Genomic DNA, 57947 nt, shown 5'->3' on the forward strand with positions numbered 1-57947 from the left:
TGATGGATTCTAATTTTGTTGCATCAGAAATTGTGGGAAGATTGCGAAAAAAGCACACTGCTACTGTTGATGAGCTTTGGGAGATCATCCGTACTAAGTATGATCATGAGCTTTCTTACTATAAAGTATGGGACGCAAAACAAAAGGCAATTGCTAAGATTTTTGGGGATTGGGAGGAGTCTTACCAAAGGTTGCGAAAGTTGTTGGCATACTTGGATCAGGATTCGGGTACCCAGTATAGCTATCACACCATACCTAAGCCATTAGAAGGTACTACGTTACTGCGCTATGTATATTGGGCATTCGCTCCATGCATTGCTGCATTCCAGTATTGCAGGCCAGTGATCAGTATTGATGGAACTCATTTATATGGTAAATACAAAGGGGTATTTATGATTGCAATGGCAACCGATGCTAATCAAAAGGTTTTGCCTATCGCCTTTGCTGTTGTGGACAAGGAGTCAGGGGCTAGTTGGGGGTGGTTTTTAGAGTGTCTCAGGACTTCGATAGAGCGTGTTATTGAAAACAAGGATATTTGCATTATTTCTGACCGACATAAAGGTATCAAATGTGCCATTCGAGAGTGGCCTAGAGGGCAAGGCGGAAGAGAACGGGTATATCATCGATATTGCCTTCGACATGTTGCTAGCAACTTCAACACACATTTTAATAACCCGACTCTAAAGGCATTGGCCTTGAAAGCTGGATATGCGACTTGTGATGCTAAATTTGTGTCTATAATGCAAACCATTAAGGAGGCCAAGATTAATTTACTGAGGGGTGTAGACCCTACTGATCGCCGGATTATACGTTATATGCCATACACATATCTAATGAGTGAGGATGTAGACAAATGGACCCAGTCACATGATGGTGGAAGACGTTACGGGGCAATGACAACCAATATCTCTGAGTGCTTTAATGGGGTTCTTAAAGGTGCCCGCGGTTTGCCCATTGCTGCAATGGTTGAGTTCACTTATTTTAAACTTGTTGCATATTTCCACAATCGACATAAACAAATTACTTCTGATCTCTCTCGAGGTAAGGTGTGGAGTGATTATGCAATGGAGATCTATAACAAAAATGAGCAGAAAATTGCAGGACACACTCTGAGGAATTATAATCATGCAGAGGGTATATATCAAGTGGTTACCCCGTATAACGACCATAGAGCTGGAGGGGGAAATCACAGTCATGATGTGCGCATATTTGATAGAACCTGTGGTTGTGGAAAGTGGCAAAACTTGAAGATCCCTTGTTCACATGCAATTAAAGTTCTTAAAAGTCTGCATCTCGATGCGCCCAGCTATATTGACCCATGTTACAGTCTGAACAATGCCATTCTCACATATTCACATAATTTTGTGGTGCCAAAGTCAGAGTCATTATGGACAGACGTTCGCGGACCACGGTGGGTGCCTGACCCACGATTGTTGCGGGCCAAAGGTCGTCCTACGATGTCAAGAATAAGGAATGAAATGGATGGGGTACGGCGAGAACGGGGAAGCCGGAGGGAAGATCCGGAGTTGAGGGAGATTCAACCGAGGCAACGATGTAGAGTGTGTCATCAAGAGGGGCATAACCGTAGATGCTGTCCCAATTCCCATGGGGCTTCGACAAGTGGTAGTGCTATGAACTAGGCAAGTGCCGTCACTGTTTTTATATAATATACTCAGAATGTCATTTGGTTTTTGTTCTTTGCATTTGGAAACTAATAACCGTATTTCATGTTTGTCAGGCAAGCGGAGACTTGATTTTCGTAAGTGACATTGTACGTGGGACTTGTCGTTATCTTCTGTATGGACAAGCTAGGTGATTATGTAGAGTATGTTGTATCAGTATGGACAAGTGTTAGGTGACTATGTATAATATGTTATATCCGCTAGGTGTCCATCTGGAGACTATGTTGTATTAACTTAGTTGTTATTTTGTTTATTGTTGTAAATTACGAATAATTGAACTCTTTGCTATCCATTTTACTCGTTACATTAGTTGCGTGATGCAGCTTTTTCCTATAATACGAACAATGATATTACTTTGCCAAGTTCAACCACAAGGCCCTTCTAGTATTGAACTGCCATTGTGTGCTAACTTTTGTCCAACAATAATTTTATTGAATAGTTACTGTTTTAATTTGGTTGTAGAACTTTAATGTATGCTCCCTTCGCCTATTATATGCTGGTATGTAGTTGTTTGATGTGTTCTGGACCCTGGAAAATTTGCTGCAGGGGAGAAAACTAATTCTGGTCCATGCACTTGCGGCAAAAAAAAAAAAAAAAATCCATCCAAAAGAACTCAAGTATCTAAGACTCGATTTCTATTTATGGAAACCGAGTATAAAATACTCGAGTTCTATTGGGATTTTTTTTTCCTTTTTTTTTTTTACCCCAATTTGAGAACTAAAAAACGTAAGAAGTGTGGTAAATAATTCTGGTCACCTGCGGCCAAAAAAGAAAAAAAAAAAATTCCCAGTGGAACTCGAGTATGTTATACTCGGTTTCCATAAATGGAAATCGAGTCTCTAAGACTCGATTTCCATTTATGGAAACCGCCTATAAAATACTCGAGTTCTACTGGGATTTTTTTTCCTTTTTTTTTTTTTACCCCAATTTGAGAACTAAAAAACGTAATTAATGTGATAAATAATTCTAGTGACCTGCGGCCAAAAAAGGGGAAAAAAAAAATTCCCAGTAAAACTCGAGTATCTTATACTCGGTTTCCACAAATGGAAATCGAGTCTTAAAGACTCGATTTCTATTTATGGAAATCAGCCTCTAAGACTCGATTTCCATTTATGGTAACCCATCAAACTAGAGTTCTACTAGGATTTTTTTTTCAATTTTTTTTTATTACCATTGAGAACTATTTTCAGGTAATTTTTTACTAAACCACCAACATCGAAGAGTAAATACCTTGTAAATCCAAAAATATAACTGAAATGAACAAAATAAAATTATACAATCTGGTTTTTTAGTTTTCAATTGCCAACATATAAGTAACCCAACCCTGTAAATCCAAAAAAAAAGAAAAAAAAGAAAACGAAAAGAAAATCAACATCTTGTTATGGAATTAACAAGACTATACTTATCATTCTATCCAAATCCATCCAAAAGAGTTGACATTGTTTAAATTCAATAAAATACTGGCAATATTTACAAGAATGAAGCTTATTTTTGACATGCTTGCCAAATACTTACAATAAGGTCCAAAATCTGGTTGAGAAGCTCCAGCATAGTCCGCTGCACTTCACTGATACCATTGCCACTACCAGTTTAAATGCAGAAAGTAAAAGGGTACACGAGGCAAACCTCCTTTATCTCTTTAATTTGCTGGTCAAGACCGCCAATCATGTCATATGTGGAATCTGGAACCTTTTCAACTTTCATGAGGTTGACCAATGGATCAACTTTGCTTTGCAAGATTAAATGAAGCACATAACTGTCATTACGGAGAGCAACTCTTGTTGATGGAGTTATGTTGGTGATATCGATATTTTTATCAATGTCAACAACATATTTCCGTTCAAGATGAACCTGGGAAACAAGATGAGATTGTTTAGATAAACATGTATTCAAACTGTTTTCAAATCATCTCTTATTAACAAAAAGGCACTCCTAAGGCACTCCTTGTGCATGTAATAGTCTATTCTCTTGCTAAAATATCATTACGTTTCAAAAAAATAAATAATTAAGGCACAGCTGCAAATTTACAATAATTAAACACATATTACATAAAAATGTATCACAAAAGAATATTTAACAAAATAAACAGAGATGCCAGTGGTATTTAAAAAACTTCAACAAAGTGTAGGCACCCCCATGTGCTTCATAATCCATACAAAGAACAGAGCTGTTGGCTGTGTGTGAAGAACAAAGCCACAGATCAATTATATTCAGGGTGGTGGAGTGAAACAAAACATTAACATGGACACACACTACTTCCATAGCTTCCGCAATGACATGTTTTTCTCAGTCTCCTTCTTCATTACCTTTGCCACTACCATCTCAAAATCTTCTTGTGTTACATCAACCCTCCTCTCCCACAGAGCAAACATCCCAGATTCTGTGCACACAGGCTGCAACCAGTTTAAAACGAAAAAAATCTGTGACAATATGATTATGCACAGAGAAAACACACAATCTTTCACTTCTGAAGACTTTAATACAATGTGCAATAGGTCGTTATGGAATTAACAAGACTATACTTATCATTCTATCCAAATCCATCCAAAAGAGTTGAGATTGTTTAAATTCAATAAAATACTGGCAATCTTTACAAGAATGAAGCTTATTTTTGACATGCTTGCCAAATACTTACAATAAGGTCCAAAATCTGGTTGAGAAGCTCCAGCATAGTCCGCTGCACTTCACTGTCACCATTGCCACTACCAGTTTAAATGCAGAAAGTAAAAGGGTACACGAGGCAAACCTCCTTTATCTCTTTAATTTGCTGGTCAAGACCGCCAATCATGTCATATGTGGAATCTGGATCCTTTTCAACTTTCATGACGTTGACCAATGGATCAACTTTCCTTTGCAAGATTAAATGAAGCACATAACTGTCATTACGGAGAGCAACTCTTGTTGATGGAGTTATCTTGGTGATATCGATATTTTTATCAATGTCAACAACATATTTCCGTTCAAGATGAACCTGGGAAACAAGATGAGATTGTTTAGATAAAAATGTATTCAAACTGTTTTCAAACCATCTCTTATTAACAAAAAGGCACTCCTAAGGCACTCCTTGTGCATGTAATAGTCTATTCCCTTGCTAAAATATCATTACGTTTCAAAAAAATAAATAATTACCATCCTCAGCTGCAAATTTACAATTGAGTGCATTCATATAGGAATATTACTTACCTTACCTAAAACGTTATTCTTCCCCATTACTTTGACAAATACTGTGTACATATATAACTTTAAAATGGCGTCAATGTTAATATAAATGTGCTAATTTCGACTTTCAACATTTAAATGAAGTTAATTTTATTCTTAGAAATTGGTTTTAAAAGTGTATGAACAAAATTGATACAACTAATAGTTGGGGAAATTGATTTGAAAGTCGAGGGACAAAATTGATACTATTAAATGTGTGTGTGTAGATAACGATGCTCTAAATAGCTAAGGTTTAGGAACTATTTTTAAAAGCATTTGATAAAAAAAATGGGAGATACTTTTGAGGCATTCAAAATGATTTGGTAACAAATAATCTAAGGGCATCTGTTAACAAGACCTAACTAAAAGTAAAACTGCGACAAATTTATAAAAACCAAAAAATTGTAGTTTGGCCATTTTAGTATTATTAATTTTTTTTTTTTTTTTTGTGGAGGGTCGCCATTTTATTAAATTTACTAAAAAAATTCACACCTAATGATGACATTGGCTAGATTTTGAAAGTTAAGTGATTAAATTGATAGAAATAGATGATTTTAAGGTTGCAAATGCTAAATTTCCTTTAGATATGACATTAGCAATTTTCAATGCTAATGCTCTTAAGCAATTTGAAATTCACTCTCGGGTGACTTTCAATGTTTTTGTTACTTAGATATCAATGCAACTAATGGTATTCTTTGTTATGGTAGTACAAAACTTTGAATTTTTTTGCGTTTTGAAGCATGTTATTTTTTACTTTAATTTCTTGATCTATTCCTATTTTATGACAAAAAGAAATCAATTTATATTTTGATTTTTGCTACTTTGTTGAGCCTCAACTTCTGTCAAACCCCCAAAAAAAAAAAAAAAAAAGTGAGGGTAGACACGAAGGACAATGTAAGAGCTTTAGCTGCTAGATTACAAATTTTGTAATGAACTAAATAACTTGTTCATCTATTTTTATACCTTTTTCTTTTATCTAGTTATTTGGATGGTTACAAAATTTGTAATATGTTCTAACAAATTCAATCATGCATTCTACCAAAAAGAAAAATGTTATTAATCGAGAACAAGTTCAACATGTTCAACATGTTATCCAGTAAAGGAAAATCAGCGGCTGCTACAAACTTCAAAAAATCTTGAAGCTTGGATCCTGAGACTAGCCGCTTAGCTTCAAGGGTTATCTGTACGCCCTCATGAATAAAGTCTGCAGTTGGTACAAATTCTTTCTCTGTGAATCCTCTAGTTGTCATAGCAGGTGATCCAATGCGGATACCTGCAGGCACTAAGGCACTCTTGTCACCTTTACAAGGGAATATTATTGTGTGTAAGTTTTGAGAAGAAAGGGAGAAACAAACAAAAAAACAGATGAAATCAATTAAAATGGGATAAACCTGCCAAAGAAAGGACTCACCCGGAACTGACTTTTTGTTGAGGGTAATAGAGGCGAAGTCAAGAATTTTCTCCACCCGAGCTCCATCAATACCCTGTTAAGGGAAGCAATGTTAACTGCTGTTAGTAAAGGCAAATGGTAGGCAAAACACCCCCATCCCAAATAATCATCACAACAATCGTTGTAGTACTAGCAAATTCAACAGGTTGTCTTTCGATTCAATGCCTAGCAATGCAGAACAAATTTTCACATATAATAATATTGACATGTCGATACCTTTCTCCCTTTCAAAGATAACACACACACCAAAAAAGAAAAAACCACACCACCCTGATAGGCAAAATACCCCCATCCCAAATAATCATCACAGCAATCATTGCAGTACTAGCAAATCAGCATAGCACCCACTTCAGTCAGATTTCCATGATTAGTTAACAACTACTTTGCGTCAATACTTCTAAATGTTTCTTACCGGGCAATGATATGGAATTTCTTTAGATACTTCCATCACATCAGATGCTTCATAAATAATCATGAACTTTGAAAATACTTTAAGGAAAGTAATGGGATAAGCATCAGGTACACCATGATTGGTAGGATCCAAGGAAACTGATGAAAAGGCTGATGAGGTTCAAAAGTGAGATATTCTGGATTGTTGGACTCCAGAAAATCATTACCGATGGTCTAAACCCAACATGTTTAACACTCAGATTCAGTCCATCCGTAGTGATTTTCTGGCGTCCAACAATCCAAAATATCCCACTTTAGGACCTCATCAGCCTTTTCATCAAGCAGCGTAGTGACTCAAGCAGCGTATGACGCTTCATGACAACTGTAATACAATGAATAAAGTCAAAAATCATACAAAGTGAAACCCAATATAACTAACTACAAACAAATGGTAGAAACCTAGTAAAAAATTAGTTCATACCCATTCAAATAAATAATGCAAAGCATTTACGTAGACAAAAAGGCTCATATTATCATTTGTTATCATAATAACACCACTAGTATTTGGTTTTCTATCTACAGAAGGGGGATTTGAAATTACATGAATTTGGTTTAGCATTTACAGCAGAAGCAACTGGTTTTCCAGGTCTATCTTCCAGTCCAATAGTTTTTAGACGTTTAGCAGTAGAACCAAAACATGTATTTTTTGTCAGCGGATGACACTTAGAAGTGACATTCTGAGCTACAGCAATAGTCCTGCCTTGTTTTGGTGCCAGGTATGAAATTGATGGCTTCCTCAGCTGGAAGAAACTTTACGTTTGCCTTTTCAATGGCTTTTTGCACTTCAGGATGAACTTGCATGCCTTTGTCTCTGTTCAATATGCTAGGTCCTGAAGAACATAGAGCATTAGATTGGACATTTCCTTGATTGACCATGGTACAGGAGTTTAACATTGGATTCTTAAGCATCTAATTTGGATGGGCTTCTTTTCATCTTGAAACTTAGTCATCAAATTTTCAAGTTACAGCTGTACTTTAACACAATAAACAAAATAGCTCATCCAAACACAAACATATTATTCTTTGAACCAGATCAGGTGAAACCATGCTACTAATTGATTAGCATTCTTCAAAAACCACAGGCTTCGAACTTTCTTGGGAAGAGTTTTCATGGAATATTCTAAAGGCAAACGAAAAATTTTGAATATTGTTTTTTCAATAACAGAAGACTCCAAACATGAATGAATTATATATACAGATGGCAAGAAGAAGGAAAAATTGCATTATAACAACCATCTAGTGGCATTCTTAATTGAAGTACACCAAGCAGTCTACTCTCCCCTGTGCTGAGACTAATCATATATACTGATTGCAGGGAAAAAAAAGAATTCTACTTAAGAAACCTTGTTCTTAATAAAGTCATATAAACAATCAACTATGTTCTCAAGACAAAACACTAGTGTTTGCAGCCATTATTCTTACATAAGTGTTTTTTTTTTTCCTTATTCGTTTTTAAATACGCCATAACCATATATTTATGTATTTGAGTTAGATTTGGATTTGGCTACAGTAATTGGATTTAAGTGAAATCATCTTTGAAATGTAAGTGAGAGGGAGTGTATATGGTACTTTGCTGTAACTTTATTCAGCGTTATTTACTAATGCTGAGGTTATTAAGATCTTTTTTTTGATAAGTAAATTAATGTATAAAATATAAAAATCCGTTCAAATTGAGGGGATTAAGATCTTACATCCACATCACACCCTTTCTCCCGTCTATTCCTAAATTTGCAACCCTTCTGTTCCTTACATTCCTTATGATTCTTGAAGATTACAAACGTCTCCAATACTATAACTATTTAGGCAAAAGCCTCTCTAATCTATGACTCAAACAGAACCAATTTTAATTTTAACATCCTCACACACACACACACACTGACACACAGCTCTTTACTTCAAAAGACAGTTGCAAGAATCATTAAAAGAAGTAGCTAGAAGAATATGAACCAGAGATATAACCACTATGTTCTCTTCCTGAAATATACCGAAACATAAAAAATTACATGGAAAAAACACTCATCCAAGTAATTCCCAGGAAAATAAGAGATGCAAATGACAACCTACCTCCTTAAAAGAGTGAACTTCACTTCCCCAAAGCCAAGCATCACAGCCTGCATCTGTAGCACCCCATATATCATTCCTACGGTGATCCCCTACATGTACAGCATCCTCGGGCTTTACTCCCAATAAATCACAAGCTTTTAGAAATATTGTTGGATTTGGCTTCTCTGCTTCAACCTGTTTAAGGGAGAGAGAATCATAGTCAAGACCATAGATAGTAGAGGAAAACAAATTGTTCATAAGAAAAGTTCACCATTAGATTGCTAATACAATTATGATATATGTATGACATTATTTCTTGAAGTTTAAATGACTTCATTGAATGTAATATGGATCAGTGTACATATGCATGTGTATACATATCAGAAAGATAAACCTCATACACATGCCGCTAGCCATCCCATTGTGTGTATGAAAGGGGGTAATAAAAAAAAAAAAAAAACTATATATAATGAAGAAATCAATGGACATACTTCAGCTGAAACTGCCACAGCATCAAACCAATGGTCACAGTTTAGAGATCGCATTAAAGGTCTTAACCGAGTGTCAAAATTTGACACAACACCCAACTTCACGCCTGCTTTCCTAAGAGCTTTAAATACATTCTCAGCATCAGGATCACAGAGGTGCCAAGCCTATGGAAAGAAAAATTGGAGAAAGAATTATAACTACATAAGTTTAAAACTCAAAGCATGCAATTTATAAAAGCTAATTTAGAAATGACCCAACCTTGTTAGTGCTATAGTAGTTGTAAAGTTCTTCAAAGTACTGGGAATCTGAACAGCCAGTGGAGTAACTGACTATATATTGCCAGAAAGGCCTTGCATCATTGACATATCTGCAATTGAAGAAAAACAAAAACATTATTGATTAAGATAAGAGATCCTCAACAAACATGACAGAAAAATTGCTACCTTTTGCAGTTCTGGTAATGGGAATGTGAAGAATATCATTCTTAATAATGTTCAATTTTAATTATTTACAAGCTAAGGGCTTAAGAAATGAAAACAGGTAGAAGTGTGTCCATTGCCACTGTTTAAGAACCTGAAAACATGGCACGTAGGAAACAGACTTTACATTGGACCCTTTAAAGATAATAAGCAAGAAAATAGGGTGACCTTAACAAGGTCACAAAATCTAGATACAGTCATGGACAAATTCTCTGGTGATATTTTAGAGGTGATATTTTGAAGTGTTCATACACATAAGTGAATTACCAAGATGATAAAATTTTGTAAACAAAACCATATGAAAATTAGGCTGACCTACTAAATTACTGCATTTAAAAAGAGTCTATAATATTTATGAGATTATAATATATATGAGATTATAATATTTAAAAAGGGTCCTAATCAATTTGTTTTGCTAATCTATGAGATTATAATATAATATTTAATTTTGACCAAAACTTTGAACCAAACAGAATTTGTACTGCTTTATTTAGTCTGAGAAAATAGTGTTATAACTTATAATTTAATATATTGAAAACAAAATTTAGAGTTATGTGTGTTTTATGAGGAAAAATGCTATATTGTAGAAGACTTAAATTTATAGCTCTCTTTTTCCCTCCCTCTTGCTTATTACCCATATCAAGTCAATGAAGCACTTTGCATAGACTGTTATGTTGTAGGTGTTCACTACTCTTATATTAGAAGTTTTAATGCTGCCTATATTGATTCTCAGGATAAAACTTCAAATGGAAGTTTAAGAGCTAGGGTAAAAGTGTTTGTGAACATGTGCAGAAACAATAAAATATCAAGCAAGATTAGTTTCATAATATCACCAGTTTCTCCTAGATGACAAAACTTTACACTTTTTGGTTGGCATGCTTTACTGATAGTGGTGGATTTTTTCATTCAGTATTGAAATAGAATCTGTTTCAAAAAAAAATTAAAGGAGCAGAATTTTCTAGGTAAGAAATTGAATTATTATTAAAAAATGAAGTTAAACTATGCGTATTCTAAAAGTTCAAGCTATTATAAAATGAAGAAGTTGATCATATAATTATTATTTTAACACTTTTCCTTAATAAGCATTAATTTTGAAATGATGCATTTCTTTTCAGCGTATACGTAACATATTGGTTCATTCACTATGGTACAGTTAAGTTTTTTGATATAAGTTTTGATGATTACTCTCCGGAGGAGGATCAAGGCCTAGACTACAAAACTGTATGGTCTAAACAGTGCTGAAATTTTTAGTAGACACAATTTGCTGGTTTAAGAGAGTTCGGTTAGAGCTGTAAGATAAGGCATCAATTGAATTATGTGTGACAATAACCCTGCAACCTGTTAGTCATTTCAATATGACTTCAGAGACTAATATGTTACTATCACAATTTGCTGATTTAAGAGGGTTTGGTAGGACCTGTTGGTCATATCCAATATGACCACACTGTCTAATATTTACTTTTTTTGGTGGCTTTTGGGGATCATTATAATTTTTCTGAAAAATCCAGCATGAAACCCTGTAGCTCTATGGTTTGGCCATAGGAAAGTAATGATAACTTTGTAGAATACATAGTAGAGCATGTTAACTTTGTGGCATGTGTATATAGAGTTTAGAGCATCTCTTTTGTCAAATTTATTACAATACAGTGATGCAGTGGGGTTGGTGGTGAATATTGATCATGCAAATATAGATATTAGCTTACTGGCAGAAATGCATGCATCTTAACATTCACTTGATTAGGACCCGCTAGAAATTAGTATTGTTCTTTAATTTCTTCTCTATAGCATGCAGTTAATTCCTTTATTTCTAGATTCCTTCACGTCATACTTTCTAGAATTAGCTAATGACATTTGATCCAGTACAAAATAAATGTTAAATTGTATGAATAACCACAGTAAGAAAGTCTATATTGCATGAGGTTAATGTTCTTTCCGATGACTACCTTATTAGCTGCAAATTACTACAGCTATTACATTGTTAAGTTGAACCAAATTTTCTTAGGCTGAAATTGTTAAATTACCTAAAGATTATGTTATATGCCAGTTATAAATGGCCATTATAGTTTGTTGCTGCATTCATTAATTTTGTTAATACTTAGAAAATTTGTAGACATTTGCTTAGAAGTTGTGCAAACACGATTTTTTTGCAAAACTATAATATGGAACTAAATAATTTGGTTTCTATTTAGAGGCTATGCAGATTTATTTAATATTTTTTAGTACTAGGTTGTTGCCTGCTATAATAATTTGATGTTAAGCAAGACTTTGTTGATGGTGGTTATGTAAGAAGGATTTGGTTCTAGGAAGACTGAAGCCAAAAATATGTAAAAGTATGGTAGGGGTGACATCTTATAGTATAATCAATGGTGTGGATTGTGGAGTCATTGCAAATTTATTTGGTGTACTGTTAAGTTACTGTGACTGCCATTTATATTTGCTGCTTTGCCTCATCTCTTCTCTGCAACATTATTAATTAAAGATCAGCATACTCTTTTTTTACTTCAAATAGTTTTTTCCTCTGAAACTTCTCACCACTACATTTCCTTTACGAATTATCATATTAAATCTCCAATATACATATGCTTTTGTTTTAAACTGTTTAAAATCTGAAAGTTTGGTAATTTTAACAAACCTTCTTATCCTGTCATTTTGTTAAAAATCAGATTTGCTACAGTTTTCTGTCAAGATTCTATCCATTATGTATTTGTTGTTTGAATTACCTCTGTTTAGACAGATTGATAACATTCACCAGGTGTTCTCAAGAAACATTGCTGGATAAAGCTGACAGGTTAGGACAGCCTAACTATCAATTCCATATTAATCTGATAAGATTTTTTAATGTCACAAATCATAAACTCAGATTGAATGTAGGTCTGCCAATAATGTAGTTATGTTTCCCAATTCGCCTTAGACTAATGTAAATGACTCTGCTGTTTTTGTTATTTTTGTTGCCGGAAGATTAGGCTTTGCAAAATCTGGAGCTAGGAGTTTAGCCTTTGTAGATGATAACAGTTTTGAGTATGATGATATTATTTTATATAAGGGCCAATTCTACAAAAAGACAATCAAATCAAAAAGACAATCAAATGATACCCTTTGGCAGAACTACATGGTCCAAATAAAAGTAGCAATGAACAGGGAAACAAGGCAAGTTACGAACACGTCTATCAATAAATATTGTAAACATGACAATTACATTGACATGCAGTTAAGTATTTTAACTATATCAAAACCTTTGCAATCAAAGAGAAACATACATAGGTGTAGAGGTCAAAGGAAGCAGCCACCGCCGTGGATCCGTGCACCACAGCATGCTCTCCGGCCAGTATGACTAATACCTTACATATTGTATCAAAACCAACATTGGTCTCCACGAACTGGTTCTTCAGATCTCCATTCAGTGTAACAGGTACACCAATCACCTGTCAAATTAATAGAAGTTCTATTAATAGACTGTGGTATCATAAAAATATATCTAGATTAAAATAACAAATGATGCAAGGAATAAAATTGCAACAAATATCCTTATTTGAGGCATTCACCTAGTTCCAATAATGTAGGTTCAAACCATATTGAAAACAAAAATAATCTTATGGAAATGTGAAAAGAGAATTAATAATGGAATACAGTGTGTTGTTTCACATTAAGCTTTCAGATACCTTTTTTGAATCTTACGCTGTCTCGTATAATGCGGAGGAGGTCTTGCATGTCCTTCGTCAGATGCCTCGGGCCCAACATTGTGTCCATGTTTGTGCCCCCCTGTCCCACACGGTGGTGCCTTTGATATGCGTTTAGGCCGACCTTCAGCCGCTGTAGGTAACCCAACTGGCTGCTCAGCCTGAACATGGGGTGGGTCAATGGCTGAAGAAGGGGTACTAAACGAACTATGGGAGGGTGGCTCCTGCTGCATGTCAGGTGGGGTACCCAGGTCAAAGGATGGAATCGGTGACAGCTGAAGAAATGACTGTGGGGTGGGTGGACGGACGTCAGACCCAAAACAAGGAAGTGGGGTGGGTGGAGGGATGGTGGGGCAAGGAGACGGATGGTGGGCGGATGAAGGGATGGTGGGCGTAGGTGCTGGATGTGGGTTAGGTGAAGGGATGGTGGGCGTAGGGGCTGGATGTGGGCTAGGTGAAGGGATGGTGGCAGTAGGAGCTGAATGTGGGTTGGGTGAAGGGATGGTGACGGTAGGGGATGGATGTGGGATGGATGAAGGGATGGTGGGGCTGGCGGATGCATGTGGGGTGGATGCACAGGGATCGGGGGTAGGGAGAAGCTGAGGGGTAGCAACAGGCGGACGGGATTGACATCCGGCCGGAGCTGTGCTCGTGCTTGGGCCGGTAGGCATAGCTGCCTCCTCAATCGGGGCCTCAGGGATAGGAGGTTGGACACGTGTCATCGCCTGTACTGCCGTCAACACCTCAATAATGTCGTTGTGGTCCTCCGTGCCCACTGGATGACGCCTCAATAAACGGACGTATCCTTCAATCTGCATATGGAAAAACCACACATATTAGACCTGCAATACGAAATCAACAATGCCAATTGATAAGAAAATAAGTGTTGGTTCTGCTACTAATAATTGCAAATTAAAGGGAGATGAAGTGGTAAGCAAAAAATGTAGTAACAAACATCATGCTCTCTAAACAGTGGTTTCATGGTAAGAAACACGGTAACATGTAGAAGAGATTGAGAAGTTACCAGCAGAGTCACTACAGCACCAGGCCTATCGATGAACCTCCGAGTCACCCTTTTGAACCAGTCATGGTACTCGTGCTCTGGAGGCATATCACCAAGCACAGCTTCACAACGCCGATCAAAGCGATAACCCCACTCAAGGATATGCGCAGCATGCTTCTGCATCCAATTAACACCGATCTTCCCCCTCAAATCAATGCCATGAAGCACTCTATCAGTGTTAACAGCGCGGGGAATTTCTTGGATCATCCCGAATTGACGAACAACACGATCCGGTGTATGTTTCTCTACTAGGTGGAAACATACAAGCGGCACCGTTGCCGTCCATATGGCCCTCCCTGCAACACACCAGGGCGGGAGGTCGTCAAAATGAGCTTCATATGGCTGCCATACCACCTAAAATAGCCAAAAAAGAAGTACACAACACATTAGGGAACAATGTTTATATTTCAAAGTTCACGAAACCTATATGGACGTTCGTAAAAGCGTAAAATAAGGCATTTTCGTACCTGGTCTGGCAACATGGAAGCTAGTTGCTCGCGATACCTGTCCCTGAAGATGTGGGCGGGCCTATTTTTCTTGTTTGGGACCCACAACCACCTACAATCAAGAAGAATGGATCAATAAGTACTGAGATAATGTTAAAACTATAATGTAATCACATATATGAAATAAAAGGAAATAAAAGGAAATTGAAATTTGAAGAAATAATGTAATCACTTAAGATGAAGAAATGAAGAAATAAAAGGAAATTGAAAGTAAGGTGGAGGGTGAGGTCATGTGAATTGCAATAGTAATTAATTCAAAGTTAGCTTTTTTATACTTTTTATTTATTAAAAATTTTATATGCTTATATTTCTTTATATATTATGAGTCAACATCCATATAATTTATTGAGTCTTAAAACTATAAGTCCATATTTCAACTAATATATCAATTTCAAGTCTAAAACTCTACCCAATAATTATAATAATACTATTGATTCTCAAAAAAAAAAAAAAAAAACTATTAAAACAATTTTTCTATTAAAATATTCTAAAAAAATTACTATTAAAAAACAGAAATATAAAAGCTCAAGTTAAATATTGCAGTACTAGTTTTATTACTTATATATTACGTGTGGACCCACATAAACAAAGCCTAAAACTTTTTTTTTCAAGTCTCTTTGTCATTTCCAACAACTAGTCACATGCTAGGTTCACAAAACAAGAAAGAAAACACAAAACAAGGCAATGAAAATTCAAAATAGAATTGAAGAAGGACTAGCGAACGAAGAGAAAGAAGAAGAAGAAGAAAAAGAAGAAAGAAGAAAAAGAAGATGAAGTAGCAATAGCAACTGCCTCGCCTCAGCCTCTCTATCTCTCTGTGACTTTGTCTCGCCTCTCCTAAATTTCCTTACTTTTTTCTTTTTTTCTTTTTTCCTTCATCTTTCAGACTTTCACTTTCTCTGTTAGGTTTTTCTGAGTTTTCTTCTTCTTCTTCTTGATTTACATGGGTCATGGGCTTAATTTTTCAACATATGTGTAAATATATGGGCTGTAAATGTACTTCATAAGGGGGGCTGGCTGGGCTAGGAATTCACGAGGGGGGCCTAAGCTAAAAACTAAGGTGGGGCAAGCTTTTTTTTTTTTTTTAAAAAAAAAAATTTAAGCTACTAATTAATTTTTTTTTTGTTTTTGTTTTTTGGGGCCCAAGGGGGCCCAGGCTCCCTTAGGCCCTCACTTGGGTCCGTCCCTAATTTAGAGGCAACAAATTATGAACCAACTTACCAAACCCATAAGCATGTGTTGTAAAAGCCATAAATTCTGGTTGGTTCGCTATCCAGTAATAGTGTCTTCTTCCTTGTGAGGCACGCAAACAAAAATGATATCTATGTCAATGTGTGTGCTTCGTAGTTTTCTTTTTTTTCTTTTTTTCCTAGTCAGAGTAACCATTTTAAGAGAACCTAACAATTGCAGTTAATTTCCAAGGTACGTCATCACGTTGGTTTGAAACCCAAACCATCTTCTAGTTTAATTGGCAGCTGTGAACATTTATAAATGTTTACTGTATACTCCAAAGCCCGAATAGCATGGTGTGAGCTGGAATACATAGCTGTTTAAATTTGCTTCTTACTTCAATATAATTCACTTTGAAACTTTAACAAAGAGATAAGGTTTGGTGCTGAACGTGAAGGACATTGAATGTTTTACATTCCCATCCATTAAATTGTTCCACACAACTTGACTGAAAAGCTCATATTGCTAATAGCTTTCACACTAGTGTTTTATTTTGATCTTTCTTAAATACAGTCCTAATGAATCAGGATGGGCCACATATATTCTCAATTATATATTTCTTTGTTCTAGGGGTTTCTGTTGAACTTTATATTCTGAGTCATAATGCTAACTCTCTTTACATGAAAACATCCAACTATATAAGTAACATATTATATTCCTTTTTGATTGGCCTTCCAACTGAGTTTTCTCTACTTCTTTTAATCATTACTCGAGTTCGATATCTTCTCTTGCTTCTTATAGGCACAATCCCCAAGTTCCAAACTGAAAAGGAATATTTAGATTTATATTGTTTGAAATGGCTTTCATCTTGAATAGACAAATCATTGGTGGGATTGTGGCTGCATTGTTGACAGGCTCAATCCTAGTGGAAATATGCAAATAAAGATGGTAAAACAAATTTCCACATATAGATGCATTTGTGTGTGTGTGTGTGTAATGCATTCTAGTTGTCAAATATAGAATCATATTGGGAATCAATTATTATTATTATATTCTTTTTTTGGTATTGTGCATCATAATGTGCAGACATTTTGAAAATTTATATAATACTATAATTCATATAATAATTATACATATATAATAAAATTAAAGCATTTATGCTGATTCACCTCTTACTCATTATATGTAGTGTCTTTTACATTCTTTATAAATAACCTAAAGACTCTCTCTATGAGTGTTACTGATTACAATAAAGCCTTTATAAAAAACCTAAAGAGACTACGACTTCAAATAGCAAATAAAATTCCTCAAGAAGAAGTTAGAACCAAATAGAAAAAGAACTCAAAACATAATATAAGACTCGTGCTTTGGTGAAGACAGTATGTTATAGCAGTATGAGGCAGAGACTTACTTCAGGGATAGTGGACCACGTACTGGAGGACCGTAAGCACCCACTGGCGGGCCTCGCTCAACTGTCGGGCACAAATAGGGGAACCTGGCCCATGCCCAGTACTGGAGCAACAGCAAGCACCCACCAATCTGACTGGTGTCCTCGCTTGCCTTGCATAGCTCTCGATACAACCATGCAAGGCAAGCACTTCCCCAACTGTACCTCCGTGGATTGTGAAGGTCTTCCAACTGCTGCACCCACATTAGATGCACCCTATCGCCGGATTTGTCCATGAATATTGTGTCCCCCAATAGCGCTAGGATGTAGCATCGTGCGTACTTATGCAGCTGATCCTCTTCAGCATCAAGCGGCAATGGGTTAGCAACTTCCTCCAAAAGGCGGTTGATGAGAATCCTCTGCCCATCAAGTTGCTTATGGTTATTTTGAGTTACAGATTGAAAGCCAAGGAAGTCCCGGCACACATTCACCCAAGTTTTTTGTGTGCTCCCTGTTATAGCGTCACCATCAACAGGAAGCCCGAGAAGAACCTCCACATCCTGCAATGTGATGGTCACCTCACCATGTGGCATGTGAAAGGTGTGAGTCTCGGGCCGCCATCGCTCCACTAAGGCCGTTATCAGGCCATTGTCAATCTCTCTACCCGGGACCCACAGGAGTCCCTCCAAACCAACTGTGGTGATGATGTTCCTCACTCGGTCGTCCACCATTGGAGGTTGCTTGGAGAACTCTGAACTACGACTATGGCAGGTAATGGACCCTGGATCCTGCACATAACAAAATCATGGATTAATATAGTATATGCAAATATGTGTACATTGTATGGATTAAATGCATGTGCACAAGTTACTGTTTTAGTTGAGTGTTTTACCCGCCCATTCCAAATAGCTTTGGACCGATGCGTCGCCTGCTGTGTCAACATTGAGTAGTCAATGGGTCCAAGCTGTGTATAGTCAATGCGTCCAACATTTGCAGCAGCCATACTGAAGAAGAATGATAAGCAGTTAATTTCAAAATTGAACACACAATATGCTTAAATATATAGGTATGAGTTAGAGCAACTAAAGCCACTTTGTACAATGAGAATTCAGTAAAAGATGAAAGACTAAACCAAAAGAGGCCAATATGAACACAAAGCTTTTTAGACTTAGGATTTTATTTTTAAGGTTACAGTTTTGAACACACGCAGTTTTTGTATTTATTTTTATTTTTTAAAAGAAGATCACACACAGAATAATGCTTAGTTACAAATACCACAAGACAATGAAGGGCTTTGATAAACTTACTATCAAACATGAGATTAAAGGGTAATTGAGGAACATAAAAAAAGAAAAAGAAAAAGGAAACTAATGTATTAAATACTATTGATTGATTTCATATCAACAACTAAATAAATTAATTTTTGAATGAAAGAAACAATTTTTTTTATATCAATTTTATTACAAAATGCTTACAAATTGACATGATAATTCTTCTCCAAAAAAAAAAAATGACATCATAATAATTGTGATTGATGTCATGACAACCACATAATAAGTAAATTTCTTAATTACTTTTTTTTTATGTGTTTTAAATATCAAAATTATTAGACTTTAATTATTATCTCATTTAAAAGTATACATAAAACATAAGTTCATGGATTAGACAATAAAAAAAATCCTATTAATACAAAAATAGGTGTCCATAGTAAGAACAAATAAAATATATAATACAATTGTGGAATTTTCAATATATTAATCCAATTAAAGGTTATTAAATAGTGTGATAATTAGCAGCTTTTTCCTATTATGAAACTATTTATACAAATTCATTATGACACAGAAAGGTTACTAGTTATAATTGAGACACGGCCTTGTAATTACGAGTTTCATCTTTTTGGCTCAAAAGATGCAGAATCTGTCATCACTCAATTTCTGCATCCTCTGTTCATTTATGCACTAATGTATAGGCATTGTGACTTTGTTACCCAGAGGAGCGTGTTCTGCATAATTTATCTCAGAGACCTCTGACCTAGGAAGCTGAATACGTACTTGAGTAAATTTTTGGTATATGATAAGACCTTATTAGAAATCTTGAAGAGGGCATAGCTCTAGTACATGGGAGGTATATTATTGTTCATAGCTCTAGTACAGTTCTAGGAATTGTTTTCTCTCTTTTCTGTTTTGCTCTGTGCCTGTGTCTGTGGCAGTATACCTAGATCACTGTTGGAGTAAATGTACATGGAGTAAATTATATGTGCCTCAATTTTTAACAATTCCCAACTATTGGATGTGAATCACCATATGGATATTTTATTTATACCTTGTACATTGTTTGATAATTCAATAGCTACAATGGGGGAGGGGGGATTTGACACGTCTTTGCGTTAGTTACAAGGCTCTTGTACTTGTACTTTGTTTGAAAAGCACCACGACCTTCTGAATTTCTTGCTAGTTGCAGCATCATTTTTGTGATAGAGTGCTGTTAATTTTCATTTTCTTGCAAGTTTCCTTTTAGGAATGAATAATATGAACTCCTATGCAGTATACATTCTCTATATCAGAAAAATTATGCTACTATATATATATATTGTAGACTATGGTTTTGGATAAACATACTTGTAGATCTTTTTAGCTGTTAACCCCTTTACGTTAACAGGATGGTGTGGAGAGATACATGATGTTATATTCTCTGACAATGGAGGTGTGACTGTGGTGTATCGTGTCACCATACGTGGATCTGATGGAGAGGTATGACTTTTTGTTATCTGTAGTGTGATTTTTACCAGTATTTATGTGTTCTGTCCGTGGCCACTATAAAACAAAACTAGGAGTGTATCCATTTATGACATTACTTATATCGCTAACCATTTTTAATAGGACCTAAAAGTGACCTACTTGTTTGTTTGGAAACTACTGGCTTCCATCATACATGCCACTAGAAGTCATCACATGCTTAGTTATGTTCAAAATTGATCTAAGGTTTATAATATTTGGTTTGACTTGATAATTAAAGTAAACTAATTGTTGTGGCTGCTGAAGCTATATGCATTTGTATGCTTGAAAGACATAACTGAGTAATTTCATGTGTCACTCTCACTTCTGACTTAAAAAATGAGCTTATTGAGAAAGAACAGTAAGTATCAGGCACATACTTGGCTAAATTGCCTCCATGCTTCCTTGACTCTCTTCTCAGTAAGTCAATAATATATTTTTAAAAAATGGGCAGAGCCCAAGTACATGGTAGTTATAAAAAATTAGAGAGTTTAGTTATCTTCTAATTAATTTAATCAACTAAATTTTTTTTGAGGGGGTTGTGAATTGAAACTTCTGGACCCTTGGTTCAAAGGAAGTTCGAATGCAGGTATAATGTGTCTTTTTGACTTGTCAGAAAAAAAAAAAAAAAAAAAACAGAGCTTCTTTAGGATTTTAAGTGAGTGTCCTCTAGATGAGCTAAATCAAGAGTCTTTAGTGTGTGCAAATGGAAAGATATTTCCATGTTTTGTCAGGGAGCTTTGGGTGGTCTTGTAGCTATTTGAGATAGGAATATAGATGGTCTAAATTATCTAAAAGAATCACTGGGATCATGGTAAACCTCCCCAGGATTCATTTTACTGCAATTTATTTGGCTAATTAAGGGATCAAATGGTATAGATCTGATGCGGAAAGGAGAAATTTGATTTTGTATAGATCTAATATCAACTAGCCAAAAGATGTCACCTTTCAAGCAAATTGGTGTTTACAAAGGATTTAAGAAGAAGTTCCAGCAACAAAACAAGATAATTGCAACGAGAAGATAATAGCAGTTGTGTAGGAATTATAGGTTGATTTAATGAGTTATTTAATACTATTTGGTAGAGAAACCACGTGAGGTTTTAGGGTTTGCGATAGTTAAGAGTAAGGGTTTGATTTAGGGCTGTAAGGTAGATGGAAAAGAGAGAAATTTATGGTGTTTAGATGCTGCACAACGAAAAAGAAGAAGAAGAAAACAGATAAGAGAAAGGGGGAAAAGACTACACAAAAGCCAATGTGTCTCAATACTCAAAACACAATAATCTTTATTGCTAATGAGGTTGTTCCCCTTTTTGATATCAATAAACAAAATAATAATTGAGTCAAAGAAAATAAACCTAAGATCGTTACGACCTCCTAGAAAATTCCAGACACAACTAAATTATCAAAATACCCTAAATTTACAAGAGGTGTAGAAATTATTGTTTTGGCCCTGAACACAAAAGTAACCATAAATTGACAATAAAAACCCAAACAATGGTGATTATTCATGCAAAGTTTGCATTACGTTTGGTGGTGAATCCAAACAACCTTAGGTGGTGAAACCTAAGGTCTACAATGGGATTAATCTAGACTGCAGACCTCATCCAAACAACCTTACCACACATTGATATTGTTATGTGACATAGACTGCAGACCTCATCTTGAAACAAGTTTTCCACTAAGTTTAGTTCTGACCTTTTGCCTTTGATCCTACTTACTGTGCAATTACAACCTTTAAAACAGATTGGACAGCAAAACTTGGCATTTGGGCTGAAATTTAATGCGAAAGGAATTGTTGATTGTTATGAAAGAGAACTTGAAAGCCTTCCTTTTGGTCAAAAGCGTGATATTGAGTTTAAGATGATTGAAGGAGACTTTCAACTATTTGAAGGAAAATGGTCTATCGAACAGGTAATATTTTGTTGATTTAATGTTGTTGGGCATCTTCTATGTCAATTTGTCTCTTTAGTTGTTCTCGAGCATGTGTATGCATGCATGTATAGCTGCTCATATGGTTTAACTTGCTAATTATATGGCACTTGTTCTCTATTTAAGTTTTGCAATTGTTTCTAAACATCTCAACATTCTGTTTAAAGCTAATGTTTATAGAAGTTAAAGATTGGACACTGTTTAAGCTAGAATGTATTAATTATTATACAGTTTCTAAAGGCCAGCTATGATCTATGTTGGGGACCACGCCTCATGAAAACTGGAGGCCACTAGTTTGAATCTCTCCTTCTCCCTCACCTTAGGGCCAAAACTTACTTAAAACGAAAGAAAGAAAGAAGAAAAGAAAGATTGCATCCTAACTTCGAAACTTGCACACGACTCCAACAAAATTCACTGGCTAGGTTGCAGACATCTTTTTATCAGTGTAAAATATATGGTTTCATTGTTTTTATATCCCAGAAATTTCGTCAAAGATCATAGCTGGCCTTTAGCAGGTGAATAATACACTCTAGCTTAGAATTTTGAATCAAGAAAATATAGGTATGGGGGCTACGATCACCAAAAACAGGAACAACAAAAGATTATATCTCATAGAGTTAAATTCCTGCTCTCAACCCATAACTAATACAAGCTCAACAGAAGCTATTAGCCACAGGGCTCCTCTGTTTTAAAAAAGAAGGAACAGAAATAATCCTAAGAGAAGCAACCAAGCCCATTCCAATATCTCCTAAATCTTTCAATCAATCTATTATAAGTATATTTTGATCATTATCCAATTACAATTACACTAAGCATACGCTTCATATGGAAAATATAAAATTACTAAATGCAAAAAAAATTTAAAATGACAACCCAATTGAAATATTTAAATGTAAATAAAATTTAAAGGAGCACAGATGCAGAATTCACAAAATTAGAAAAATAAAAAGGGGTTTAAGACATTATCAAATTTACCAAGAAGAAAGTCATCAAACTTTCAGTAACATGGATCAAATTAAACACTAAATCATCAACTTTAACAAACCCTATCATCAACTTTAACAAACCCTAACATCAACAATTTAATTTAACAAAGACCCAGTTAACTAACCCTAACATCATCACTGCAAAACAATGCATAGTTCAAGATTTGAGTATGAAATTTCCCTCATATCAACACATCAACCCACGAACAGAACAAAGCACAAAACAAAACAAAAAAAAAAAAAAATCAAACCCACAAACCAATTCAATCTCAAAACACAATAAACTTTCGATCTTTTTTAGCAGGTTTAACAGTTTTATTACAAATTCAATACAGAACCCAAAATAGAAAACAAATTCGTGACTGATGACATTCTAATGATAATTTTTCATGCATGTTTCTCGGCAACCAAACAGTAAACGGTGGGTACAAAGCAACTCACCTTTTTCTTTAGTTTTGAGAGACCGCGTAGAAAGAAAAAGGTTGCTGTCGCTTGATCGAAGCTTTTGGCGAACGCTGACTGAGACTGAGAGTGAGATTGACTGAGAGTGAGAACAATGAGATGGAGAAGTCGGTGAGTGAGAGCGTGAGTGGAGAAAGTCAGTGACGGATCAGTGTGTGAGAGCGTCACCTTAAGCGTTTGCTCTGTGTGAGAGAGAGGGTGAGGGTGAGGGTGAGTGACAGTGGAGAGTGATTTGTGTGAGGTGAGAGGCGTTATTTTTGAAAATGTATTATTTGAAACTCGAGTCTTTGAGACTCGGTTTTACTTTTTACGTAAACCGAGTTTCAAAGACTCGAGTTTAGGTGGCACCTACGTGGAACTCGAGACTTAAAAACTCGAGTTCCACGTAGACTCCTGCCACGTCAAGGCCAGTCCAAAGCACGTAAACCGAGCCTCAGAGGCTCGATTTTGGGCCTCTAAATCGAGCCTCTGAGGCTCGAGTTGCTAGTTTGCCAATATGTTTCCAAACGGACCCTACTAACTAAATAGTTGGGGTTTTATGGGTAATTACCCATTTTCGCCGAGAAAAAACACTGCTGCAAGTTCCAGGCACAGTCGCCATGTCTAAACTGGAAATGCCACCAGGGTCCATGATCTTTTACCGTGATCATTGGGAATGTGTTGGACTGTTTTTTCTGTAAGTATTCCCACAGTAAATTTCTCTTTGTGTTTATCTATAACTAGCCATGGAGACTGAAGTGCCCAAAGTACCAGCCAAGAAGAAAGAACCTAGCAAAAGGGCTGCTGCTGCACAGAAGAAGAAGCCCTTGGCAACTGTTTCGGAGATATCTGATGATGATGATGATGATTATAATGATATTAATGAAATCGATGATGATGATGATGATGATGATGAAGATAGTGAGATCGAAGTTGTAGCTACTCCAGAAGCCAGGAAAAAGGGCGGGGGAAAACTGGCTGCAAATGCTAAGGCAGTTAAGGCCCCTGCAGCGGCAAAGAAGAGAGGCGCAGCGAATAAGCAGCAGCCTCAGACATTGGCACAGTACATCCACTGACATGTTAAAGCCTGCTGAAAATTCCAGGATTTCACCGGAGAAGATAGTGAGAAAGATGATGGCATCTCCATTCAACAAGAAAAGTGGTTCTGTGTTGGGAAGGGTTGGTAAGGTAAATGAAGTGACTGAAAATGAAGAAAATTGGGGTTCTGCTTCTACTTCTGCCAGTACTGAAGAAACTATTGAAGTTGCACCAGCAAGAGCAAGACCTCAAAGGGTGAACCAAGTTAGAAAACAAGGTATGTGTTGAGTGACTCTGAAAGTGAACATGCCACTGAGGATTCTGAATTTGATGAAGTGACTGATGAAAGTGAAAACAAGAAAACAAAAACAAAAAACAAAAATAGCATCACCTCATAAAAAAGCATATTCAGGCAATTTTTTATGCCCAGTTGTGCTTAATGACCATAAGCCTTTATTATGAACATCGCATTTTTTACCATATAATTAATAAATTGCAATAAAATGTTCGTCAATTTTACTATTATGATTTGGTAGCTTGTAACAAGTGCAGATGCTCTTTGATAACCTTTTTTTGATGCTGAGTAGAGATGAAAATGAAAATGAATTGATAACATGTTGGATTACTGTTTTGGTTGAGTTGGTTGTATTTTCTTTTCTTTGACTTTTCTTCTGAAATGGATGCTGGTGTCTTTATGAAAGTTTATTCTTAATAGCACACTAAATAAGTATGGAATGCTTCAATTAAAAATGCAGGTGCTATGGGCCAGGTAGTTGCCCATCAAAGAGGGTCGCATGGGCTAGAGAATTGATAGACGAAGAAGCAGAACAGTTCTTCATGCATCGTTTCATAAGAAGGCAGATTGACAAAGACCTTGGCTTGCCCAGAGAATGGCCTTGAGGATACCATATTCTGCGTAAAGTTAATGGAAGGAGACCTGCTTATGCTTCCCAGCAACTAATATAAGATCTGCATAATACGTTTTATTTTTAAGTCTTTCATTGGTCAAGTTATGAGAGAATAGCATGGTGCCTTTTGATGTATGAACTTCCTCTATAGATTGTTTGGCTTATATTTTGTGAACTTGTCCGATCAGCTTGTGTTAAGATTCTTTCAAATAGTGTTTCAAAAAGGGACAGTATCATTTTGAGCAATTCGTGACTGATGGTTTCTCCATTTGAAAAACCAGTTTTAGTTTCTCGGAACAAGTAGTGAGCATTTTATAAACACATGGGTTATGACTTTATGTTAAGTGCCAACTTTGGCATCAACTTTAGCTCTCGTTTGATCTGGCATATGTATTTCATGCAAGACCTACAAGGGTTATGACTTTATGTTAAGTCCCATTTGGTCCATTTCGGTCTAATTTGGTTCACTTAGGTCCACTTTGGTTAATTCGGTCCAATTCAGTATATTTGGTCCTTTTGGTCTATTTTGGTCCAATTCGGTCCACTTAGGTCCATTCCGTCCATTATAGTTTTAATCATTCGGTTCACTGCAGTCCAATTCGGTCTATTAGGTTCATTCAGTCTATTTTAGTCCACTTCAATCCTATTCGGTCCACTTAGGTCCATTCAGTCCAATTCAGTTTTGGGCTCGAAGTTTTATTTTATTTTTCTTAATTTTTAGGTTGAAAAGCATGAAATTTTATTCTATTTCTGTCAAACTCTTTAGTTTTAGGTGAAAAAATACAAACAAAATACGTATTGGAAATAAAGATATGGGCCCTAGAAAAGCAATTTTCAATAATAAAAATTCAAAAAATTACCTGAAAATTAAAATTTCAACAATATAGGTATAATAATTATATTTGGAAAGAAAAAATAAATGCTACAATTCTAAAATTATATAATAATTTAAACTTATTGTAATATGTAACATGTATTCCATAGAATGGGGGTGTACAATTTTTTAAAAATCTTCTTGGATATGTTTAAATTAGAATGGCACGTAAGGGTCAGTGGAAGCTTGAAATCTTCAATAATGAGTTGATCTATCAATCTGATTGTGGAGAGCTGAATGTTGGGTCAATTTGGTGAAGAATGGATCAATGATGGATAGCTCACCTCATCGGTTGAGTGTGACAGTCTCTCTAGCGTCAAGTCTTACACCTAGGAGACTTGGAATCTAAGGGGCGTAGAGACGTCAATGTGTTTGGTACTATATTTCAAATAACATGTTTTATGTGTAAAAAAACATTACTCAAATTTTTTTCTTTCTCTTTTGGCACTTAAACTGTACCAGCCTTGTGATTTTATCGTGAATATGAATGCAAATATTTGAATAATATAGCATGATTCGTTGAGATGAGTGGCGTTTGAATTCGTTGAGATGAGGACGGTTACAATATACCGTCTATCAAAGTCTTACATTAAAGCCTGTGTGATAAAGTAAGAAAGTTTCAAATTTGAGCTTTTAGACTTGGTGTGGTTCTCTTTAGTCTAAAATTTCATTAAGGTATGTCCTTGCAATATATGGAGACAAATAACCTAATTCATTTAATTTGACTCTTGCAATTTAATTTCAGCATTGTAGTTAGTTTTATGCACAAAATAGGAAACTTGAGTTCATTGTTATATCTGTCGTGACTTTTTACATCTATACGTTTATATTTAAAGCAATAAGTTATAAAAATACCCATTTTCACTTGCCTGTTGAAATTAGTTTCGGATCAGCTAATATGTCATCCAGAAAATGGAAAAATGCTAGCTGCTTAATTAGGTGCAACTGGACCAGTGACCCAATTATTTTCATAGCTTTTACTGTATTCAATAATGTCTTTCTCATGGTTGGAATTTCATAAAAGTTGGAGGTTGCACAATTCTTTGAACCTGTTTCTTTTTTCTTCCCTTATGTGTCTATTATTTATATATTTATATAAATATATAGTTGTATAAATATATAAATATACATATTTAAACAACCAACTAATATACATAAGGAGCCCTGCTTGGGCTTCCAGGCCGGTTACTCAAAAAAAAAAAAACTAATATTATGAAACAAATATACATATTTAATACAAACAAATATCTTATCAGGAAAAAAAATATAAATATTTAATACAAACAAATATTTTATCAAGAAATGGCATGACAAATTCAATGCAAGCAACACTTTTTAAAGCAGCTATATACACTAAACAACTAACTAGATAGTGAGGAGGAGACCCTTACTTGACATGAGGATGAGCAAATATACTGTTGAAATTGTATGAGAGTGAGAGGAGCAATGTTTTGCTGCTGATGTATGAGAGTTTATGAGAGTTGTTGAGAGAGAGGTTTTGTGATAGAAGTTGCTGAAGTTGAAAGTTGTGTGAGGTAGTCAAAATATTTTCTGAGAGTTGTGTGAGAGGTTGTGTGAGAGTTTTTTATTACTGACCAATCACCCAAAAATAAAACACAGATATGACCAATGCCAAAATAGTGCTGGTCAGACTTTTCTTTATAAGCTTTGCACATTCAAAATAAACACAGTAGGCTGGTCAAATATTCTCTGCACGCCCAAAAGAGATCAAAAACAAAACACTGTAGGCTGATCAGCTTTGCACGTTCAAAATAAACATTGACATGACCAATCACTACACAGCCCAAAAGAGACCAAACTGGCTGACCTGCTCAGCCACTCAAAAACAAAATAAACATTGACATGACCACACTACACAGCCAAAAGAGACCAAAAACAAAAACACTAGGCTGGTCAGCCACTCAAAAACACAGACATGATGATGGTATTCTCTGCACGCAAAAGACTCTACCATCCTCTGCACGCAAAAGACAAAAAACATGGACGACGTTAGGGGGGCCGAACGTGTAAAAATCGAGTCTGTAAGACTCGATTTTACTTTCAGTAAATCGAGTGTCTGATACTCGATTTCTACATGTCGTCCACGTAGAAATCGAGTCTCAGACGCTCGATTTCTACGTGGATTACATGTGGAAATCGAGTCTCAGACACTCGATTTCCGCGTGTAGTCCACCTGGATTTTTGGCATGGAAAACTAGGTAAACCGAGCCTTAGAGGGTCGATTTAGAGCCTGTAAATCGACCCTCTAAGGCTCGAGTTGTTACAATCATAAATACTTTCAAAACGGGGCTAACTAACTGAATAGTTAGTTTTTAAATGCTAGTTTCCTACAATCTCCTAAAAAGTAACTGATTTAAAAAAAAAAAAAAATTTCAAAAAAACTTTTTATATTTTCTTTGAAAATAGAATAAAAATTTACTTAAAATTGTCCATTAATATAAAATATCATTTTATTTTCTTACATAAGAGATGAGAAAACTTTAGGTACAAATTATTTTTAAAAAATTATGAAGTTAATGTACAATATTTTTAAAATTATTAATTAAATTATTTATGACATTATCATTTCAACTATTAGTCTCACCAAAAAACCGATTCACTTTTCAGTTCTTTGTTCCCTTCGGTCTTTATGGTTTGAAAAAATGGCGATTATGTTTGCAATTTTGATTTTGATAAATTAAGTATGTTCTTTGTGGCACAATCATCTTGTAATGAGTGTGAATATTTTCACTATTCTAAATTGTTCATTTGCTAAGAAACTTTGTGCTCAAACTTTGTTAATGAAGAAAAGGAATGAAGGTAATAGAATGGTGGAAGTAAATTTTTAGTAGATTTTATTGAAGAAAGATGTAGTTCTCATTTTTTATATTTGAGACCCTAGTGTTTGTTTGGTTAGCTTATTTTTTGCCAACATATTTTATTATTTAGTTTATTTTTGTTACTATTTATGAGTCCTACTGCACTTTTTGGTACTATTTATTGGTCTCACTGTGCTATTTCAACTAATATTTACCTTTAGTTACAATAATTTTAGCAAAAAAATTTCAATTTCAATAAAATAAGTGAATTCCAAACAGATCCTTATTATATATTAAATTATGTAGCAAGAATACGGGTTGTTTCGATTCGTCTTAATTTAGTTATTGAGGTTTCAAAATGATGGAACAACTATGCCAAGAGAGTATCTTTCTTAAGTGATCTACTAAGCAAGCATGGATATTTGATTCATCATTGTAGGTCGTGTTTGGAAACAGATTATTTACCTGAAACTGAAAACTTTTTGCTAAAAGTACTGTAGATAAAACTAAAAGGCAACTAAAATAGTACAGTGTAATCTATGAATAGTATCAAAAAGTATAATGAGACTCATGAATAGTAGTAAAAATAAGCTAAATAGTAAAAAAAAACTGGCTTTTTAAGCAAATGCCAAACACACACATAGTCACTTTATGTTGGTTTCTTGCTATTCAACTTATATTGTTAATTTTATGTTATGTTTGAACTGTGTAACCCTAGGCTAGACTTGGAGTCTTAATGTGGTTCTTTTGATTTTAGTAGGAGTTAAAACTACAAAGTTAAGCACCAATTGAGTTCTTATGTTGGCTTTTATGTTTGCGCTTGGTTTGTTAAATGAGAATTGTCTAGTCCATGGGTATGTATGTATATATGTATGTATGTAGAGGGAACAAAATATTTGCATTTTTTTACGGTCCTGAGAGATCTGTGATTGACCTTAAGTTATTTTATTTTGTGTTCTTTATTTCAATAAAATCTCTCATTATTATTATTATATTTTTTAAATGGTGATTACCATGTTTTATGATGTACATTGAAAGTTTGTGAAATACTTTACCATTTTTGTTTTTTTGGAAATTGATCTCCTCGTACCTTTTACTTTTGCATTTCTAGAGGTTATTTCTTAAAAATTTTATATTCTTGAAGATATGTACAAATTGGAAAATTTGTTTATGTGTGCCTATGATAGGTTAACGTTCAGGAAAATTTGTAGATCTAGGGTTTAGGAAGACCCCTTCTTTTTTTTTTATCATGAACGCTGTGATAAAGCGATCATGATATAGTGGTTATATATTTTTTCAATATGTGACTAAAGTTGACTTACTTGAGGTGTGATTCAATTTTTGGAACACAAAAATGTATCCTATCATGCATTTGAGGTTCCGGAAAGATAAAATAAAAGATAAACTACTGGACTAATATGTTCAAATTTGAAGTAAGCATTTCATGGATATGGGCACGTGTACAAATACAAATAAAGTACGACAACATAACAATTTTTGAAAAACTAGGACACCAATAAGGTAGGAATACGTATAATTTTATTTATACATATATAATTTCAAAAATTACAAAATTTGTTTTGTAACAAAAATATTATTATTTTTACATAATTATTAAAAATTATTTTTAAAGCATATTAAAGCCTAGCCATTATATACATGCGCCTACTGTCTATCTAAATAGTGAAAAAAAGAATTGTAAACAGATATTATTACTTGGTTTGATGGGCTGGATTTTAACTCGTAAAAGACAAATTTGAAAAGAAGCTAATAGGGGGGAGCTTGCATACGGACATAATTTTTGTATATGTGTCTTACTTGAGTTTTGTATATGAAAAGTATCTCGGAATGTTTATTAAGTTGGTATTCTTAGAGCATTCACATACATGGATCTAAAAAAATACATATTTTGTACTCTAAAAAATTATTTTATCTATTTTACCAACTCACTTTTTTTAGAAAAAAAAAAAAAAAAACTCGCGTGTGGCAGTCATTGTCCTATATCCCACGGTACATTTGGGTAATCCCATGGGTACCACTAGCTCAAACTAGAGCTTAGAGACTCCGAACTCACACACACCCCAGACTCTATTGGTTTATGGGACTTACTAGAAATTGCAATTACAATTCTTGCAGGAACTCAAACCTGGGATGTGGTGAAGTCTCAGTACCAGTTGTACAACACCCACTGGTGATATTTTACCAACTCACTTAACAATACATCCAAGTTCTTATTTTTACATACAACCTAATCAAATAATAGAAACTAAAAAAATAATAACAAAAAACCACTCATCTCTCTCTCTCTCTCTCTCTCTCTCTCTCTCCACAACAACCAAAATCACTAACCACCATTGAAACACCAAACAACCAACCATCACACCAAAATTCCAAATCCAAATCCACTAGACCTAGATTAGCCAGCCAAACCAAACCCAAATAACACACCCACCAAACAAATCACACCTAAAGAACTAAGCCAACTGCCAATCCACCGCTACCACAACCTCTCCGATCCACCGCCACCATAGCTTCGTCAAGCCACCACAACCTTGCCAATCCATTGCCACCCAAAATCAAGAGAGAGAGAGAGAGAGAGAGAGAGAGAGTTAGGAATAAGAGAGAGAAAGCTGAGAGTAGAGAGAGTCAGAGAGTGAGAGGGAGAGAGAAGAGAGAAGAGAGAGTCCGAAAGTGAGGGAGAGAGAAGATAGGATTGAGAAAGTTTGAAAGTGTTTATAAGAAAGGAGAAATAGAAGAGAGAAAGAAAATAATTTTTTTTTTTTTTTTTAGTTTTACATCTTTGCTATAGTGATTCCTATATATAGAGGATTTTACTGTTCATAGTCGCTAAAAGATTTACACACCCAAGTAAAGCTCTTTTTAGTGTGTTTGTTACTAAAATAGCAATTTCAAGGATTTTACATCCCCATTGCTAATGCTTTCAGTAAGTGCTTTTTTCTGTTTGGTTAAATAAAATTTCAGACAAATTTTAGATACAAAATTACAACTTCCTTTAAAAAAATGAACATTACTACATATTTTGAATATCTAACCGTTGAATTGCATTATGTTTTTAATATATATGTTCAATTTTGTGCCAATTGTATATTATATATGCTTATATTTTATGCATTTTTTTAAGGGAAAACATAATGCATTTCATTAAGAAAAACTAGCCATGTTAACATGGATAATAGAAAGAAAACGTGGTAGTATATTTTATGCATAATTTTAAACTATAAAAACTTGTAATTTAAATAATTTATTAAGGACATAACTATTAATCTTTAATTTTCTAAAATTTTTGCAAGCATGAAGAGTTATTAGAAGAAAATATAATCTAATAATAAATTTATCAAAATTTACTTATAATAAAAAAATATTAAGTAAAATTGTAGTATAATTTTATTTTTTTTTTAAATTTCTTTTTATTTTTTAAGGAACAGCATAGTTTTATAGTTAAACTTAAAATTTTCCCTTTGTACTAAAAAAAATAAAGATAAAAAGCGCACACACGGACAAAACAAAACAAGGGAAAAGGGCAAAAGGGGAAAATAAAAAGGTCTGGCCTGAGCGATATAAGAAGAAGAAAGAGAAAAAGAAGAAGACAAGGGAGGAGATCGATCGGCGTGAGAAGAAGAAGAAGAAGAAGAAGGGGGAGGAAATCGATCGGCGCGAGAGGTGCGTTTCAGGTTTTCAGCCCTTACGTTTTTGAATTTTATACGCAAGTAAAGATTTGGTGGAGTCGCAGCAAAGAGATAGTGTTTTTATATTTTGCGAGGTCTCTGGGTTATGGATTTCAATTACATTGTTAAATTGGTTGAGACTTTAAAAAGATACACTTTTTTTTTTTTACTTAGTATGGAGGTAATTTTATTTTTGTGACCATCATGTGGCTTCTATTATGTGCTTTGTATGTTTTTTTTTTTACGTGGAATAGTTTCATAGGTTTTGAGTTGTTGGTTTGGTCATGTGCTTGAGAGTTCATAATAAGGGCTATGGATTTTGGGTCATGGCAGTTTTGTTGAGATTTTTTTATGCTTATTTGATAGGAAAAAAAATACTTGGGGTTTTAGGGATTGATAGTTAAGAGTAGTAAGTGTTTGACTTAAGGTTGTAAGGAAGAAGGAAAGTATAGTGTTTAAAATGTGAATGATCTGCACTCGTGAACAGTAGCACAAGAAAGAGAAACGAAGAAAAGAACATATTTTTGCCTCATGAGGATAAACTACTTAGCCCGTCAAGGGTGAAAAGCCGCTGGATTACCTGGTAACTGGTTCTGGCAGGTGGGGTCAGTTGCCCCTAGTAGTTTGATTAATAGTGAGGATTGTTGTACAATATGTTTTGCAACGTGCAACAAATCTAAGTAAAGCTAATTTGAGCGAAGTTCTCCTACATCATTCAAAAAAAAACATTTTTTTTATAGGTAATAGAACTTTTATTCAGGAAACTGAAAATTTTCACTATGGTGAACATTCTGAAGAAGAAACAAATACAAGTTCAAGAACTTAAGCTAACACTGTGTAAGAATTCAGAAATTGAAATACAACTCGTAAAACCCCCAAATAAAAGCCCACTGAAACAAAGTACTGAAGAGAAGCAATTTTAAGAGGAAATGAAGAAAAGAACATAAAAAGACACAAGGAATGTTTCTTGTACTAGTGATATTACTAGTTAAGTAAAAAATTCTGTTAAGGTAATGACTAATAAAGACTTAACTCGGACTCAATAAAAAAGAAAAAGCTAAGATACTTAGGATTTCCCTTAAAATTTTAAACTCTATAAAATTACCCAAGATACCCTATAATTCCTGCAATCCCCTTCAAATGAAGGAATTTGGGCCTTGACAGATCAAGCAGCTTGGATGGAGGAATTGGTTTGGTAAGCATTCTTCAGACATTTGGAATTTTAGTACTACCATGTTTGACGTGGTTAATGTGGAAGGAACGCAACTCTCAAACATTTAAAGACACTAAGAGAGATCCCTAGATCAATTAAAATGCTTATTGATTCATTCCTTGTTTTGTTGGCCTCGGGTTTGGGGTTTCACATGCTGTACTTCTATTTTTTACTTTCAAAATTCTCTTAAGAGTTTCGGTTTGATTCTACTTTGTGTTCCATCTTCATGAACATGAAGTAATTTCTCTTTTTCAATAGAACTTCTTTATTTACTTATCAAAAATAAATAAAAATCGGAATCAGAAATTGTTTTAACCTAGGAGAGACTTATAACTAGACTTTAAACCACATGACTTTTACCTCAATTGGACTTCGCACGTGGATCCCATAAAATAAATCTTGAATAGACGCATTTGCGTAATAACAAATTAATCTTCCTTCCATCGTTGCATCAATATGACTTACTAATAAATGCATTTTATTCACTCTCATAGATTTTCTGCTCTGAATTGTAGATTGTTATGTTGGGGAAGACTAATGGTGTAATATCCTAGCTCTGTGATTCATGAGACATAGGATACCCTCTACATGCATGCACATGTAAACTGCCATTATATGTCAATGACAGTGCAACATTGCCAGTTAACATTCATTTACCTCATGCAAAGTTTTGGTATGATATAATGTTCTGTTTTAAAAGTTCAGGTCTGATGGGATTGCCAATGATTTACCTTTCTTTTGTGCATTTAGAGACACCTGGATTATTTGACATTAATGATCAAAATGTACATCTGAGCATAGGGAATCATCAATGTTGGCCTCCTTTTGCCGAACTTAGTGAAGTCTTTTTCTTTCCCAATTTTCTGCGGTTTATGTTTGATTGGATGTGTGCCCTAGGCAGCATCCCTTTGATGTCTTTTGTAGATTTTATTGAATTCCTTTCTTACTGATTTGTATTCTTTGAAAAGGGTCTGTTCATATCTATTTATGTGACATTCCCTTTGCCTTTTCTAATAAGATTTTTTACTTATAAAAAAAGGGTCGATTTCTTTCCCAATTACTCCTTGTAATAGTCACTACTCATTGCGAAGTTTCCTATGCATTTTGTGGGCTTGACCCTTGAGTCTCGAGCGCAGCTGTTAAATGTTCATTTTTCACTCTCTATATAATATGAGCTAAATTCCTAATGAAAGAACTCATAGCTGACAACAACATAATGAAAAGATTGCATTATATGTTTCTAATACAACACAATCACTTGCTTGAATGTTTTCAGGTGCCTTTTGTGGGAGTTGCTTTGTTATGGGTGAGTTTTCAATTCAGATTAGCAGCGACCTTCTTAATTGGCTTTCTAATGACACCGAAAAGTTGAAGAAGAAAACTAAAAAATCTAAAAAAGCTAAGGTACCCCGAGAGCCTAGACAGCCCTCAGCTAAGGTAAATCAGAAGCAGATTTCTGATGAATCTGAAACATTTAAGGGGGCTGCTACTACAGGATGGCCACTGCAGACTCCATTATTTGTACCTGTAAACACTCCTGCACAATCTGCCTACACAGAGTTGGATGCAATTCGATCTGTCCTTCAAGATGGTGAGAGGGTTCTGGACAGGTTGCAGAAGCAGGAGGAAAATATGGTGCAGGAAGTAACACAAAGAGCCAAGGATCTCCGAGAAAAGGAGTTCAAGCTTCCATACCAGAAGCCTATGCCTTGCTTGGCTGAGAATAATGCTTGGTTGGAATGCTACAAGGAACATGCAAAAGACATCCTGAAATGTTCTCCTCTAGTTAAAAGCTTTGAAGATTGTATTCGCCGAGCTAGGCAGAACGTGAGTTCAGAAATGAAGTAGACATTCCTAGAAGAAATTTTTTTCTGGTCACATACATGAGTGCAAGCTAATGTCCGGTTTAAGTGACACCTAGATTTTTGTGGTACAAATAATTACACACTCATCGATATCTCCATTAATGGATTGCATGGTTTTTTTTTTTTTTTTTTTTTTTTTTTTTTTTTTTTTATAAATATTAAAGAGTCATTAACAATTTTGTTAAATCTATTACTCCTCATTTCTAAACTGTGTTATTGTTCATAAGCATAAGGTGACATGTTCACTGGAGTTCGACCTTTATTTAGACCAAGATGATGTGAAAAATGTGTCATTAGAGGTCTATCTATTTTAACTTAAGCCATCCATGATATGACTGTCATTAAATCTTTATCAGCAATTGTTTATTTCATTATATGCTATTATTCTCTAATCAGATATACCTTAATTCTTTGAATCTAATAGATAATTATTCGTCTGCCATTATCTTCAAGAAAAGATTTCTTCTGAACTCAGAAATATATATATATATATATATATATATTTTTTTTTTTCTGTATTATGTGTCAGATTATTCTTTTTATTCAACATCTCATGTATTGAACTGCTATGCCTTCTTCTTCTTCTTCATTTTTTTGGAATCAGTGTGGGGATGGGTCATAAAAGCACCAGCCCCGGGTGCTGTTTTTTTGGTAGCAAGTAAAAAAATTGTTGTTATAGAGGGATCATGTGCTAAGAATTTAATTCCACTGGAATTTTGTCAAAATGTCAGCTAAAGTTTCTATATTCAGCTATCTTAGCGAAGTCTTTTTAAATTCTTATTAATTTCTGTCATTATTTGCTTCATGGTGAGAAGCCAATATGGGCCATGAAAGGAACAAAAATTAGGTTAAGTCAAAGGTAATGGGAATCTGTAGCTTCACAATATCTTGAAAGTATGGATTGCATCACCGAATGCATAATGCCATATGATACTAGATGATATTAATAACATAGAAGCATTAACCTTGTTCATAATGTCAAACGAGACTGTGAGGCTAGATTGATTTAGTGGTGTCCTCAGGAAGTGGGTTCTCATGAATTATTGTGCTTATAAACCCCAGCCATTAGTTAGAAAAATTAAAATGGGAGATGGCTGTGAGTGATACTTTGAGAGTCAAGTATACTTTCAAGATCCTTTATTTATTTATTTATTTTTATAAAAAAAGAGTATACTTTCTAGTTTCTAGTTTGAAATTATGCTTATATCTCTCCGTGGTCGACCACCTTTCTTTTACTAAGCAAAAAATAAATAGAAAGTTGAAAAAGTAGAGCAAAAGTGATTGTCAGTATTAAAAGTTCAGGTTATTAATTCAATTTTGTCTTTTTAGGTACAATTAGAACTTTATTCATTTTATTTTTTAAATTTAATAAACTCTTCCTAACAAGTAACAAGTGTTAAATAAGGTAATGGATCAACAAAATTGTCAAAGAAAAAAAAAAAGAATCTCATGAAAGTATTCGTTTGGAAATTGCTTATTTCCTATAACTTATTTGTATGATGTGAGATAAAAAGCTAAAAACTAGCTTGTTTCAAATAGCTAGAAGTTAGATTATTTGAAGTAAAAAAGAAACAAATAGTAATGTGGAATCCCATAAATGATAGATAATTTAAGCAAAATGCCAACTTATAATTGGTTTCTAAGTCCACACTGTACTCATTATATCATCTATATGGTGCATATTTGGTTCATCTTTTCGAACACAATTGTGTTTCTTATTATTACTATTATTATTTTATCTTTTTGTGTTTCGTCCGAGGAACGGAAATGATCAGACTGAGGAAAAGCTTGTATAAGCTAAGCTTGAGGAGATGAGTAAGGTCCGAGGAACCCTCCTGTCCTAGGATGAAAGCAAAAATAGGGTAGTTAGTCTCTTATGAAGGCCTAGGAAAGGAAAAAGGGACCATGGAGGGAATAAGGGACATGGCAGGAGATTTCTTAAAAGATATACTCCTCACTTCCGCATTGAATGTTTCATGCCAACCATATCAGCTGTATTAATGTGAAAATGATATTTAAACAGTGACTTTACAGCTGGTAGCCCTTTATACTACCTTCAGTAGAGCTGTAATAGGACAAGTACTCTGAGGAATGCTTAGAGGGAATGCTTAGAGATGTATAGATGGAGAAGGGGACTTTTGGGAAAGAAAAAAGAACTAGGAATTAAACAATGTATTACCATTAACATTCATATATAAGAAATCAATCTTCGGACTTACCCGAGGAGAGTGTTTTTCTCAATCATCACTTGTATTTCGTTTTTCTATAACTCTCGTCCGATTGGCTATACACCAGGATTTAATCTGAGATTGCAATTGTAGCGTTTTCTCACTCTCTTTCATGAAACTCTATTGTATGGGCTTAGTTTATAAGACAAGGCACTACTGTTTTTAGTGGGCTTTGGCCCTTATTCTGAGTCCTTACAGTAAGCATTTGAAATGGTGCGTTTTGGGTATAATTTAATTTCGTAGTTCAAAATTTTGATAATTCAAAATTTCAGATACACATGGGTATTGCATTATTCCGAATGGCTGATTATTTAACTAATTTATTTATCTAACAAAAAAAAAAAAAAAAACACTCCGAGTGGTGGATGACTTGATGTGAGAACATAAAGCCCACGCACGGATCAGGTCATGTGAAATAGAATAGTAGACAATTTCCATGCCTCCACCTAGTCCTCGGACAGGCTAACAAGGAGCACAAATTTATCACTGTGTTTTCCCATTTCCTTAGCTCCTTTCCTTCCTCCAAATCTCTGATCTTAAAATTTGCCCAGATTTCAATAACTCCAACCTTTTCTCTCTCCACTCTCAAATCCTGACAACAACAATTTCTTCTTCATATCCCTCTCAAACTAGGTAAACTCTCTCTCTCTCTAATAATTTCAACCACAAAGTATGGCCTTTTTGCCAAATAGCATAATTTTAAGAAAAAAAAAAAAGGAGAAACGCATCTTGGCAAACTTATTTAATTATGTAGAACTTTTTTGGAACTTGAGTTTGTCAAACTCAAGTTCTAAGTGAAATTATGCTATTTGGCAAAATTCACCTACAAATTATAGTTTAACTTTCTTTTTTCTTTAATTTTATGAGCTTTTATGTTTAAACTTATTAATTGTAACACTACCTCATTTCTGATTTGTTTCCTATTTTTTGGGTGGTTTGTTAGGCCGTTGATGATTTATATATTTGGCTACGAATGTAATAATGCTAACATGTTAGTGATAGTTTAACTTAGATATGTAGACTAGTATGTCAATCAAGTACTCACTACTCATATGATAAAAAAAATGTGGATTCTCAAAGTAAATAAATAAATAAAAAGTTGACAAAAAATTGTAGTAACGTAGAATTGAGCGTTGTAGTAAAGAGCCTTGTAGCTCAACTTGTTGGTACCTCTAAAGTTTTTAACGGAACCATATAGGGTTCAAGTCTCACCTCCCCATTGTAACTATCGAATTATCAAAAAAAAAAAAATGATAATTGTATTTATAGTGAGAATATATAGGGGAACTTATCAAGGAATTAAAAAATAAAAAATAAAAAAAGAACACGATGAGGAACCCAATTTGAGGGGTGGAACCTCTTGCTAGTTGCTAGCTAAGACCATATAGTATGGTAAGTTGGCAGGGCATTAAAATGTACGAGTGCAAGATAATGTACCTATTGTGATGGGATTATTCAGCATTTGCAATACTTTATGGAGTTTCTTTTCTTTCCCTTGATCGTATTTCCATATTTATGTTATAGCTGCATGTTACAATTATCGAAGTTTGCAAGTTTCTTAAGCATTGTAATTAAAATTCTCTTTTTCAAACATATGTTTCTGTGTGTTAGTCTTTGTGCTTTGTGAGAATTCACGGGCAAAACAGAGAATCTTACTGAATTTCTTACTTTCAAAGACAATGGTTTCGAGGAAGAGATGCATGTTGGGAAAATTGCGTGCTTGTTGATGCAACCAGACGGAAGGTTAGGATGAAGTTTCACTTGGCTCAAATAAGAACAGAGATAAAGTCCCCTGTACTGAAACATAAAGGTCAAGAAAATAGCTCTTCCATGGATATTTAATGGATAGAAAAGGGTCATCAAATAGCCCATGACCCATGGGCTGGCCCAGTAGCCCGCTAGCCCATCAGGCTAATGGGCAGCCTAGCCCGGTAATGTTGAAGCCCATGGGCAGCCCAGTAGCCCAATGGGACAGGCTATGGGTTGGTTTCTTTACCCATGGGCGCCCGGTGGGCCGGCCCGTTAGCCCAGCCCAGTAGCCCGACCCGTTAGCCTGACTCATTGCCCAAAATTTATAACAAAATAATTTGGGGGTTGGGTGGTTGAGGGATTGAACTTTAGACATTATAAAAACTTTAAGACCACACACTTAACCACACACTTAACCACTAAATACTTGGAATGATTGTGATACAATATGCATAATAAATATATATTTTGGTATTAGTCTAGTAGTTTTGATTTTTAAAACAAAGTTACTAAGATGACTGTTGCCCTATCTCTGTGCCTCTGGAAAGAAAGTCATTCTTTCCTTTGATAAATTCCAATTCTTTCCTTACAAGTTTTTTTGTTTGGTTAAAAGACGATTTTATAAAACTCAAAGCATTACATCAAGATCAGTACAGACTCTGTTAAAGAAAACACCATTACAATCATCTTCCAAAGCCTTACTAAGTCCACAGGCGAACTAGCAAACAACATGTATTCTTGTTCTTGGTCAGCCCCTATTCTAGCCATCAGATCCGAGCAACGATTAGCCTCACGGTAACAATGTTTCAGCTGAACTTGTTGAAATCCAGTCATAAGCTGCCTACAATCGTCCAAAATGGGAGATATAATCTGATTTACATAAGCAGAATTTTTAATGACATCCACAATCACTTTGGCATCTATCTCAACAATAAGGTAAGAGATATTCAAACTACTACACAACAAAAGACCATCCCTTAGCCCCCTAATTCAGCAGCAAAACTATTAGTTGCTCCTACATGCCTAGTGAATCCGGCAACCCAACTCCCATTTTGGGCTTTCCTTACAAGTTACAATTATAGAAGAAATTCCTTAAAAAAAAAAAAAAAAAAAAAAAAAAAAAGCTTACCGTTGGTTGGAAGAAATTCTTTCCTTAATGAGTTGATATTTGATTCTTCATATATTTCCTTTAAGAATTGATATTTTATTCTTCAAATATTTCCTTTAAGAGTTGATATTTAATTCAATGTACTTATTTATTCTTATCAATAAAAGTTAATTAATCTTATTTTAGTACCTTTTTAAGAGGTATGTCTTAGTATTTTTTTTTAATAGAATCTTTTTAGTAGATTTAATTATTCAATTTGATAGTTTGTAATAATATATAATTATAATTTTTTTGGTTAAATTTTTATAACCCCATTGAAGACCTGTTAAAAATGCTCATGGGTAGCCCATTAAACCCACCTCACTAGCCCAGCCCGCTAAAGCCCAAATGGGCATTGCCCATGGGTAGGGCCATGGGCTATGGTTTTTCCATCCAGCCCCGGCCCGACCCAGCCCATTGACTAGTCAACAGCCCGTTAAGCCCAGCCCGTTAGACCCATGGGCCAAGTAAAAACGGGTCGGGTTGGCCCGGCCCAGCCCATTGACGAGGCCCCTGTCCATCTTTATTATTTCCACGCCCTTCATCGAGTGGACAGCCTATAGTAGATGATGCTAAAAAGGCAAAAACAGGATGATGCTGATAAAAGAATTGCTGTTTTTTCTTCAACAATTCTTTCCACAATGCCCCTATTTTTTATTTAAAGAGTTTCAACTTTACGACGTCCGTTTCTGATGATATCATCAGACCAAGACGTCAATCAGTTTTTGGTGCAGACGAGAATTGAACCTCAGATCTCTTATTCAACTATCAGAGACGTTACTAGTTAAGCTAACTGGAACCTACATATAATGCCCCCAGTTAGGAAACAAAGTAATGTAATTTATTTCTTATATTGCATCTAGGACTAAAACATTGTAAATTATTGTTACATCAAATTGTAGTAAATTGACACACATATCAAATATCAATACAATAGAAGTACTTTTTACTATTAAAAAAAAAAAAGTTTTCCTATTTTTCCTTGTACTTAAATAAGTGGCGACTTCACATGAAATCTTTGTTTTAGGGGCAAATATATTTTTACAGTGAACTTGATATTTTGAGCATCATGATCACACCCGTTTGTGCAGGTTAGGCTCAATTTGAGAAAAATTGGCTGGCCAGGTTGCAATTACTCACAATATGTACGTACTTTTACCCAATTTTTATGACGTGTCAAGATTTAAAGACCTTAATCATTGACGGTAATAGATATGATAAGTACAATTTTAATTTTTTTATGAATCAATGATTATGATTTTTTTTCCCTGTTTATGAATCAATGATGTAGAGCCCGAGCTCTTAGTTTAATTTGATCATCACAACTAATTTGTAATGAATGGAAAGTAAAATAATTCACTAGGAGATCTGAATAGAAGAACAAATTGAATAATGTGGGTTTGTTATTCATAAAATATGTAGCTCTATTCTTGTCCAGGATACATGCATCCAAAGGCAAACATAAATTCTTTAAACTCTTTTACTCTAATATTTTCACATGCCCACTTTAAGTGTGTGTGGAGGCTCTATTTATACCCAAGGGCTTTCTTCTTAATAGAGGGTAGTCACAATAAGAGTCAGAAGTTACTTGTTTTATCAAATATCTCTTCCCCCATTTTGATGACGAAAATGAATTTTTGGAATGTAAAATACTATTTATGCTGGTCATTTAGTAATAAATGCGGTTTGTGTCAGGTGGAAACACCTAATTAATGCAGAAATGATTGTTATTTGGTTTAGGAGTCACCTTCCCAAGTTCCTTGAACATCTTTCATGAGTTTGGGTTTGCTACCTTCCCAGAACTCCTCGATTGACGTTGTCTGAGGGTATTGGTGTCAATCAGAGGACGTGGGGTTACTTCCTTGGCTGGGCCCTTGGTCCATTTACCAGGTCTAGGACCTTTCTCCCAGTGGATATGGATTTGACCTATTCTCTCGAATCACCTTACCTCTCAATGGGCTCCTAGTCCATGGCTCGTGGAGTCCAACTAGAAGACCACCCCCTACAAATGACTATGGATTATAATATTCATAATGGACCACAATATTTGAGGATTTTGCAAAATACTAGAACGTCCACCTTAATATTATAGAATATGGTTTTAGAGTGTTTTCGGGTGGGGGGATTGTTGTTAAATTTTTGAATTTGACCTTGGCCCTTGGGAGTTGAAAGTTGGTACTTGGAAGCGAGAAACTATGCTTAGGCATAACAATTGGCAATCATGCTCGAGGTGAGTTATGTGTAAATAGTTTAGTTTAACATGTGATGTGTTTACTAGTTTTCTCTAAAAAAAAAAAAAAAAAAAGTGTTTATTAGTCAATTTAGTGTCAGTTTGGGAATAACTTATTTAGTTTTTTATTAAATTATTTTTTTGAAAGTTTGCTAAAGTATACTTATATGGTTATATCATGAAGAAAGTGAGAAGAAAAAGATAAAAAATGAAAATTTTAAAAGCTCGACATAAAAGTTAAAAATTAATACTAAAATCCGATGCCCAACAGAGTTGAATTTGATGGGGTAACCTAAGTGGAAAAAAAAAACTTATATTATCTTTTGGGTTGTGTTAACGGGCACCGTAAGGTGTCCGTTAACAACAACTTTTGACTTTTTTTAGTACAATTTTTTGTCTTTTTCTGCAGTTTATGTCATTTTTTTTCAGTGTAAGATAAACTTTGTAGAGAGAAAAAAATATTAAAATAACCAAAAACATTAATTTTATGTCATTTTCTTTTATTTTTTTAATTTTTTTATTAAATAGAACCTATTTTAATACAACCTTAACAAGCACCGGTGCTTGTTAACGTTTACCTTATCTTTTTTTTTTTTTCCTTTTTTTTAGGAACAAAAACATGTCGGTCTAGAAGCCCAATTCATCACTGCGCCAAGGGCCCAATAAAGCGCACCTCCGTCTTTTTGAGTTATCCATCAAAACAAAACCCAACAAAGCTAAAACCCTAAACGTTCTCTGCTCTCCCATTGAGAAAGATTGCGGCCACTGAAATCTCTAGCTTCCAGGTACTCTCGCTCTCTCTCTCTCGCTATCTAATAGTATTCGGAGAATTTGGATCGTATATATGTGTCTGTAAAGTGATTGTTTTTTGTTTTGCTGCGTATTTTTATAGAACCGTTGGTTTGAAACGATTTATTGATTGCTGATATACGTGTTGGTTGCAAAATTGGATCGAATATGTTAGTGTTTTGGTTTAAATTTGGATCTGGGTTTGCTTGGTTAGTGTGGATTCGATGTAAAAATTAAAAATTTGTGAAAATTTTTTTTGGGGTTGGAGAGTGGGGATAGATTTGTGTGGTGGCGAGTGAGGAACTGTTTGATTTGGCATGTTGAGGGTATTTGGTTTTGTTCTGGTGAAAGATCGGGGCTGACCCGGAATTGGGTTAATTGGTAATTTGGATGGTATTGTTGTGTTGGATGTGAATTGTATGAGAGAGTGTAGGAAATACGTTGATGGTTTCGGTTGAAAGTTGTGATTTTTGAAAGAGGAAAAGACACCGATTTGGCCGAAAAATTTGGTGTGTGCGTGCATGTGTGTAGTTTTTAAACTTTGAAGAAGAAAAAAGACAACTATGTATGAAAAATTCTGATGCTTCAGGTTGAAATTTGTAATTTTTGAAGAAGAAAAAGGAATTGGATTTAGGTATGTAATGTGGTGTGTGTGCGTGTGAGGATATATGTAAAATTCTGATGCTTAAGTTATTATTTAAAAAATAAAAATAAAAACTGTATGCATGCTTTAGGTCAATTTTTATTTTTTATTATATTTTATTTGAAAAGAAAGAGCCATTCACCCATCCCTTTTGCTATGAAACACGCACACACATACACACATATGCATACACAAATGTATAGGTTAGAAAAAAGAAAAATATACTTATGCTGGCATCATGAGTCATGAGTGACTCTTTGGTTGGTACGGAAGGACGTTTAGACTAAGTGCAAGCTTTTAGCTTTTGGTGATTTCTTATTACAATTGTAGAAATGATGAAAATCTTCACTCTTTTTTTTGGAGCTTTGATATTTAGTTTATGATGTGATACAGTGCTTCTATGCACTTGCCTTTGAGTTTGGGTCTGCTGGTAGATAAATAAATTTAGATTTTGCTTTCCTTTTTATCTTTTTTTTGGCTCCCGAAAACTTGATTTATATTCATCTTTCTTTCAGGTGATTGCTGATTTGATATTGTGATGATATGACGACTTTTGCCAAACCAGAGAATGCTTTAAAGCGAGCTGAAGGTGACTTGAAATCTTTTACCTCTTTTTTTAAGTGTTGATATCATTTTTTTTTTCTTTCAAAAATGGATGCCATCATGATGTGCAAGCGTTGCATGTATCTGCCTGGAACTTGGATTGAGTAAAAATTTATCTTCATCTTTCTTTGCATTACTCTCTTTAACAAGTTGAGTTTAACATTCAACCCAAAATAAATCCCCTTAGCTGGTTTCAGCTTAAGATGTCTGAAAAGTAATGTTGAATGCTGACCGTGTGTCAGTAATATTTTTTTTGGTGGTGGGTGTGAGGAGGGTGTGAAATTTATGTTGTTAAACACTGGGTTGATCAATTTCAAATGCTATATTGCTGATGTATGTTATACAAATGGGAAAGATATCATGTAAAGTAGGAGAATGCATATTGGCTTTATGCTTTCAGCATTTTTATCACATGTATTGTTGTCAATACTTTAAAAAAATACTGTCATACACTCATACTTATGTTGCTTCTGTCTTGATCCTGTGTGAGATATTTGGACTGACTTTTGTTATCCATGGATGCAGAGCTGATAAATGTTGGGCAGAAACAAAATGCCTTGCAAGCCCTTCATGACCTTATAACATCAAGGAGGTATCGAGCATGGCAAAAGACACTTGAAAGGATTATGTTTAAATATGTAGAGCTCTGTGTTGACATGCGGAGGGGTAGGTTTGCCAAGGATGGTCTGATTCAATACCGCATTGTGTGTCAGCAAGTCAATGTTAATTCTTTGGAGGAGGTGATAAAACACTTCATGCATCTGTCCACTGAGAAAGCTGAGCAGGCTCGTAGTCAGGCTGAAGCCCTAGAAGAAGCTCTAGATGTAGATGACCTAGAAGCAGATAAAAGGCCAGAAGATTTGATGCTAAGTTATGTCAGTGGAGAGAAGGGAAAGGATAGGTCTGATCGCGAACTTGTTACCCCTTGGTTCAAGTTTTTGTGGGAGACCTATAGAACAGTGCTTGAAATCTTACGTAACAACTCAAAGTTGGAAGCACTTTACGCGGTAGTTCCTGCCTCAAACAGAATTTCTCTTAAAGCTTTATTTCACTCATATAAATATTCATGTGTGAATTTTGGCATGGTATTATCATTGAATTTAATAATTCAATAATATGATAGATGTCCTTTAGAATTATGTTAATTGTTGGGATTCTATAGCATTTTACTTCTGGCATAGAAGATTTGAGTTTCTTGTAGTTTATCCATGGGTACTGTCTTAATGACTGAGCAAGAGGGAGTAGTCTAGACTCTAGTAGGTCCCACCTCAAACAGAATTTCTTTTGGCATGGTATTGTCAATGAATTTAAGAAATTCAATAGTGTGATAGATTTTATTTAGATTTGTGATAATGTTTTTTTTTGGGGGGGGGGGATTCTTTAGCATTTATATATGGTTTAGAAGATTTTTGTTTCTTGTAGTTTATCCATGGGCAACTTTGGGGGTGTTTGGTAGTGTATTTTGAACAACAATTTTCAGTGTTTAAACAATATTGCACGTATTTTTACACACTTTTTCACCAACACGTATTTCCAAAAAATACAAACAATATTACTAGAACAACATTACCAAATGGGCCCTTTGTCTGAATGACTAATCAAGAAGGAGTAGTCTAGATGTATTTGAAACCCTGTTCTTGTGGGAATTTGCCAAAGTAACACTGCAGACGGTAGTATATTATTTTAGAATTTGTTCCCCTTATTTCTCTCTTTTCTTTCTTTGAACACTGCCAGACAATAATATATTATGTTATGGTTAAATTTTAAATAATTTGAGGGTTTCTTTGCTTCCCATTGATAAATTTATTCAGATATATTTTGGACTTTCATTTGTGCTATTGCACAATAAATCAATATTTTTTATTTTTTAAAACTTTTCTTCTTGTTGCATCTTTCTCTTGGAAACAATTTATACATTTCTTTTCAAAAACACTTGCTTTAACTTGATCTGGCATGCCTGGGCTTTTTACCTAGGCTCCATGAGGCCTCTGCCCCAAAGTGCACCTATGAGCGTTTAGGTCTTTATTTTGCCAGACTCTACTAGATTTCTCAGGCATGATATTTTTGTTTGTAATTTGTTGGCAGATGAAAAGTATTGGGTGAAAAAAAATGTGATGTTGACTTTCTGTTCCTCTCAATATATTTTATTCTTATACCAGGTCTTCTCTCATATTCTCATTGGACGGTGGGTTGTCCATCACCAAACTACTGCCATATTTATTACTATGAATGAGCATTACATACATTCATTGTTGAGTGTGTGGTTTTATGGTTTGTGTCATGAACATTACATGCCATATAGATGTTAAAAAAATACACGTCTTATCAATGGAAAAAGAGATGTTATCTTAGAGTTTTCAAATGTGGTCTGTAGATGACAGCACACCGGGCTTTCCAGTTTTGCAAGCAATACAAACGGACAACAGAGTTTCGTAGGTTGTGTGAAATTATCAGGAATCATCTATCTAATCTTAACAAATACAGAGACCAAAGGGACCGACCTGACCTGTCTGCACCTGAGAGCTTGCAGCTGTATCTTGATACAAGATTTGAACAGCTAAAGATTGCTACTGAACTTGAACTGTGGCAGGTATCTGTTATTTTTCTGTTTGTATTTCTGTATTTTTAGAGGGGAGACAATAATTCATGCACAAAATTGTCAATTTGTATTTGTGATGGGCACATCTTATCTCTCTCACAATATTGTCATTTTGTTTGCTGCAGGAAGCTTTTCGTTCTGTGGAAGATATTCATGGATTGATGTGCATGGTTAAGAAAACCCCCAAGTCATCTTTGATGGTGGTTTATTATGCCAAGCTAACAGAAATTTTCTGGATCTCATCTAGCCATCTATATCATGCTTATGCGTGGTTGAAGCTTTTTACCCTTCAGAAAAGCTTCAATAAGAATTTAAGTCAGAAGGATTTGCAATTGATAGCATCATCTGTTGTATTGGCTGCACTCTCAGTGCCGCCCTATACTCACAGACGCGGTTCATCCCATTTGGAACTTCAAAATGAGAAGGAACGCAACTTGAGGATGGCTAATCTTATAGGATTCAATCTTGATCCTAAAGTTGATGGTGGAGAAGTGGTAATCTGATTTGTTCCATTGAATTTGCTTTCATTTGATATCTATTATCAACATTTTCTCATCCTGACAATGTACTCTTTGCAGCTATCACGGTCAAACATTCTCTCAGAACTGGTAAGCTCGAAATAATTGCTTTACTGAGGTGTAGTTTTGTTTGGTGTTATTTATTGTTTCTCTAGATTATGGTCTTCTTTTGCATGTTCAAAATGCTTAATTGTCCAAGACCTTTGATTTCTTTAGTTTATGGAATCAGCTTCTTTAGTTATGTAATTTATTAGGTGATAGATTTGTATTTTCTAAATTGCCAGCCGAACATGTAGATTATCTTTTTATTCCATATTCTACTCACCTATATCCTGATTATTTTTTTGTGCTATCATCTCCTCAGCCAATCATTATAAATTCCTTGATATTTTAATTTTCTTTTAGAGAAAAAACAATGTCTATATATGTTGTCATTAATGTTTGAAGAATAGGTATTGATAAGTTATTTTTCATGGTTACAATCATAAGTATCTAGACAGATCTGTCACTATTGACATAGGAAATTTTGGAATATCTGGTTTGAGTTATTGAAATGCATCTGTCGTGCATGTGTTGGTACGTTTTATAAGATATCTTGGATGAATATTCTGTACATGATGGTTTGCTTTCAATATTTCTGATTTTGCTGATGATTTCAGGTGTTGAAAGGTGTATTGAGCTGTGCTACTCAGGAAGTAAAAGATCTTTATCATCTACTGGAGCATGAGTTTCTCCCTTTGGATCTTGCATCAAAGATACAGCCCTTGTTGGTTAAAATTTCAAAGCTTGGGGGTAAGCTTTCTTCAGCTTCCTCTGTTCATGAAGTTCAACTGTCTCAATATGTTCCTGCCCTGGAAAAGCTTGCTACCTTGAGGTTGCTTCAGCAGGTGCACTCTTGTGTTTAGTGTCTTGTTGTTTTTATGTGCATTGTACCCAACCTTGTGCTCAGAATTTTAGTTTTCCTTTTACTAATTTTTCTCTGTTTTTTCTCCAGGTGTCTCGGGTGTATCAAACACTGAAAATTGAGAGTTTATCTCAGATGATCCCCTTTTTTGATTTTCCCGTTGTTGAGAAGATCTCTGTAGATGCTGTTAAACATAATTTCATAGCTATGAAAGTTGACCATATTAAGGGTGTTGTATTGTTTGGTAATTTGGTAAGTTAACACTTAACAACCAAACTCTGTCTCTGCTAATTTCTTTTCCTGACAACAATATACATTTGCTAATTAACTATATATATATCATTAGAACTTAGAAATATATTTTGGAAAACTCAGATTTTGACTGACCCAAGTATTAGAATCTGATTCTGATGAAATATCTTTTAATATTGTTACTTGGGATATTCATTGAGGAGTTTAAAACAGGTGATAGAATTCTTTCAGCTAAACAGTTCTCTAATCAGCTTGTTTCTTAAGTTTCTGCCATTTGGTTGGGTTTTAATAAACATATTTTAATGCTAATATTGGTAATTGGCACGTGAAATAATTATTTTAGCGTTACCAAGCTCCATCTGATTTGCTTTTTGGGTGATATTTCTTTCATTCTTGCTGACAAAGGTAGTGTAATAGTTCTGGTTAGAATTTGATTGATCTCATTGGATTTAATCTTGCAGGGCCTTGAATCTGATGGCTTCCAGGATCACTTGACAGTCTTTGCTGGTTCATTAGATAAAGCAAGGACCATGATTTATCCACCTGTAAAGAAGGCATCAAAGCTAGGAGAAATGTTGCCTGGTTTGGCGGATCTTGTGGATAAGGAACACAAGAGACTTCTTGCTCGAAAATCAATCATTGAGAAAAGGAAGGAAGAGCAAGAACTTCTACTTTTGGAAATGGTACATCAAAACTGCTATCTGAGATGGTGTGCTTAATTTGAATCATTTTTCCAAATCTGAAAATGAGTTAAATTTTTGTTAAATTTTGTGTGCTTCCAAGGAACGAAATGCAGAGTTGAAAAGGAGAAAGCAACAGCAGATTGCTGAAGAGGAAGAGAAGAAGAGGCTTGCATCTGAGGTTGAAAAGAGGAAGAATCAAATGATCCTTGAGGAAATTAGAGACAAGGAGCTTGAGCAAGCAAAAGCTCTACTTGAGGATGTTGGAAAGCAGCGCAAGAAGAAGATAAAGAAGTCGTTTTTAGACGGAGTGAGTTAAAATTTGGTCTCATGTTATCTGTATGTGGCTGGTATGAGCATATGTTAATGATTGTATGTGTACACAGGAAAATGTTACAAAGCAAGCTATAATGGAGATGGCCCTGAGTGAACAGCTGAGGGAGAGACAGGAAACAGAGAAGAAATTACTAAAACTAGCTAAAACCATGGATCATTTAGAAAGAGCAAAAAGAGAAGAGGCAGCTCCCTTGATTGAAGCTGCATTTCAGCAGCGTTTGGTGGAAGAGAAGGTGCTTCATGAACGTGAGCAGCAGGTACTTTAATTCTCTCTCTCTCTCTCTCTCTCTCTCTCTCTCTCTCTCTCTATATATATATATATATATATATATATATGGGATGGGAATAAAAAATTTCCTCTCCCAAACCCCACAGAAGGGGAGCCTTGTGCATTGTATATAACTTTTATATGTACGAATGTACACATATATGCTTGCACACAGTAGTAGCCTTTATCTCAATAATTTAGTCATTCCTCCACTTCCCAGTCCTTTTGCCCTTGCTGCTTGTAGATATGTACTGTATATGAAGAAGCTGTCTTTTCATTTGTTGTGATATTTTATGTTCCAGGTTGCAATATAAAAGATTGTTGTCCAATATACTCACTTTAATTCTTTGTGCTGCTTTGCAGCTAGAGGTTGAACTTAGCAGGCAGCACCATGATGGGGACCTCAAGGAGAAGAATAGGTTGGCAAGGATGTTGGAGAATAAGGTCAGTTGAGTTTTAACTGATCTGTCTAGTCCTGATATCGGTGGAAATATGCTTTTAGTCTGCTTGCGTGCATGTTCATATCTGGCCTTTGTGTTGGCATGCCATCTTTCTGATAATGTTTTTCAGCATGAGTGACTTTGACGCTCAGTAAAATTCAATATTTATCCTTTCTTGCACAGACAATATTCCAGGAAAAGGTGGTGCAACGTCGGCAATCAGAGTTTGACCGACTTAGGGAGGACAGAGACAGGCAAATCCAGCAAATGCTTCAGGCCCGTCGGCAGGAGAGGGATGCTATTAGAAAGAAAATATTTTATGTGCGGACTGAGGAGGAAAAACAGAGAAAGCTGCAGGAAGAGGAGGAAGCTCGCAAGCGGGAAGGTAGTTTTTTATACAAAATAATATATATGTTGATGAAAACTTTCTGAGAAGAATTTAAAACTTCTTATGGGAGTGATTTTGCTTCAGAGAAGTCTAAACAGTTACTTTTCATTAATTCAATTGCTGCATTCCCTAATTATTTTCAGGGAATGCTATCCCCTCGAAAATCCTGAGATTTTCCAAGTAAATACTGTGTTAGATTATTTGGCGCCAAATGATTCTCTGATACTCGAACTGTTAATAGGATTCTCACACTGTCTAGGTTTTTTTTTCCCTGTGTTTTGAATGTATTTTTAACTGGCATCATCAAACATGCAGAGGCTGAGAGGCAAAGGAAGATAGAAGAGGAACGCAGGGCAAAATTGGATGAGATTGCTGAGAAGCAAAGGCAAAGAGAGCGGGAATTAGAGGAAAAAGAAAGGCAGAGGAGAGAAGCTCTCTTGGGTAGATCAACTGACGGGCCTTCTAGGCCTTCTGAGCCTGTTGGCTCCCACCCATCTGAGCCAGTAGCTACAGCTCCCGCTGCTGCTGCTGCTGCAGCTGCAACTGGTGCTGGTGCTCCACCATCTGCTGGAAAATATGTGCCTAGGTTCCGGAGACCTGAAGTCTCTGCGCAGGCTCCTCCTCCAGAACCAGATCGATGGGGCAGCAGCCGGCCGGACGATCGCACGTCCCAACCTGGTGATAGGTGGCGGAGTGATGACCGCAGGCCCTCTTTTGGTGCTGGTGGTGGCTCAAAGTCCACTTGGTCCTCATCTAGAGTCCCTCCACGTGGCGGTGGATCAGCACGCTGATCATAGAGGATCTTATTTGATTTGCATGAACAAAGGTCAATTTTGATTCCATCAACACATGGACGGTTTATTGCAAGCCAGAGAAAATAATCCTTGTGCTCTATTTTTAGCACCTCCAGACCTGGTTGAGTTGTTTCATCTCTTTGTTTTTTCAATGTAGTTATCTTTCCCTCGCTGTTTTCATGTCAAGGCAACCTACTGAAATATTTATTGTAATCTTGAAGCTTCAGACTTGATAGAGTTATCTATTTTAATTATTATTTTCATCCTTATTTCCTTCTCTTTCTTATTGGGTTCATATATCTCTGTATTATTTCATTTTATGTGCCATTGGAAAGAGTGAACTTCTTGTCAGCCATTTCTTGTAATTTTATGAATATATATGGGGGGAGGGAGATTTGAATCTTGGTTCTCCTCATAAAGGAAGGAGACTAGATAATCAAGTGCTTTTTACTCCCAGCATTAATCTGCTACATGCTTGAACCTTGCGCTATATAATTCAACCTCTAAATCACATAATCCTAATCAATAAGCAAGTTAATAGCACAAATCATAGATCCTTGAGGATCATTGTTCCCTCACAATGAGTGGCGATGATAAACTTCTAATTAATGATTCTTCCATCTCTATGCACAAAAAAAACATTTTTCTTTCCACTTGAGGATCATTTTGTTTCCAACTAGTAAAAAAAAAAATGGAAAGAAAGAGAGATGGTTCTATTTCTATTGATGGTCCATTTCGCCTATAGGCTGCTATACGATGGGAGCTGAGCTTTTTTCGTTTTCCCAAAGCCTCCATTATTGGATGATGTAAAGTTGTAAACCCGTCATATGTCAATTGCCTGGTGCTCTTCAACTTATTGTGAATCAATATTGGGTTGTTAATGCATACGTAAAGGATGCAAAAAATGTGGAAAACCAAAATGTCTTTCTTACGTGACTTCTTTCGAATTATTTGACTACAATGTCCACGGAAAATATGTCAGTAAGTACAAATGTACTAGAAAAATTAGAAACAATTCAAGTACTTGAAAAGACCAGTTATATTAAAGTTTTTTTTTTTTTTTTTTTTTTTTTTTTTTTTTTTTTTTTTAAAGGTATATACTATAGTTTTGTTGGATAAACAAGATTCGATTTTATTTGTCCCACTCTTTTGGGTTGGGAGAGCATATTTTCATTAATTTATTGGGCTTAAGAAATTATACTGAGCAAAATAATAACTGTACTTATAAAAAAGAAAAAAGAATAAAGCCTAAAGAGTAAAGAGTTATAAGTTCAATAAGCTAACTTTTAGCCCTTTTAAAAAAAAATAAAGTTGTTCTTAGTATTTTGTCACACATTTAGCATTAAACACAGTAAAATATTATATTTTTTATCTCATATTTAACAAATAAGCATAATATTTAACAAATATTATATTTTGTCACACTTTTAGTCTTTTTTTATATATTAAATAAAGTTGTTTTTAGCATTTTGTCCTATACCGTTTATCTCATATTTAACAAATAAGCTACTGGGATACTAAAATAGCCTTCTAACTAAAGATAAGATTTTAAGAAATGCCTGCAATCTATATTGATATCGTACTTGGCCCAATTTTAATTGAAAATTGGGTCCATATAAGAGGCCTATAAATGGTCCAAATTTCACTAGAGCCCTGGCTGATTCTTAAAACTTAAAAGTTAAAAACTCAAAATCCGTGTAAGAACAAACCCATACCCAATACAAAACGGGCCATCCATGACCCGAAACTCTCCACCCAAAACCCTCCTTCAACCCTTCGCTCTTTTTGCACTGCCACTGAGCTGAGTTCTTTGCTGAAAAAATGAGTTCACTCGCTGGTCGATTCTCAAAGCTTCTCAGACCCTCTAATTCTACCACACCCACTTCTTCTCTTGGTTCTCTCTCTCTCTCTCGTACATATTTATATACATGTTTGTTTGTATGTTACTTATATATGAAAACATATGGGTAGCTTTTGTTTTGATCATTTAAGTGATATAGACTTGATTGTGGTACTTTTTGTGTAAATGGGTGTCTTTTGTTTTACATTGAAAGCACCATTTTACGGGAAAATTTCAACTCAAACACATACAGTACATGTGTGTAGAAGTGGATGACTTTGTTTGTTAATTAAATGATAAAAAGTTGAAATTCGTGTACTTTTCTTCATGGGGGTTTTTTGGGTTTAGCTCAAATTTCTTTTTTAAGTTAAGTATTTTGTAGTGTTGGACATAATCATCATGTTGGTACTTAGAGGACTTTTATCAAGTACTTGATACGCACAAAAAAAAGATTGAGGTTTTCTTTTAAATTTTGGTAATGAGCTGAAATTTGAGAATTATTGGAAATGAGTGTGTTGGGTTGACATTGTATGATGTTTTTGTCTTATGGCTTTAGTTGTTAGCATGCAAGGAAACTCAAAGTCCTGGTATTCGACTATGTCATTTGATGGTGATAATGATGGTGGAAAGAAGGATGAACTGGGAGAAGATTTTGATGACTTGCTTGGTGACAAGACAGAGTTACAACCCCAAGGTGTGGATCCTAGAAGGGGTTGGGGCTTCCGCGGCGTGCACAAGGTATTTGATATTAATTTTCAGTTAAGAAATAGAAATGGTTTATCTAGAAATTGAATGGCTCTATTGCATTTTACTTAACCTTTGAGAGTGTAAAATAAACGCCTTGTGTTGGCAACTGTTGAAAATATGATTTGTGGACACTAAGGATGGTAGGAGATAATTATTGGGTTGCCATGGGGGGATCAAAATACTGTTTCATTTGTGTGTGTGTGTGTGTATACATATTTGCCATTGTGTTCATGATTTGTGACAAAGACACCTGTTTTCTGTGATTGGACCACTCTTAGATCTGATCTGTACAAAAGTGATACATAAAGCATGAAAAATAATTCCATTTTTATGGGTCATAGGAATATGTCCTTATCCCTTTTGCTGGTTGCTAAGAAAATTGTGGAAAAGATAAGCTTTGTATATTGTGAAATTTCCTTCACTTTAGAAGTTAGAACCTTAGCAAAGAGAATTACGCTAAATCAAGCCTAAGAATTTTTTTTTTTTTGGCCATTTGAGTTGTTAGGACACCAAAACCACATAAGACATGATATTTGATATTTACTCTTTTTTACCTCATGTTTGAAAATGGGTTAGGCATTCTGCTCACATGTGTTCTATACAGTGGATAATTTGACCCACTATTTAGTGTTTGTATACAGGCAATTATATGTGGAAAAGTTGGGCAAGCCCCTGTGCAGAAGATCTTGAGAAATGGTCGAATGGTTACTATCTTTACGGTTGGGACAGGGGGAATGTTTGACCAAAGAATTGTAGGAACAAAAGACTTGCCTAAACCAGCACAGTGGCATCGAATTGCTGTGCATAATGAACCACTTGGGGCTTATGCGGTACAACAACTTGTTAAAAAGTATGCACGCATTCTTTTGAGAAAAACTGAATTCATCATTTAATGTGTCTATCTAATGCTTGGATCTTTAATGCAGCTCTTCAGTTTATGTTGAGGGGGATATTGAGACTAGAGTTTACAATGATAGCATCAATGGCGAGGTTAAAAACATCCCAGAGATATGTATTCGTCGTGATGGTATGTAAACCTGTATGCATTTGTTTTCTTCTATTGATTCTATTTCTTGGTAATTTAACTCACCCCATTGGATACAAACCTGTGAACTCTAACCCACCGTCTCATACCTAATGGGGGCAGAAGTGCCATTCGGGCTAAAGCCCATCGGCTTCTCTGTTATTCCTTTATAAGAGACAAATTTTGATTGTTCTCAGTTGTCTATGGTCTAATTTGATGTCTCTGGTGCCCCTTTCATATATGATATACCCATTCGTTCATTATCTTATCAGGAGGGAAAAAAAACGCGTATACGTCCATTATGCTTATGTTTATCTAACTGTTATTCTCACCAAAGAAACTAGGGAATTTACTTTAAGTATTGTGGATGTTTGAAGTGTGTTGATACTAAACATGTTTGACAAATGCATATTGAAGGACAAAAAATTGAATTTCAGTTTCCCACATGGGTGTCAAGTGTTGATGCAGCAATACAAAAATGGTTAATACAACATAATTGTGGAAACAACCTTAGGTTTCAATGTTAAATTAAGTCTAAAAGGCAAACACATGAACACACACACACACACACAAAAGAAAAGAAAAGAAAAGAAAAGGAAGACAAAGTTTAAGAGTGTCCTTGGGTTGTAGATGGAACTCATTCATTTATTCTCTTTGATATTAGAAAGTAACATGGAAGTCCTTATCATGTGGTTTTACCCTACAGGGAAGATTCGCCTTATAAAGACCGGAGAAAGTCTCAGCAGTATATCCTTGGACGATCTTCGTAAGTTTTCTTGTTTTCCCTAATGTTCACTTTGTGAAATGCTCCTCTAGTACTGTGAAACTTACTCAATTATGATATTTATATTGGGAAATAAATATTCTGCGGAAGACTTTATTAGTTTTTATTCCATTATTGTTGTGGCATAACTTCCTGTTTATATATATAATCAACGTGTCCATCTGTTACCGACAGGAGAAGGGTTGCTTTAGTTTAGAGCCAATATGCATGTTCTGGAAACGACATTCTTGGAAAAGCGAGCAGTTGAAGCCTCTAACTTCTGTAAGAAGCATTCTGTAACCAGGGTCTCTGACCTGGTTTTTAAGCTGGTCCCTTTTTTTCCTGACTATTTAATGAACGCTTTGTTTAAGATAATAGAAACCTCAAGAGCTTGAAAGAACATTGGATTTCTGGCTGAGATTACCAGTTTGACCCCCGTTTTACACCTCTATGTAATGCTTTGATTCTCTGTAAATTATACCTTATACTATTTCCTTACACAGTTCTGCATTTTTATGTGTAATGCCTTAAATTGTGTGACGGTTTGTTGCGTTGAACGTGTGTTGAGTCCTAGGAGTACTAATTTGACTTTTCTTTTTTGATACAAGGTAGACGTGGCTTGAGTCATGGCAAATAAAGTATAGAGCTAACATGGTAAAACCGTGTGGCTCAGGGACACTAAGCTCAACGTGGCCCCTGATGAGGAAGTCTAGGATTAAGTAAGGGGGATTGTGATACCTAGACTCTGGATTTTTTGTATTTTGTAACTTTGATCCTTTGTGTTAAGCATCGTGAACTCAAAGCTCTTTTCTTTCTAATTAATAAAAGCGCAGTACTTACCTATAATTTAAAAAAAAAAAAAAAAAAAAAATTCTAGA

General features: G+C 35.1%; 7 protein-coding genes across 9 annotated transcripts; 4 read left to right on the forward strand and 3 right to left on the reverse strand.

Moving 5' to 3' along the window:
- Positions 1 to 401: 401 nt before the first annotated feature.
- Positions 402 to 1640, forward strand: LOC115973439. Its single transcript, XM_031093700.1, has one exon. The coding sequence runs from the start codon at positions 402 to 404 to the stop codon at positions 1638 to 1640; it is 1239 nt and encodes a 412-aa protein (XP_030949560.1).
- A 1625-nt stretch (positions 1641 to 3265) lies between these two features.
- LOC115973434 (26S proteasome regulatory subunit 8 homolog A-like) lies at positions 3266 to 4068 on the reverse strand. Its single transcript, XM_031093696.1, has 2 exons — positions 3989 to 4068; positions 3266 to 3533 (listed from the first exon to the last, which is right to left on the reverse strand). Exons 1-2 carry the CDS (start codon positions 4052 to 4054, stop codon positions 3273 to 3275), a joined length of 327 nt encoding a protein of 108 aa, XP_030949556.1. The 5' UTR covers positions 4055 to 4068; the 3' UTR covers positions 3266 to 3272.
- A 3414-nt stretch (positions 4069 to 7482) lies between these two features.
- LOC115973438 (N-acylneuraminate-9-phosphatase-like) lies at positions 7483 to 9720 on the reverse strand. Its single transcript, XM_031093699.1, has 4 exons — positions 9571 to 9720; positions 9315 to 9476; positions 8845 to 9018; positions 7483 to 7610 (listed from the first exon to the last, which is right to left on the reverse strand). The coding sequence occupies exons 1-4, from the start codon at positions 9703 to 9705 to the stop codon at positions 7596 to 7598; spliced, it is 486 nt and encodes a 161-aa protein (XP_030949559.1). The 5' UTR covers positions 9706 to 9720; the 3' UTR covers positions 7483 to 7595.
- Positions 9721 to 14945: 5225 nt separating this feature from the next.
- LOC115973435 (serine/threonine-protein phosphatase 7 long form homolog) lies at positions 14946 to 18037 on the reverse strand. The gene is made up of 3 exons (XM_031093697.1): positions 17619 to 18037; positions 14999 to 15089; positions 14946 to 14954 (listed from the first exon to the last, which is right to left on the reverse strand). Exons 1-3 carry the CDS (start codon positions 17888 to 17890, stop codon positions 14946 to 14948), a joined length of 372 nt encoding a protein of 123 aa, XP_030949557.1. The 5' UTR covers positions 17891 to 18037.
- Positions 18038 to 32980: 14943 nt separating this feature from the next.
- On the forward strand, positions 32981 to 36273 carry LOC115973432. The gene is made up of 2 exons (XM_031093694.1): positions 32981 to 33055; positions 35539 to 36273. The coding sequence occupies exon 2, from the start codon at positions 35565 to 35567 to the stop codon at positions 36108 to 36110; it is 546 nt and encodes a 181-aa protein (XP_030949554.1). The 5' UTR covers positions 32981 to 33055; positions 35539 to 35564; the 3' UTR covers positions 36111 to 36273.
- Positions 36274 to 44158: 7885 nt separating this feature from the next.
- LOC115973436 (eukaryotic translation initiation factor 3 subunit A-like) lies at positions 44159 to 52969 on the forward strand. Its single transcript, XM_031093698.1, has 14 exons — positions 44159 to 44266; positions 45429 to 45502; positions 46042 to 46523; positions 47891 to 48106; positions 48241 to 48609; positions 48694 to 48723; positions 49293 to 49520; positions 49628 to 49789; positions 50251 to 50472; positions 50573 to 50779; positions 50856 to 51062; positions 51437 to 51517; positions 51697 to 51898; positions 52217 to 52969. Exons 2-14 carry the CDS (start codon positions 45457 to 45459, stop codon positions 52690 to 52692), a joined length of 2928 nt encoding a protein of 975 aa, XP_030949558.1. The 5' UTR covers positions 44159 to 44266; positions 45429 to 45456; the 3' UTR covers positions 52693 to 52969.
- A 1419-nt stretch (positions 52970 to 54388) lies between these two features.
- On the forward strand, positions 54389 to 57852 carry LOC115973433 (single-stranded DNA-binding protein, mitochondrial-like). Of its 3 annotated transcripts, none has more exons than XR_004087716.1 (7): positions 54389 to 54589; positions 55092 to 55273; positions 55924 to 56132; positions 56209 to 56309; positions 57013 to 57072; positions 57265 to 57351; positions 57678 to 57852. XR_004087716.1 is itself a non-coding variant. In XM_031093695.1 (6 exons), exons 1-6 carry the CDS (start codon positions 54517 to 54519, stop codon positions 57279 to 57281), a joined length of 642 nt encoding a protein of 213 aa, XP_030949555.1. In that variant the 5' UTR covers positions 54389 to 54516; the 3' UTR covers positions 57282 to 57567. The 3 variants fall into 3 exon arrangements, 1 of the variants encoding a protein (XP_030949555.1); XR_004087717.1 differs by having other exon boundaries at positions 57682 to 57852; XM_031093695.1 differs by lacking the exon at positions 57678 to 57852 and having other exon boundaries at positions 57265 to 57567.
- Positions 57853 to 57947: the final 95 nt, after the last annotated feature.

Source organism: Quercus lobata, unplaced genomic scaffold, assembly GCF_001633185.2.
Source record: "Quercus lobata isolate SW786 unplaced genomic scaffold, ValleyOak3.0 Primary Assembly Scq3eQI_2009, whole genome shotgun sequence".
NCBI classification, from domain to species: domain Eukaryota; kingdom Viridiplantae; phylum Streptophyta; class Magnoliopsida; order Fagales; family Fagaceae; genus Quercus; species Quercus lobata.

What these genes read in the sequence shown, in the direction of transcription:
- LOC115973432 (XM_031093694.1), top strand. Translation starts at nt 35,565, where the DNA reads ATGGGTGAGTTTTCAATTCAGATTAGCAGCGACCTTCTTAATTGGCTT.
- LOC115973434 (XM_031093696.1), bottom strand. Translation starts at nt 4,054, where the DNA reads ATGTTTGCTCTGTGGGAGAGGAGGGTTGATGTAACACAAGAAGATTTT. An exon ending in TTGAGATGGTAGTGGCAAAG is followed by an intron (nt 3,534 to 3,988) that starts GTAATGAAGAAG and finishes CTTGTTTCCCAG; the next exon opens with GTTCATCTTGAACGGAAATA.
- LOC115973439 (XM_031093700.1), top strand. Translation starts at nt 402, where the DNA reads ATGGCAACCGATGCTAATCAAAAGGTTTTGCCTATCGCCTTTGCTGTT.
- LOC115973438 (XM_031093699.1), bottom strand. Translation starts at nt 9,705, where the DNA reads ATGTTTTTGTTTTTCTTCAATTGCAGATATGTCAATGATGCAAGGCCT. An exon ending in ACTACTATAGCACTAACAAG is followed by an intron (nt 9,477 to 9,570) that starts GTTGGGTCATTT and finishes TTCTTTCCATAG; the next exon opens with GCTTGGCACCTCTGTGATCC. An exon ending in CTGTGGCAGTTTCAGCTGAA is followed by an intron (nt 9,019 to 9,314) that starts GTATGTCCATTG and finishes TCCCTTAAACAG; the next exon opens with GTTGAAGCAGAGAAGCCAAA.
- LOC115973436 (XM_031093698.1), top strand. Translation starts at nt 45,457, where the DNA reads ATGACGACTTTTGCCAAACCAGAGAATGCTTTAAAGCGAGCTGAAG. An exon ending in AAGTTGATGGTGGAGAAGTG is followed by an intron (nt 48,610 to 48,693) that starts GTAATCTGATTT and finishes TACTCTTTGCAG; the next exon opens with CTATCACGGTCAAACATTCT. An exon ending in TTCATGAACGTGAGCAGCAG is followed by an intron (nt 51,063 to 51,436) that starts GTACTTTAATTC and finishes GCTGCTTTGCAG; the next exon opens with CTAGAGGTTGAACTTAGCAG.
- LOC115973435 (XM_031093697.1), bottom strand. Translation starts at nt 17,890, where the DNA reads ATGGACAAATCCGGCGATAGGGTGCATCTAATGTGGGTGCAGCAGTTG. An exon ending in CGTGGTCCACTATCCCTGAA is followed by an intron (nt 15,090 to 17,618) that starts GTAAGTCTCTGC and finishes TCTTGATTGTAG; the next exon opens with GTGGTTGTGGGTCCCAAACA.
- LOC115973433 (XM_031093695.1), top strand. Translation starts at nt 54,517, where the DNA reads ATGAGTTCACTCGCTGGTCGATTCTCAAAGCTTCTCAGACCCTCTAAT. An exon ending in GCTTCCGCGGCGTGCACAAG is followed by an intron (nt 55,274 to 55,923) that starts GTATTTGATATT and finishes GTTTGTATACAG; the next exon opens with GCAATTATATGTGGAAAAGT. An exon ending in GTACAACAACTTGTTAAAAA is followed by an intron (nt 56,133 to 56,208) that starts GTATGCACGCAT and finishes TCTTTAATGCAG; the next exon opens with CTCTTCAGTTTATGTTGAGG.